At 42.2% G+C, this 72,089-nt stretch overlaps 1 protein-coding gene and 1 pseudogene across 1 annotated transcript; both read left to right on the top strand.

Annotated features, from left to right (window-relative positions):
• Nucleotides 1-10,826: 10,826 nt before the first annotated feature.
• On the top strand, nucleotides 10,827-48,721 carry LOC139833976 (uncharacterized; annotated as a pseudogene).
• Nucleotides 48,722-53,813: 5,092 nt separating this feature from the next.
• LOC127312246 (polyubiquitin 11) lies at nucleotides 53,814-55,976 on the top strand. The gene is made up of 2 exons (XM_051342797.2): nucleotides 53,814-53,976; nucleotides 55,083-55,976. Exon 2 carries the CDS (start codon nucleotides 55,083-55,085, stop codon nucleotides 55,770-55,772), a length of 690 nt encoding a protein of 229 aa, XP_051198757.1. The 5' UTR covers nucleotides 53,814-53,976; the 3' UTR covers nucleotides 55,773-55,976.
• Nucleotides 55,977-72,089: the final 16,113 nt, after the last annotated feature.

Here is a 72,089-nt window from a genome sequence, read left to right on the forward strand (position 1 = left end):
CCAAGGGCGCGAACCGAGCGCACCGGCGCCTCAAGAGGCTGAAATTTTTGGGCGTGGGAGCCGCATGTCAGCCACACGCCGAGAAAATATACATCTTCTCCCTCAAAACCCCGTCCCCTCCGCCGCTCATTTCTCCTGCCAGCCGCTCCATCTCCCATCCAGCCTCCAACCCGAAAAACCCTCGCCGCCGCGCCATGGCACCGAAGAGAAAGCCTACGGTGAAGGCAGCGAAGGCGCCGACGAAGGCACCGCCGAACACGCGCACCGTTGATACGTCCAATTTGCATCACTATTTTATATCATAATTTGCTGTTATTCATTGATATATTTCATATTGGGACACAATACTTATGTTATTTCATCTATTTTGCATGTTTCATGATTATTTGGAGATTGAGCACCGGAGCCAGGATTCTGCTGGAAAAAGCACCGTCAGGATGCGATATTTCGGAAGATCAACTGTGGAAGGAAGTTTTACAGAAAATCCTATTTTTCCAGATGACGGAGGAAGCCAGAAGGGGGAGCCAGGTGGACCCAGGGTGGGCCCACACCATAGGGTGGCGCGGCCCAAGGCCTGGCCGCGCCACCATGTGGTGTGGGGCCCCCTCGGCCTCTTTCGCCTCCTTTTCTTCGCGAAACCCTTCGTCCCGAAGACCTAAGCCACAGAGGAATCCTCACGAAGGGTTACAGCCGCCTCTGCGGGGCGGAGAACACCAGAGAGAAAAGAGCTCTCCGGCGGGCAGGAATCCGCCGGGGAAATTCCCTCCCGGAGGGGGAAATCGACGCCATCGTCACCGCCATCGAGCTGGACATCATCTCCATCACCATCACCATCATCTTCATCATCATCACCGCCATCACCACCGCTGGACATCGTCACCGCTGTAGCAATTTGGGTTTGATCTTGATTGTTTGATAGGGGAAACTCTCCCGGGATTGATTTCTACTTGTTATTGATGCTATTGAGTGAAACCATTGAACCAAGGTTTATGTTCAGATTGTTATTCATCATCATATCACCTCTGATCATGTTCCATATGATGTCTCGTGAGTAGTTCGTTTAGTTCTTGAGGACATGGGTGAAGTCTAATTGTTAGTAGTGAACTATGGTTGAGTAATATTCAATGTTATGATATTTAAGTTGTGGTGTTATTCTTCTAGTGGTGTCGTGTGAACGTCGACTACACGACACTTCACCATTTATGGGCCTAGGGGAATGCATCTTGTACTCGTTTGCCAATTGCGGGGTTGCCGGAGTGACAGAAACCTAAACCCCCGTTGGTATATCGATGCAGGAGGGATCGCAGGATCTCAGAGTTTAAGGCTGTGGTTAGATTTATCTTAATTACTTTCTTGTAGTTGCGGATGCTTGCAAGGGGTATAATCACAAGTATGTATTAGTCCTAGGAAGGGCGGTACATTAGCATAGGTTCACCCACACAACACTTATCAAAACAATGAAGATTAATCAACTGTATGTAGCGAAAGCACTAGACTAAAATCCCGTGTGTCCTCGAGAACGTTTGGTCATTATAAGTAAACAAACCGGCTTGTCCTTTGTGCTAAAAAGGATTGGGCCACTCGCTGCAATTATTTCTCTCGCATTTTACTTACTCGTACTTTATTCATCTGTTACATCAAAACCCCCTGAATACTTGTCTGTGAGCATTTACAGTGAATCCTTCATCGAAACTGCTTGTCAACACCTTCTGCTCCTCGTTGGGATCGACATTCTTACTTATCGAAGATACTACGATACACCCCCTATACTTGTGGGTCATCAAGACTATTTTCTGGCGCCGTTGCCGGGGAGTGAAGCGCTATTGGTAAGTGGAATTGGTAAGGAAAACCTTTACTGTGTGTGCTGATTTTATTTCTGCCTGCTGCTATAAGTCATTATGGAGAGATCTTCTCTTCAATTTCTATTTGGGAAATCTACTACTACTGCAACGGTAGTGGATGAGGCGCCAGGTGAGGAAGTAATACCATATAAAATACCTACGAAAATTATTGAACATGTTATGGATAACCGCTATGAAGGGGATGGAACTGTCCATCCTGGTGATCATTTACTGTTTTTGCATGAATTATGCGGGTTATTCAAATGTGCAGGTATTGCTATGAATGAAGTTAGGAAGAAACTATTCTCTATATCGCTGTCTGGTAAAGCGGCGCATTGGTATAAATTGCTGAAGAATGGTGATTCTCTTGATTGGGAGGACATTGTGCCTTTATTTTATTCCAAATTTTATCCTCCAAGTGAAATTCACAAAGATCGGAACCGCATATATAATTTCTGGCCTCATGATGGAGAGAGTATTGCCCAAGCTTGGGGGAGATTGAAGTCTTTAATGCTCAAATGCCCCATTCATGAGCTTCCTGGTAATATTATTATTGATAATTTCTATGCAAGACTTTCTTTTCAAGACAAGACCTTGCTGGATACTTCTTGTTCTGGATCATTTACACGCAATAAAGAAGAGTTTAAAAGGGACCTTCTTGATCGGATCCAAGAAAATACTGAAGGTTGGGAGAACGACAAAGATAGAGAATCAGGTATAATTTATGATTATAAATGCATTGAAGCTTTTATGGATACTGATACATTTCGTAATATGAGTGCTACATATGGTCTTGATTCTCAAGTTGCTGCAAACCTTTATAAAGCTTTTGCCTCTCATTATGAATTGCCTAAGAAGAATTTTGATAAGTATCATGAACCATACAAAGATAAAATTGATCCATCTATTAATAAATGTGTTGTAATTGAAACTGCTGATCGTGTTATTCCTGAAGCTTATATTGAAAAAACTCCTTTTCCTGCTAAAATGAAAGAGTACTCTGTTATAAATAGTGCGGTTCATAAAAGTGAAAAGAAACCTAGAGAACCTGAAGAACAAATAAAAGTTGAACCTGCTGTTGCAATAGTTAAAGATCTTGTGACTGAAAATGTAGAGGATGGTCATATTATTTTCTGTGAAGATGCTTCTAATATTGTTTCACATCCTAATAAACCCAAACAAGCTAGTGTTCCTATGCTATCTGTTAAAATTGGTGATCATTGCTATTATGGTTTATGTGATATTGGTGCAAGTGTTAGTGCTATACCTTATGAGCTTTACACGGAGATTATGCACGAAATTGATTCTTGTGAACTTGAAGATATTGATGTGGTTATTCAGCTGGCTAATAGAGAAACTATTTCACCAATTGGTATTGTTCGAGATGTGGAAGTTCTATGTAGTAAGATTAAATATCCTGCTGACTTTTTGGTACTTGGTTCTGCTGCTAGTGATTATTGTCCTATCATTTTTGGTAGACCTTTTCTAAATACTTGTGGAGCTATTATAGATTGCAAGAAAGAGAAAATTTTGACTAAATTTGCTGGTGAATCTTATGAGTTTAACTTCTCTAAATTTACTAAAACTCCTTATAAAGCTGATTTGCCTAGTAATGATTTTAAAATGGAGCAGTGTGCATCTATTGTTCTTGTTCCTAACAATCCTTTGCAGCAACATTTGGAGGATAGCGAGAGTGAAGTTTTTAGGAAAGAAAGAGATGAGCTTGAGGAGATTTTTCTTCGCCAACCTATTCTCAAGCATGATTTACCGGTGGAAGACTTGGGTACAACACCGCCACCAAAGGAAGATCCTGTTTTTGATTTAAAGCCTTTACCTGATAATCTTAAATATGCTCATATTGATGATAAGAAAATATATCCTGTTATTATTAGTTCTAAGCTTACAGAGTTTGAAGAAGAAAGATTATTGCAAATATTGAAGAAACACCGAGGTGCTATTGGCTATACTCTTGATGACTTGAAGGGGATTTCTCCCTCTATATGCCAACACGCCATTAATATGGAAGATGATGCGAAGCCTGTTGTTGAACCTCAGCGTCGTCTAATTCCTAAGATGAAGGATGTGGTAAGAAATGAGGTATTACGACTTCTTGAAGCTGGTATTATATATCCTATTGCTGATAGTAGATGGGTTAGTCCTGTGCATTGCGTTCCTAAGAAAGGAGGAATGACTGTTGTGCCTAATGATAATGATGAGCTCATACCTCAAAGAGTAGTTGTAGGGTATAGAATGTGCATTGATTATCGAAAAGTTAATAAAGTTACTAAGAAAGATCACTACCCTTTACCATTTATTGATCAAATGCTAGAAAGGTTATCTAAAAATACTCATTTTTGCTTTCTCGATGGTTATTCTGGGTTTTCACAAATTGCTGTTAAAGCTAAAGATCAAGAGAAAACCACTTTTACTTGTCCCTATGGAACTTATGCTTATAGGCGTATGCCTTTTGGTTTATGTAATGCTCCTGCTACATTTCAAAGATGCATGTCTGCTATTTTTCATGGTTTTTGTGAGAGTATTGTGGAAGTATTCATGGATGATTTTTCTGTCTATGGGAATTCTTTTGATAGTTGCTTGTGAAACCTTGATAAAGTTTTGCAGAGATGTGAAGAAACTAACCTTGTTCTTAATTGGGAGAAATGCCACTTTATGGTTAATGAAGGAATTGTATTGGGACATAAAATTTCTGAGAGAGGTATTGAAGTTGATAGAGCTAAAGTTGAAGCTATTGAGAAGATGCCCTATCCGAGGGATGTTAAAGGTATTCGTAGTGTTCTTGGTCATGCTGGGTTTTATAGGAGATTTATTAAAGATTTCTCCAAGATTTCAAAACCTCTTACTAATCTTCTTCAAAAAGATGTACCTTTTGTTTTTGATGATGATTGTAAGGAAGCTTTTGAAACTCTAAAGAAAGCCTTAACAACTGCTCCTATAGTTGAACCTCCTGATTGGAATTTACCTTTTGAAATTATGTGTGATGCTAGTGATTTTGCTGTAGGCGCTGTTCTTGGACAGCGAGTAGATAAAAAATTAAATGTTATTCATTATGCTAGCAAGACTCTTGATGCTGCTCAAAGAAATTATGCTACTACTGAAAAAGAATTGTTAGCTGTAGTCTTTGCTTGTGATAAATTTAGATCTTATATTGTTGATTCAAAAGTTACGATTCATACTGATCATGCTGCAATTAGATACCTTATGACAAAGAAAGATGCTAAGCCGAGGCTTATTAGATGGGTACTTCTTTTGCAAGAATTTGATTTACATATTGTAGATAGGAAAGGTGCTGATAATCCTGTTGCTGATAATTTGTCTAGATTGGAAAATATTGCTTATGATCCTGTTCCTGTTAATGATAGTTTTCCAAATGAACAATTGGCTGTAATAAAGGTGAGCTCGCGAGACAGTCCTTGGTATGCTGATTATGCTAACTTTATTGTTTCCAAGTACTTGCCTCCAACCTTTTCAGCTCAGCAGAGGAGGAAATTCTTTTATGACTTGAGGCATTATTTCTGGGATGACCCACACTTATATAAAGAAGGAGTGGATGGTATTATGCGAAGGTGTGTTCCCGAATATGAACAACAAGAGATATTGAGTAAATGTCATGGCAGTGCTTATGGAGGACATCACGCCGGAGATAGAACCAGCAAAAGGTTCTACAATCAGGTTTTTATTGGCCAACTCTCTTCAAAGATGCAAGGAAGTTTATTTTATCTTGTGATGAATGTCAAAGGGTTGGTAATATCTCCAGACGCAATGAAATGCCTATGAATTATACTCTTGTTATTGAACCATTTGATTGTTGGGGATTTGACTTCATGGGACCATTTCCCTCTTCAAAAGGTAACACTCATATACTTGTTGCTGTTGATTATGTTACTAAATGGGTGGAAGCCATACCTACAAAAAGTGCTGATGGTGAGACCTCTTTAAAAATGCTTTTAGATATTATTTTTCCTAGATTTTGAGTACCTAGATATATTATGACTGATGGAGGTTCTCATTTTATTCATGGAGGTTTTAGAAAAACTCTTGCTAAGTATGGTATTAATCATAGAATTGCTTCCGCTTATCACCCTCAAAGTAGTGGTCAAGTAGAACTATCAAATAGAGAAATTAAATCTATCTTGCAGAAAACCGTTAATAAATCTAGAAAGAATTGGGCTAGTAAATTGAAAGACGCACTATGGGCTTATAGAACTGCTTATAAAAACCCCATGGGAATGTCACCTTATAAAATGGTTTACGGAAAAGCTTGTCATTTACCTTTAGAACTAGAACACAAAGCTTATCGGGCTGTTAGAGAATTAAATAAAGATCCTAAACTTGCCGGTGATAAGAGGTTGCTACAATTAAGTTCTCTAGATGAATGGAGAAGTGAAGCTTATGAAAATGCTAAACTCTTTAAAGAAAAAGTTAAAAAATGGCATGATAGAAGGATCATCAAAAGAGAGTTTAATATTGGGGATAAAGTCCTATTGTATCGGTCTCGTCTCAGATTCTTTGCAGGGAAATTACTCTCGAAATGGGAAGGACCATATGTTGTTGAGGAGGTGTATCGTTCAGGAGCAATTAAGATTAGCTCTCTCCAAGGCAATGCTACGCAAGTGGTGAATGGACAAAGACTCAAGCATTATATCTCAGGTGATTCTTATAATGTTGATGTTGATATTATTCGAGTGGAAACACCGGAAGCTTTCATCAAAGGACAAATTGACAGTCCGCCAGAACTCGACTTTGAATAGGTAACAGTACTGGTAATGAAAAGTTCGCGATTTACTTTCCGAACATTATTTTTGCTGTTTTTGGAAAATAAGAAAAATTACGAGATCGAAACGGAGTGGAAAAGACGCACGAGGGCGTGACACCACAGGCCGGCGCGGGCCCCAGCCTGGCCGCGCCGACCTATGGTGGCACCGCCTCGTCGCCCCTTTCCGACTCTGGTTCGATCTGGTACTTTCCGTTTGTTCTGAAAACTTTTATTATAAAATCCCCCGGACCCCTGGAGGTCCGTATATCGTTTTCTCGACGTGTTTTGTTTCGAGCTGTTTCTGTCAGGATCTATTTTCAGTTTAGAGGCACCATGGTCTCCAAGAACAAGGGCAAGGAGCTTCCGGATGAAGATAATCAGGATCGTGAGTGGAAAGAAGAGGACAAGAGCGTCAAGGAAGAAGCAAAGGAGGATGAAGAGGAAGTCGAAGAAGTTCCGCAAGAGCACTCACGCACCACCATTGCAAGCATCGAAGTGGTGACAAACTCGCTCAACGCCAAGAAGAGCGCACGGATTAGGACCGGAGGAGGACTTCCCCGCCATTACCTAGCTCCAAGGACATCTTCTTCAGGCATCCACCATCCTTTCCACAATCTAATCTACAATAATCAAATTGAAAGGACTCCCAGGGCAGCACTGCCTAGCAATTGGGATATAGATCGTTCTAACAATGCAGGAAAGACGGAGCCCGAAGCTGAAGGTTGGGGAAATAACTCCAAGAGTTGGGACTCGTCGTCGGACAGACTTCTTAACCGCGTCGAGCACAATTCGGAGATGATTCGCAACCTCATATACAGGATTGATGAGCTTCAGGAGCTTATTGAGAAGCTTGTCAGGAATTCATCACCACCATCGCCAAAGGAGTAATTCATCATCGGTATTGGCATCCCCTTGGTTTGTTCCAAGCTTGGGGGAGTGCCGCGGTATCACATTATCATTACCTTTTACTTTTTACTATCAAGTAGTGTCATATCATGAGTAGGGAAGTTATCGTATGAGATGGGTTGCAGTATGGAAGTATCTCTCCTTTAGTTTGTCTATGTATCCCTTGGTGTGAGTTATCGTTATGGAATATTAATGAGAAGTCTTATCATTTACGTATTGCACATCTTATTTTAGTTTGCAATTTCTGCTATATGATTGATCTTGATTTTAGTATTGGTACCACTTTGGGAGCATTGAGTTAATCTATTTGGTTTTGGCAAACTTAGCAATGGTCAATAGCAACAACACTTTGAGTTTTAGATGAATAGAGGAAGTACATGTAGAAGATATTATTATCTTTCTTATCAGTTCTTAGCTTAGTATTCTAAAGTTAAAACTGTTTGTGCTTACAAGTAAGATGCATGATTGTTTCTATCACATGTATATTTGTTTGTTTCCCTCAATTCTTATGCTTGCTAATTAACCTTGCTAGCCAAAGACCTGTACTGAGAGGGAATACTTCTCGTGCATCCAAACCTGAACCCAAACCTATGCCATTTGTGTCCACCATACCTACCTACTGCATGGTATTGTTTGCCATTCCAAGTAAATACTTCATGTGCTACCTTTAAACAATTCAAAACTTATTACTCTTTATTTGTGTCAATGTTTTATAGCTCATGAGGAAGTATGTGGTGTTTTATCTTTCAGTCTTGTTAGGCAGCCTCCACTAAAGGACTAGTGGCTTCATCCACTTATCCTATAATTTTGCAATAAGAGCTGGCAACGGGGTTCCCAGCCCCAATTAATCAACTTTCATTAATAATCCTCTTCACATGTTTTGCCCTGATTCATCAGTAAGCAACTTAATTTTGCAATAGACACTCCTCCATGGTATGAGATTGTTGGAAGGCACCCGAGGATTCGGTTAGCCATGGCTTGTGTAAGCAAAGGTTGGGGGGAGTGTCACCCTTAAATAAACTAAAATACATGTGTAAACAAAAGAGAAGAGGGATGATCTACCTTGCTGGTAGAGATAACGTCCTTCATGGGAGCCGCTCTTTGGAGGTTTGTTTGGCGAGGGGGTTAGAGTACCCGCTACCAGTCGTTGACAACAACAAACACCTCACAAAACTTTACTTTTATTCTCTTTATATGATTTCAAAACTGAAAAAGCTCTAGCACATGATTTAATCTCTGCTTCCCTCTGCGAAGGGCCTGTCTTTTACTTAATGTTGAGTCAGTAAACCTATTTCCCTCCATCTCAAGCAAGCATTTGAGTTGTTGTGATTAAACTATTATATTGTGATTTGCTTCATCATGTTTTTACTCTTTCTTGTTTAGTACAAGTTTTACCTTGAATGAATATAACTTTGAAAGTCATCAATGATTAATATGATTGAGTATGCAAGTCTACCATAAGTTTTTAATATGAGAGCGCTGCTCAATAGATGAATATAATTTGTTAAATGTTCTCTGACCAAGAACAAAGTTTGCCATCACCAATTATGATTCCTTATGCACCTTTATTTGTGACTACCTTATACTTGTTTCAAGATTGAGTTATATGAGGAAGTTGTTTACTATAATGTCTTGTGTGAATGAATATGATGCTTCTTGTCCGTATTTTATTTATCGACTCTTCACTCCATAAACATGTGGACCTGTTTCCAGAGTTCAGTTTCGCTTGGGGACAAGCGAAGTCTAAGCTTGGGGGGAGTTGATACGTCCAATTTGCATCACTATTTTATATCATAATTTGCTGTTATTCATTGATATATTTCATATTGGGACACAATACTTATGTTATTTCATCTATTTTGCATGTTTCATGATTATTTGGAGATTGAGCACCGGAGCCAGGATTCTGCTGGAAAAAGCACCGTCAGGATGCGATATTTCGGAAGATCAACTGTGGAAGGAAGTTTTACAGAAAATCCTATTTTTCCAGATGACGGAGGAAGCCAGAAGGGGGAGCCAGGTGGACCCAGGGTGGGCCCACACCATAGGGTGGCGCGGCCCAAGGCCTGGCCGCGCCACCATGTGGTGTGGGGCCCCCTCGGCCTCTTTCGCCTCCTTTTCTTCGCGAAACCCTTCGTCCCGAAGACCTAAGCCACAGAGGAATCCTCACGAAGGGTTACAGCCGCCTCTGCGGGGCGGAGAACACCAGAGAGAAAAGAGCTCTCCGGCGGGCAGGAATCCGCCGGGGAAATTCCCTCCCGGAGGGGGAAATCGACGCCATCGTCACCGCCATCGAGCTGGACATCATCTCCATCACCATCACCATCATCTTCATCATCATCACCGCCATCACCACCGCTGGACATCGTCACCGCTGTAGCAATTTGGGTTTGATCTTGATTGTTTGATAGGGGAAACTCTCCCGGGATTGATTTCTACTTGTTATTGATGCTATTGAGTGAAACCATTGAACCAAGGTTTATGTTCAGATTGTTATTCATCATCATATCACCTCTGATCATGTTCCATATGATGTCTCGTGAGTAGTTCGTTTAGTTCTTGAGGACATGGGTGAAGTCTAATTGTTAGTAGTGAACTATGGTTGAGTAATATTCAATGTTATGATATTTAAGTTGTGGTGTTATTCTTCTAGTGGTGTCGTGTGAACGTCGACTACACGACACTTCACCATTTATGGGCCTAGGGGAATGCATCTTGTACTCGTTTGCCAATTGCGGGGTTGCCGGAGTGACAGAAACCTAAACCCCCGTTGGTATATCGATGCAGGAGGGATCGCAGGATCTCAGAGTTTAAGGCTGTGGTTAGATTTATCTTAATTACTTTCTTGTAGTTGCGGATGCTTGCAAGGGGTATAATCACAAGTATGTATTAGTCCTAGGAAGGGCGGTACATTAGCATAGGTTCACCCACACAACACTTATCAAAACAATGAAGATTAATCAACTGTATGTAGCGAAAGCACTAGACTAAAATCCCGTGTGTCCTCGAGAACGTTTGGTCATTATAAGTAAACAAACCGGCTTGTCCTTTGTGCTAAAAAGGATTGGGCCACTCGCTGCAATTATTTCTCTCGCATTTTACTTACTCGTACTTTATTCATCTGTTACATCAAAACCCCCTGAATACTTGTCTGTGAGCATTTACAGTGAATCCTTCATCGAAACTGCTTGTCAACACCTTCTGCTCCTCGTTGGGATCGACATTCTTACTTATCGAAGATACTACGATACACCCCCTATACTTGTGGGTCATCAACCGTCGCGCCGAAGGAGAAGCCGGCGACCATGTCGCAGGAGGATTGGGAGAAGGAGATGGACCGGCGACGCAAAGAAAGCGGCGGCTTCTGCGGAAGCGTGCCTGAGCTTGGGCGGAGGCCTCAACATCATCTCGAGCGCCCCGTCGTCGCCGGGTTACTACGCGGGGTACACCGCGGACGCGCCGTCGATCTCGCAGATGTGGCTGTCGCAGATGGACGGTCGCGCCCGCTACACCCCCGAGTTCGGGGACAACGCATGACCGTCGACAACAACGCGCCGTTCTCGCCGAATTCAACGGCTCGGGGACAGCGACATGACCGTCGACAACAATGCGCCGTTCTCGCCGGATTCAACGGCTCGGGGCAGCCATCGTGTGGAAGGCCATCCTCGACAAGTAAGACATGAAGATCGATTTGGAGAGGGAGAGGGTGGAGGCGGCGAAGATGGAAGCTCACGCCGCTGCCATGAAGGCCACCAACGAAGCGACGCAGCTATCGTTGGCTAAAATGTCTTAAGAATCGAAGATCTTGATGGCAGACCTGGAGAAGATGGACCCGTTGGCGCGGGCGTGGCACGAGATGTACCGCGAACGCATCGGCCAAGAGGTGATGGCGGCGCGAGCTGCGTCGGCGTCTCCCCCGGCGCCGTCCACGTTTATGTCTACCCGGCACCGTCTGCGTTCATGTCTCCCCCGGCACCGTCGACGTTCATGCCTCCCCCACCGTGGATCCTGTTGCAGCGACGGAGCTGCCGCCGACCGCCGATGAGGAAGTCCTCGAGGTTGCGCCGCCCGTGACCTCCTTCATGTGATCATGTGATCATCTGGCTTGGAAAGCTCTTTTTTTGCGCCGAAAACGGCGATCTGGTGGCCGTGTTTTGGCCCAAACTTCTTATTCTAAAACCTATTCAAATTTGGTGGCTGTGTGTTGGCCTAAACTTCATATTCGTAGATTTATATTCGAATTTCTATGGTTGTGTTTGAGATTTCAAATTCAAATTATCTATCGGGACCGTCGTATGAGGCGCAGGTGTGGGAGCGGCTCCCCAAATGGAGGATGTTGTGCCGGCGTCCCCGTCCCCATACGACTATGCCGGCGCCCCTGCCAGCGACTATTTGGGAGGCGCCAGTGGAGATGCTCTCAGCTTCTCCATGGACAGATCTACCTTGATGTGGACTTGGTCGAGGCGTGCCGCCTGGTGGTCCATTTGGTGTCGAGCCAGAGGAAGCGGTCTTCCAGGGCACAAGGCTTGCCGAGTTTCTCCAGGATTCACTTCCATGGCGCTAATGGTGTGATGAACTTGGGCACTAGGCTTGAATGGTACCGTCGCCGCACACCGCTTGTTGTCTTGTACCGAATCGCCCAAAAGCAATTTAACTCCTGACTATGTACCAGTTGTGATAATACCATTTTTTTAAAAAAAACATAATACAAACGCAGACGCTCACATATACGCGCATACACTCATCCCTACGAGCACCTCCGAAAGATTGAACCGACGGTCTTGAAATTAACGAAGTCACCATAGACTCTCGCCGTTGATGGGACCCAATCTAAGGTTGGGTGGTTAGGAGGGTGGTTGTACACCCAGCTCACCAGAGTTCAAATCTCAGGTTTAACATCTAGATGTGTTTTAAAGCTGAAATATTTATTTGGCAAGCTAAAAAGCCTAAAAAGCATCTTATACCACATCTAGTCGGTCAGGTTAAGATAATGCGTACAACTGAACTAGTGAGTACATGACCGGAGGCTGTACCTGGCTCTTTGTTTCCCCGTGCCTCCCATGCCTACAGCTCGAAATGGTACACTCTTTGCCGAAAAACAAGAGCTCGTAACTAAGGTCCCCAATGCCCTGGTTTGGAGTCTTCTTCGGATGGATTTGAATCCGAGGGGCGGAGAGATTAATAATTAGGGAGCTTGTTTCGATACAAAGTAACAGAGAAGGGAGATCCATGTATCCATGATGACTGAAGAGTGCTATATACATCCATCCGAGAAATCCACTTATATCCATGATCTACGTTGCATTCATAACCTAGTACTAGTTCTTCAGGGCTTTAGTTACCCACCCATGTGCCACCTGACCTAAAAAAATTCTCAGTAAAAAAAGAACTGAAAATCTATAATTTGTGCCGGTAGCAGCTACAGATGACGTACACTATATAAGAGGACAACAACACGCTAGCAATTTACCTTCACCTACCTCAGGCCATATGTACAAGCTTCTTTCTCATTTCTATGTTGATGCACAAGTTGAAACTAGACATCGGGAAATCTTGATCATCTACGTGGACGAAGTTTGGAAGGGGGGACACCGAAGCATCTCTTACCGATCCCTTATAATTTAGTCTCTAAAGAAAAAACTGTTCCTAATCGGTTCCCTAAATTTAACTTTCTATTTTTTGTTTTCCAAATCAAATTATTCAAAATCAAACATATGCAAACCGATTAAATAACTAAAATATAAGGATTACAAAATAAGAAATTTAAGTTTACAAACCAAATTATTGAATTGTCTATGTTGAATATGATCCACAAAACTGAAAAACAAGAAAAATAGCAAAAAAAAACAGGTCACCTTGACAACGGTTGAATTGTTGGCGGGAGAAGGAGGTCAGAACGTCGGTCGACGGGGTTGCAAGATGGCCGTCGGGGCTCGGTGGACGACGACCCACTCCAACCTCGGCCGTCGGTCGACAACAAGCTTGCCGTGGCCAAAGTACGTCGGTCAGGATTTCGCCGATCTCCCTCTCGATTCTGGTGCCGCTGTCTCTACTACAGCTAAATTACGGCATCCCCGTCCACCGCTGGCTCCATTTTGCACAAAATCAAGTTCACCGATGCTCCATTTTGCAATAAATCGAAGAAATCAACGTGGCGACGGCGCTGGAGCAACCAGCCGCGCCAGCGAAAAACTCTAAGTGGGGTGGGAGGCCGGCGGAGGTGGGGTGTCGGCTGAAGCTTTTGGTAGTCAACGGAGACATCGCCGGCGGGGTAGAGGGTGGACATGGGAGAACTCCAGTGTGGTTGGGAGAGCCAAACTTATACTCGGCGCAGCTAAGGTCGAGTATATTTAGGAGACTAAGCAGCCGACTCTTTTTTTTAGTAAAAACATAAGGTGACGTATCCTATGCATCCCAACGTTTTGTGTATCCGTGCATCCGTCAATCCCAACCCTTTGATCCAAATCGTATGCACACCATTATAACCATAGCAAATTTGCAGTAACACGCCCGCCTATTCCCTAAGTTGCTCTATGTTTACAAGAAACACCCTTTGACGGTTTCTATTCTTCCTAGATCGACTAGACATCTCACATCGGTCGAGGCCAGACACAACGCGGCGGCCGGCGACGAGGCATGAAGAGGCTGCGGACAGCCGGATAGCATATAAGGGCATGAGCAATGGAGGCAGCTGTCCAACTAGGCTTGGATAAAACTTTTGACATATGCATGCCATGTTATGGTCCCATTAATATGTCTTTCTCTCAAAAGCTGATTTGGTTTTTCTCTTTCTCTCTCACATTTTCCACTTTATGGCTGAAGAGGTTGCCTCCTGATGAAGAGGCTGCCTCCTCATCCGAACCTAATTTGGACCACCCGAACCAAGATAAAGCTGCGAGGCAACACTCCTAGGGCTATGCATTGGGCATGCCCTAACGTGGCGACCGGCGAGGCGACTGCGTAACGTGGCTTGCAGCGGCGGCGGGGTGCGGAGAGCACATAACGCGGCGGACCACCACCCAGCACGGCAATCGCGCCAACGGCTACGGCAACACATGCGGCTGGTGGCGAGCGCCAATGGAACCATACGGCTAAGGGCTCGTCGCTCGTCAACATTCAACATCACGTCTTAGGCCAAATCTTAGCACACCCAGGCCAGCGCATGCGTGTACGATCATGTCTTTCTGCATGTTGATGTCTTATCTGATCTCCTCTAATCGGCGGCCGTCGCACAAGATGTGTGTTGTGGTCGCCGGCCACCACATTCTATGGATCGCCGACCGCACTCTGTTAAATCTGTTTTCGTTTCCAGATCTCGGCCACCGCTAGCTGCCGTGTTGTCTTGTGGCCGGCGGCCGCCGGCGGCCGCGTTGTGATCATACATCAGCCATTGCCAGGGTCTGGTGTAGATCGATTAGAATATAAATGAAGACTTTGTTTCCAGCGGGCGTGTAAGTGCAAATTAGCCACGTCTTTTTTTTTTTTTTTTGACAATCAATACCACATATATTCATAGCAACAAATAGTACATGGTAGAGATACATGAACTGACTCCAACGATTACAAAATAAAGTCTAAAAGATAATAACAAATCTTCGAGGTCTTCAATTTCTTTCTTCTTCCAGAACACAATCTTGTACTCTTCTGAAGGCAGCCAAAGATAGATAACGAACCATAGACCTGTAGATACTGACGAAAGTTCTCCCATAATTTTTTGAGCCGCAATGCCAAGGTTGCGTGCACGCACACAACCATTAAAGCAGTCATACAACATCGGCAAGAGTACCAACACCAGTATATCAGGGAATAATAACCGACTAGCTTTGTCGTCGTCGATGGAGAGCCGAGAGTACGAATCACCATTGTCGAGGACGTAGCAGCCGGGACAAAAACTGCGAGGATAATCCTCCTCGCGGCAACAACGACAAAAGATCCAAAATCGATCTGGCGAAGCAAGATCTGAAGATCCATACCTAGAAAATTGTGATTCTTCAACACCACCACCGACGCCGGGAAGAAGATCACTTATTGCAGACGATGCCATCTCCATTGAGGGGAAACCAACAAGAAGGCGGCTACCAAAATCCTAACATAATCTAATGAAAACAATACTTTTATTCGCAACTCCACGTATAGATCGGAATAACATTCAGTTTTTTATCTACTCGCTGTCCAAGAACAGCGCCTACAGCAAAATCACTAGCATCACACATAATTTCAAAAGGCAAATTCCAATCAGGAGGTTCAACTACAGGAGCAGTTGTTAAGGCTTTCTTTAGATTTTCAAAAGCTTCCTTACAATCATCATCAAAAACAAAAGGTACGTCTTTTTGAAGAAGATTAGTAAGAGGCTTTGAAATCTTGGAGAAATCTTTAATAAATCTCCTATAAAACCCAGCATGACCAAGAACACTACGAATACCTTTAACATCCCTCGGATAGGGCATCTTCTCAATTGCTTCAACTTTAGCTCTATCAACTTCAATACCTTTCTCAGAAATTTTATGTCCCAATACAATTCCTTCATTAACCATAAAGTGGCATTTCTCCCAATTAAGAACAAGGTTAGTTTCTTCACATCTCTGCAAAACTTTATCAAGGTTTCGCAAGCAACTATCAAAAGAATTCCCATAGACGGAAAAATCATCCATGAATACCTCTACAATACTCTCGCAAAAACCATGAAAAATAGCAGACATGCATCTTTGAAAAGTAGCAGGAGCATTACATAAACCAAAAGGCATACGTCTATAAGCATAAGTTCCATAGGGACAAGTAAAAGTGGTTTTCTCTTGATCTTTAGTTTTAACAGCAATTTGTGAAAACCCAGAATAACCATCAAGAAAGCAAAAATGAGTATTTTTAGACAATCTTTCTAGCATTTGATCAATAAATGGTAAAGGGTAATGATCTTTCTTAGTAACTTTATTAACTTTTCGAAAATCAATGCACATTCTATACCCTACAACTACTCTTTGAGGGATGAGCTCATCATTATCATTAGGCACAACAGTCATTCCTCCTCTCTTGGGAACGCAATGCACAGGACTAACCCATCTACTATCAGCAATAGGATATATAATACCAGCTTCAAGAAGTTTTAATACCTCGTTCCTTACCACTTCCTTCATCTTCGGAATTAGACGACGCTGATGTTCAACAACAGGCTTTGCATCATCTTCCATATTAATAGCATGTTGGCAAATAGAAGGAGAAATCCCCTTCAAATCATCAAGAGTATAGCCAATAGCTCCTCGGTGTTTCTTCAATATTTCCAATAACCTTTCTTCCTCAATCTCTGAAAGCTTAGAACTAATAATAACATGATATATTTTCTTATCATCAATATGAGCATATTTAAGATTATCAGGCAAAGGCTTTAATTCAAAAATAGGATCTTCCTTTGGTGGCGGTGTTGTACCCAGATCTTCCACCGGTAAATCATGCTTGAGAATAGGTTGGCGGAGAAAAATTTCCTCAAGCTCATCTCTTTCTTTCCTAAAAACTTCACTCTCGCTATTCTCCAAATGTTGCTGCAAAGGATTATTAGGAACAAGAACAATAGATGCACACTGCTCCATTTTAAAATCATCACTAGGCAAATCAGCTTTATAAGGAGTTTTGGTAAATTTAGAGAAGTTAAACTCATAAGATTCACCAGCAAATTTAGTCAAAATTTTCTCTTTCTTGCAATCTATAATAGCTCCACAAGTATTTAGAAAAGGTCTACCAAAAATAATAGGACAATAATCACTAGCAGCAGAACCAAGTACCAAAAAGTCAGCAGGATATTTAATCTTACCGCATAAAACTTCTACATCTCGAACAATACCAATTGGAGAAATAGTTTCTCTATTAGCCAGCTGAATAACCACATAAATATCTTCAAGTTCACAAGAATCGATTTCGTGCATAATCTCCGTGTAAAGCTCATAAGGAATAGCACTAACACTTGCACCAATATCACATAATCCATAATAGCAATGATCACCAATTCTAACAGATAGCATAGGAACACTAACTTGTTTGGGTTTATTAATATGTGAAACAATATTAGAAGCATCTTCACAGAAAATAATATGACCATCCTCCACATTTTCAGTCACAAGATCTTTAACTATTGCAACAGCAGGTTCAACTTTTATTTGTTCTTCAGGTTCTATAGGTTTCTTTTCACTTTTATGAACCGCACTATTTATAACAGAGTACTCCTTCATTTTAGCAGGGAAAGGAGTTTTTTCAATATAAGCTTCAGGAATAACATGATCAGCAGTTTCAACTACAACGCATTTATTAATAGATGAATCAATTTTATCTTTATACGGTTCATGATACTTATCAAAATTCTTCTTAGGCAATTCATAATGAGAGGCAAAAGCTTTATAAAGATTTGCAGCAACTTGAGAATCAAGACCATATGTAGCACTCATATTACGAAATTTATCAGTATCCATAAAAGCTTCAATGCATTTATAATCATAAATTATACCTGATTCTCTATCCTTGTCGTTCTCCCAACCTTCAGTATTTTCTTGGATCCGATCAAGAAGGTCCCTTTTAAACTCTTCTTTGTTGCGTGTAAATGATCCAGAACAAGAAGTATCCAAAGAAGGTCTTGTCTTGAAAAGAAAGTCTTGCATAGAAATTATCAATAATAACATTACCAGGAAGCTCATGAATGGGGCATTTGAGCATTAAAGACTTCAATCTCCCCCAAGCTTGGGCAATACTCTCTCCATCATGAGGCCAAAAATTATATATGCGATTCCGATCCTTGTGAATTTCACTTGGAGGATAGAACTTAGAATAAAACCGGGGCACAATATCATTCCATTCAAGAGAATCCCCATTATCCAGTAATTTATACCAATGCGCCGCCTTACCAGACAGCGATATAGAGAATAGTTTCTTCCTCACTTCATCCATAGCAATACCTGCACACTTGAATAAACCGCATAATTCATGTAAGAACAATAAATGATCTCTAGGGTGGACAGTTCCATCCCCTTCATAGCGGTTATCCATAACACGTTCAATAATTTTCATAGGTACTTTATATGGTATCACTTCCTCACCTGGCGCCTCATCCACTACCGTTGCAGTAGTAGTAGAGTTCCCAAATAGAAATTGAAGAGAAGATCTCTCCATAATGACTTATAGCAGCAGGCAGAAATAAAATCAGCACAAACAGTAAAGGTTTTCCTTACCAATTCCACTTACCAATAGCGCTTCACTCCCCGGCAACGGCGCCAGAAAATAGTCTTGATGACCCACAAGTATAGGGGGTCTATCGTAGTATTTTCGATAAGTAAGAATGTCGATCCCAACGAGGAGCAGAAGGTGTTGACAAGCAGTTTCGATGAAGGATTCACTGTAAATGCTCACAGACAAGTATTCAGGGGGTTTTGATGTAACAGTTGAATAAAGTACGAGTAAGTAAAGTGCGAGAGTAACAATTGCAGCGAGTGGCCCAATCGTTTTTAGCACAAAGGACAAGCCGGTTTGTTTACTTATAATGACCAAACGTTCTCGAGGACACACAGGATTTTAGTCTAGTGCTTTCGCTACATACGGCTAAATAATCTTCATTGTTATGATAAGTGTTGTGTGGGTGAACCTATGCTAATGTACCGCCCTTCTTGGACTAATACATACTTGTGATTATACCCCTTGCAAGCATCCGCAACTACAAGAAAGTAATTAAGAATAAATCTAACCACAGCCTTAAACTCTGAGATCCTGCTATCCCTCCTGCATCGATATACCAACGGGGGTTTAGGTTTCTGTCACTCCGGCAACCCCGCAATTGGCAAACGAGTACAAGATGCATTCCCCTAGGCCCATAAAGGTGAAGTGTCATGTAGTCGACGTTCACATGACACCACTAGAAGAATAACACCACAACTTAAATATCATACCATTGAATATTACTCAACCATAGTTCACTACTAACATTTAGACTTCACCCATGTCCTCAAGAACTAAACGAACTACTCACGAGACATCATATGGAACATGATCAGAGGTGATATGATGATGAATAACAATCTGAACATAAACCTTGGTTCAATGGTTTCACTCAATAGCATCAACAACAAGTAGAAATAGATACCGGGAGAGTTTCCCCTATCAAACAATCAAGATCAAACCCAAATTGCTACAGTGGTGACGAGGTGCTGCGGTGGAGATGGCGGTGATGATGATGAAGATGATGGTGATGGCGGTGGAGATGATGTCCAGCTCGATGACGGTGACGATGGCGTCGATTTCCCCCTCCCGGAGGGAATTTCCCCGGCGGATTATTCCTGCCCGCCGGAGAGCTCTTTTCTCTCTGGTGTTCTCCGCCCCGCAGAGGCGGCTGTAACTCTTCGTGAGGAACCCTCTGTCGCTTAGGTTTTCGGGACGAAGGGTTTCGCGAAGAAAAGGAGGCGAAAGGGGCTGTGGGGCCCCCACACCACATGGTGGCGCGGCCAGGCCATGGGCCGCGCCGGCCTGTGGTCTGGCCCCACCTTGGGCCCTCTCAGCTCCTCCTTCTGGCTTCCTTCGTCATCTTGAAAAATAGGATTTTTGGTATAATTTCCTTCCACAGTTGATCTTCCGAAATATTGCGTTCTGACGGTGCTTTTTCCAGCAGAATCCTGACTCCGGTGCTTGATCCTCCAATAATGATGAAACATGCAAAATAGATGAAATAACATAAGTATTGTGTCCCAATATGAAATATATCAATGAATAACAGCAAATTATGATATAAAATAGTGATGCAAATTGGACGTATCAGCTCTTTTCACAGAACCCGCTCACATGGCATCAGGTGGAAAGGGTTCTCACCTGAAGGCGCGCTCGATGGAGTGGACCTGTCCGCCCCGTCAGAAGAACGCACCAGGTCTCTGCGTCAGGAGATTAACTTCATGGTAGCTCATTCGCTACACCGCCATTCTGAGAGCCTGGTGAACACTTTGGAGCGTGTCGCTCTTCGGGTGATCCAGGAAATCATGAGGCATCAGTACTCTCCGTCAGGACCAGCTCTAGGGACTCACCAAGGAGAGACGCCACTCCAGTCCCGACCGCCGCTGCCATTCGCGTTGGCAGCACCAGAAGTGCCGAATTCACCGGCATACGCCATTGACATGGTGGAATGCACGTACCCTGGGAGGTGCCAGCCAAGATTCTCGTTCAACATCAACATGGTAGGACTTGGGCGCCACCCTGGTAAGGACAGAGACGAGGGCAGCTGCTCTCATAGCGAGGACAAGGAGGAAGCCGTTCCACGCGATCGGCTCCGACACTTCCAAAAAATCCTGGTTACAATCAAGATGAAGGCCGATTCCAGCAATCGGCCCATATTATCCTTACCACACGTTCTCCCTGTATTTAGTGTCGACCTCACAGGTGACGGAAAGCTAGGGTATGGGTTTACATCGGCTGATGAGCTAGAAGAAGTCGACATCGGTCCTGGGGATAAGCCGCGACCAACTTTTATCAGCAAGAAGTTAGATCCACATCTTAGGGGTCAGATGATAGCTCTGTTAAAAGAATACCCAGATTGCTTTGCATGGGATTACACAGAGATGTCTGGGTTAGACAGGAGCATCATTGAACATCGGCTCCCCCTTAAGAAGGGATTTCGGCCGTTCCAACAACGAGCACGTCAGATGAAGGCCGAAATTCTGGAAGAGGTCAAGAAAGAGATCGAGAAGATGTTGGCCGCTGATGGCGTGTATTTCACACGTTCGTTGGGCAACCCCAAGAGGAAGGTATGATGCGCACAGCAGCAAGTTTTCCCTCAGAAAGAAACCAAGGTTTATCGAACCAGGAGGAGCCAAGAAGCACGTTGAAGGTTGATGGCGGCGAGATGTAGTGCGGCGCAACACCAGGGATTCCGGCGCCAACGTGGAACCTGCACAACACAACCAAAGTACTTTGCCCCAACGAAACAGTGAGGTTGTCAATCTCACCGGCTTGCTGTAACAAAGGATTAACCGTATTGTGTGGAAGATGATTGTTTGCAGAAAACAGTAGAACAAGTATTGCAGTAGATTGTATTTCAGTAAAGAGAATTGGACCGGGGTCCACAGTTCACTAGAGGTGTCTCTCCCATAAGACGAACAGCATGTTGGGTGAACAAATTACAGTTGGGCAATTGACAAATAAAGAGAGCATGACAATGCACATACATATCATGATGAGTATAGTGAGATTTAATTGGGCATTACGACAAAGTACATAGACCGCCATCCAACTGCATCTATGCCTAAAAAGTCCACCTTCAGGTTATCATCCGAACCCCCTCCAGTATTAAGTTGCAAGCAACAGACAATTGCATTAAGTATGGTGCGTAATGTAATCAACAACTACATCCTTAGACATAGCATCAATGTTTTATCCCTAGTGGCAACAGCACAACACAACCTTAGAACTTTCTGTCCTTTGTCCCGGTGTCAATGCAGGCATGAACCCACTATCGAGCATAAGTACTCCCTCTTGGAGTTACAAGCATCTACTTGGCCAGAGCATCTACTAGTAACGGAGAGCATGCAAGATCATAAACAACACATAAGCATAACTTTGATAATCAACATAACAAGTATTCTCTATTCATCGGATCCCAACAAACGCAACATATAGAATTACATATAGATGATCTTGATCATGATAGGCAGCTCACAAGATCCGACAATGATAGCACAATGGGGAGAAGACAACCATCTAGCTACTGCTATGGACCCATAGTCCAGGGGTAGACTACTCACACATCACACCGGAGGCGACCATGGCGGCGTAGAGTCCTCCGGGGAGATGATTCCCCTCTCCGGCGAGGTGCCGGAGGCGATCTCCTGGATCCCCCGAGATGGGATCGGCGGCGGCGGCGTCTCTGGAAGGTTTTCCGTATCGTGGTTCCCGCATGCGGGGGTTTCGTCACGGAGGCTATTTGTAGGCGGAAGGGCAGGTCAAGAGGCGGCACGGGGCCCCACACCACAGGGCCGCGCGGCCAAGGGGGGCCGCGCCGCCTAGGGTGTGGCCCCTCGTCGCCCCTCTTCGTCTCTCCTTCGGACTTACGGAAGCTTCGTGGAAAAATAGGCCCACAGGCTTTGATTTCGTCCAATTCCGAGAATATTTCCTTACTAGGATTTCTGAAACCAAAAACAGCAGAAAAAACAGAATCTGGCACTTCGGCATCTTGTGAATAGGTTAGTTCCAGAAAATGCACGAATATGACATAAAGTGTGCATAAAACATGTAGATAACATCAATAATGTGGCATGGAACATAAGAAATTATCGATACGTCGGAGACGTATCAGCATCCCCAAGCTTAGTTCTGCTCGTCCCGAGCAGGTAAAACGATAACACAGATAATTTCTGGAGTGACATGCCATCATAATCTTGATCATACTATTTGTAAAGCATATGTAGTGAATGCAGCGATCAAAACAATGTGTATGACATGAGTAAACAAGTGAATCATATAGCAAAGACTTTTCATGAATAGCACTTCAAGACAAGCATCAATAAGTCTTGCATAAGAGTTAACTCATAAAGCAATAATTCAAAGTAAAGGTATTGAAGCAACTCAAAAGAAGATTAAGTTTCAGCGGTTGCTTTCAACTTGTAACATGTATATCTCATGGATATTGTCAACATAGAGTAATATAATAAGTGCAATAAGCAAGTATGTAAGAATCAATGCACAGTTCACACAAGTGTTTGCTTCTTGAGGTGGAGAGAAATAGGTGAACTGACTCAACATTGAAAGTAAAAGAATGGTCCTCTCAGAGGAAAAGCATCGATTGCTATATTTGTGCTAGAGCTTTGATTTTGAAAATATGAAACAATTTTGTCAACGGTAGTAATAAAGCATATGCATCATGTAAATTATATCTTATAAGTTGCAAGCCTCATGCATAGTGTACTAATAGTGCCCGCACCTTGTCCTAATTAGCTTGGACTACCTGGATTATCACCGCAATACATATGCTTTAACCAAGTATCACAAAGGGGTACCTCTATGCCGCCTGTACAAAGGTCTAAGGAGAAAGCTCGCATTTGGATTTCTCGCTTTTGATTATTCTCAACTTAGACATCCATACCGGGACAACATAGACAACAGATAATGGACTCCTCTTTTAATGCTTTAAGCATTCAACAACAATTAATTCTTTTCTCATTAGAGATTTGAGGATATTTGTCCAAAACTGAAACTTCCACCATGGAACATGGCTTTAGTTAGCGGCCCAATGTTCTTCTCTCACAATATGCATGCTCAAACCATTCAACTCAGTGTAGATCGCCCTTACTTCAGACAAGACGAACATGCATAGCAACTCACATGAAATTCAACAATGAGTTGATGGCGTTCCCCAGTAAACATGGTTATCGCACAACAAGCAACTTAATAAGAGATAAAGTGCATAATTACATATTCAATACCACAATAGTTTTTAAGCTATTTGTCCCATGAGCTATATATTGCAAAGGTGAATGATGGAATTTTAAAGGTAGCACTCAAGCAATTTACTTTGGAATGGCTGGAAAATACCATGTAGTAGGTAGGTATGGTGGACACAAATGGCATAGTGGTTGGCTCAAGTATTTTGGATGCATGAGAAGTATTCCCTCTCGATACAATGGTTTAGGCTAGCAAGGCTTATTTGAAACAAACACAAGGATGAACCGGTGCAGCAAAACTCACATAAAAGACATATTGAAAACATTATAAGACTCTACACCGTCTTCCTTGTTGTTCAAACTCAATACTAGAAATTATCTAGACCTTAGAGAAACCAATTATGCAAACCAAATTTTAGCATGCTCTATGTATTTCTTCATTAATGGGTGCAAAGCATATGATGCAAGAGCTTAAACATGAGCACAACAATTGCCAAGTATCACATTACCCAAGACATTATAGCAATTACTACATGTATCATTTTCCAATTCCAACCATATAACAATTTAACGAAGGAGAAACTTCGCCATGAATACTATGAGTAGAAACCAAGGACATACTTGTCCATATGCTACAGCGGAGCGTGTATCTCTCCCATAAAGTGAATGCTAGGATCCATTTTATTCAAACAAAACAAAAACAAAAACAAACCGACGCTCCAAGAAAAAGCACATAAGATGTGATGGAATAAAAATATAGTTTCAGGGGAGGAACCTGATAATGTTGTCGATGAAGAAGGGGATGCCTTGGGCATCCCCAAGCTTAGACGCTTGAGTCTTCTTGATATATGCAGGGGTGAACCACCGGGTGCATCCCCAAGCTTAGAGCTTTCACTCTCCTTGATCATGTTGCATCATACTCCTCTCTTGATCCTTGAAAACTTCCTCCACACCAAACTCGAAACAACTCATTAGAGGGTTAGTGCACAATATAAATTGACATATTCAGAGGTGACACAATCATTCTTAACACTTCTGGACATTGCATAATGCTACTGGACATTAGTGGATCAAAGAAATTCATCCAACATAGCGAAAGAGGCAATGCGAAATAAAAGGCAGAATCTGTCAAAACAGAACAGTTCGTATTGACGAATTTTAAAATGGCACCAGACTTGCTCAAATGAAAATGCTCAAATTGAATGAAAGTTGCATACATATCTGAGGATCATGCACGTAAATTGGCATAATTTTCTGAGTTACCTACAGGGAGGTTTTGCCCAGATTCGTGACAGCAAAGAAATCTGGAACTGTGCAGTAATCCAAATCTAGTACTTACTTTTCTATCAACGGCTTAACTTGGCACAACAAAACACAAAACTAAGATAAGGAGAGGTTGCTACAGTAGTAAACAACTTCCAAGACACAAAATAAAAACAAAGTACTGTAGTAAAATAACACATGGGTTATCTCCCAAGAAGTTCTTTCTTTATAGCCATTAAGATGGGCTCAGCAGTTTTGATGATGCACTCGCAAGAAATAGTATTTGAAGCAAAAGAGAGCTTCAAGAGGCAAATTCAAAACACATTTAAGTCTAACATGCTTCCTATGAAGAGGAATCTTGTAAATAAACAAGTTCAAGAAGCATAATGCAACAAGTGTAGATAGATAAAACAAGTGTAGCTTCAAAAATTTCAGCACATAGAGAGGTGTTTTAGTAACATGAAAATTTCTACAACCATATTTTCCTCTCTCATAATAATTTTCAGTAGCATCATGAGCAAACTCAACAATGTAACTATCACATAAAGCATTCTTATCATGAGTCTCATGCATAAAATTATTACTCTCCACGTAAGCATAATCAATTTTATTAGTTGTAGTGGGAGCAAATTCAACAAAGTGGCTATCATCATATATAGGAGGCATATTGTAATCATAAAAGAAAATTTTCTCCTCAATGCTTGGGGGACTAAAAAGATCATGCTCATCAGAGCCAGCTTCCCCAAGCTTAGAATTTTCCATAGCATTAGCAACAATGGTGTTCAAAGCATCCATAGTTATAACATTCCCATTAGCATGCATATAAAGTTCCATGGGTTTTTTAATTCTCTCTTCAAACACATCATGTCCTAATTCAAGATAAAGTTCATAAAGATCTCTCATATTTTTGTTGTTTTCCATTATGCTTAACTAGTGAAATAAAAACATGCATGATATTAAGTAAAGTAAAACAAGTAACTAATTTTTTTGTGTTTTTGATATAGCAAACAAGATAGCAAATAAAGTAAAACTAGCAACTAATTTTTTTTTGTATTTTGATTTAGTGCAGCAAACAAAGTAGTAAATAAAATAAAGCAAGACAAAAACAAAGTAAAGAGATTGAGAAGTGGAGACTCCCCTTGCAGCGTGTCTTGATCTCCCCGGCAACGGCGCCAGAAAAAGAGCTGTTGTCGTGGGAGGCAATTCTCTGTGGTGTAGCTTTTCTTCAGTTCCCCGGCAACGGCGCCAGAAAAAGAGCTTGATGGCGTGTATTTCACACGTTCGTTGGGCAACCCCAAGAGGAAGGTATGATGCGCACAGCAGCAAGTTTTCCCTCAGAAAGAAACCAAGGTTTATCGAACCAGGAGGAGCCAAGAAGCACGTTGAAGGTTGATGGCGGCGAGATGTAGTGCGGCGCAACACCAGGGATTCCGGCGCCAACGTGGAACCTGCACAACACAACCAAAGTACTTTGCCCCAACGAAACAGTGAGGTTGTCAATCTCACCGGCTTGCTGTAACAAAGGATTAACCGTATTGTGTGGAAGATGATTGTTTGCAGAAAACAGTAGAACAAGTATTGCAGTAGATTGTATTTCAGTAAAGAGAATTGGACCGGGGTCCACAGTTCACTAGAGGTGTCTCTCCCATAAGACGAACAGCATGTTGGGTGAACAAATTACAGTTGGGCAATTGACAAATAAAGAGAGCATGACAATGCACATACATATCATGATGAGTATAGTGAGATTTAATTGGGCATTACGACAAAGTACATAGACCGCCATCCAACTGCATCTATGCCTAAAAAGTCCACCTTCAGGTTATCATCCGAACCCCCTCCAGTATTAAGTTGCAAGCAACAGACAATTGCATTAAGTATGGTGCGTAATGTAATCAACAACTACATCCTTAGACATAGCATCAATGTTTTATCCCTAGTGGCAACAAGACAACACAACCTTAGAACTTTCTCACACTTGTCCTGTGTCAATGCAGGCATGAACCCACTATCGAGCATAAGTACTCCCTCTTGGAGTTACAAGCATCTACTTGGCCAGAGCATCTACTAGTAACGGAGAGCATGCAAGATCATAAACAACACATAAGCATAACTTTGATAATCAACATAACAAGTATTCTCTATTCATCGGATCCCAACAAACGCAACATATAGAATTACATATAGATGATCTTGATCATGATAGGCAGCTCACAAGATCCGACAATGATAGCACAATGGGGAGAAGACAACCATCTAGCTACTGCTATGGACCCATAGTCCAGGGGTAGACTACTCACACATCACACCGGAGGCGACCATGGCGGCGTAGAGTCCTCCGGGAGATGATTCCCCTCTCCGGCAGGGTGCCGGAGGCGATCTCCTGGATCCCCCGAGATGGGATCGGCGGCGGCGGCGTCTCTGGAAGGTTTTCCGTATCGTGGTTCCCGGTACTGGGGGTTTCGTCACGGAGGCTATTTGTAGGCGGAAGGGCAGGTCAAGAGGCAGCACGGGGGCCCCACACCACAGGGCCGCGCGGCCAAGGGGGGGCCGCGCCGCCCTAGGGTGTGGCCCCCTCGTCGCCCCTCTTCGTCTCTCCTTCGGACTTCTGGAAGCTTCGTGGAAAAATAGGCCCCTGGGCTTTGATTTCGTCCAATTCCGAGAATATTTCCTTACTAGGATTTCTGAAACCAAAAACAATGAGAAAACAAAGAATCGGCACTTCGGCATCTTGTTAATAGGTTAGTTCCAGAAAATGCACGAATATGACATAAAGTGTGCATAAAACATGTAGATAACATCAATAATGTGGCATGGAACATAAGAAATTATCGATACGTCGGAGACGTATCAGCCGCCGGGTTCATCAGGCCATGCAGGTATGCTGAATGGATCTCCAGTATCGTTCCTGTAGAGAAGAAGGACGGCCGATGGCGTGTGGCCATCGATTTCCGAGATCTCAACAGAGCCACTCCAAAAGATGAATATCCGATGCCTGTGGCAGAAACGTTGATCAATGCAGCTGCTGGCCACAAGGTGTTGAGCTTCATGGATGGCAACGCCGGCTATAACCAAATCTTCATGGCTCCAGAAGATATACACAAGACCGCATTCAGAGTACCAGGGGTAGTAGGCTTGTTTGAATATGTAGTCATGACCTTTGGGTTGAAGAATGCTGGTGCAACGTACCAGAGAGCCATGAATTATATATTTCACGACCTGATCTGCAAGTTGGTGGAAATCTACATCGATGACGTGGTAGTCAAATCTGTCTCCATGGAGGGACACTTGGATGATTTGCGACGCATCCTAGACCAAACTCGGAAGTTCGGACTGAGAATGAATCCAAAGAAGTGTGCTTTTGGTGTGACGGCCGGTCAGTTCCTAGGTTTTCTGGTTCATGAACGGGGAATTGAGATCGGCCTGAAAAGTCAAGAGGCAGTGCGTACCATGCAGCCGCCCACCACGAAGAAGGAGCTCCAACGTCTTATCGGCAAGATCAACTTTGTCCGACGATTCATCTCTAACCTGTCAGGACGAATCGAGCCGTTCATAGCGCTGGTGAAAATTAAATCTGATGACGAGTTTCACTGGGGGGCAGAACAGCAGCAGGCGTTTGATGAGATTAAGTGGTATCTGACAACGCCGCCTGTGCTAGTTCCGCCCCAACAAGACAGGCCGTTCTATATCTACTTATCAATAGCTGACACGTCCATCGCTTCGATGGTGGTGCAACTCTATGAGGGTGTTGAAAATGTCGTTTTCTACCTCAGCAGAAGGATGTTGGATGCAGAGACAAGGTATCCTGAGGTCAAGAAGCTTTGCCTTTGCCTGTTCTTCACCTGCACCAAGCTTCATCACATCCTTTTGACGGCAGAGATCATCGTCATATGCAAGTCAGACGTTGTCAAGCACATGCTGTCGGCCCCTGTTTTGAAAGGCCGACTTGGTAAGTGGATGTTTGCGTTGTCGGAGTTCGATCTTCGGTATCAGCCTGCGAAAGCAGTCAAGGGACAAGCGTTGGCCGATCTTATAGCTGAACGGATTAATACTAATATAGCAGCACTATCTGTACGTGCATGGGCTATGTTCTTCGATGGATCGGCTTGTGACGATGGTTGTGGCATCGGCATTCTGCTCGTGTCGCCTTGGGGGGCAACATATTCTTTCGCCATCAGGCTATCTACCCCTTGCACCAACAATGTTGCTGAGTATGAGGCAGTGCGCAAGGGAATGGAGTTGCTTTTGGAAGCCGGGGCAGAGGCAGTGGAGCTTTTTGGAGACTCGAAGTTGGTGATCTCCCAACTCACGGACGAATACAAGTGCGAGAGTGAGTCACTTTTTCCATATTGGATGGAATGTCGTGAGCTGATGACACATTTTCGGTACATCAATTTCAATTGGGTCCCAAGGTCTCAGAATACCGACGCCAATGATCTCGCACAGATGGCGTCGGGATACAAGGACGTACCAGACGGGTCAGAAGTTCAGGTGCAGTTCCTGGAACAGGATGATTGGAGAGCCGATATCTTCAATTATTTGAAGGATCCGGTGATGCGTGTAGTTGACACGTCCGTTGGGAACCCCAAGAGGAAGGTGTGATGCGCACAGCGGCATGTTTCCCTCAGTAAGAAACCAAGGTTTAATCGAACCAGTAGGAGTCAAGAAGCACGTTGAAGGTTGATGGCGGCGGGATGTAGTGCGGCGCAACACCAGAGATTCCGGCGCCAACGTGGAACCTGCACAACACAACCAAAGTACTTTGCCCCAACGAAACAGTGAGGTTGTCAATCTCACCGGCTTGCTGTAACAAAGGATTAACCGTATTGTGTGGAAGATGATTGTTTGCAGAGAAAACAGTAAAAACAAGTATTGCAGCAGATTTGTATTTCAGTATTAAAAGAATGGACCGGGGTCCACAGTTCACTAGAGGTGTCTCTCCCATAAGATAAAAGCATGTTGGGTGAACAAATTACAGTCGGGCAATTGACAAATAGAGAGGGCATAACAATGCACATACATGACATGATAAGTATAGTGAGATTTAATTGGGCATTACGACAAAGTACATAGACCGCCATCCAACTGCATCTATGCCTAAAAAGTCCACCTTCAGGTTATCATCCGAACCCCCTCCAGTATTAAGTTGCAAAGCAACAGACAATTGCATTAAGTATGGTGCGTAATGTAATCAACAACTACATCCTCGGACATAGCGCCAATGTTTTATCCCTAGTGGCAACAGCACAACACAACCTTAGAACTTTCTCACATCCTTGTCCCAGGTGTCAATGCAGGCATGAACCCACTATCGAGCATAAGTACTCCCTCTTGGAGTTAAAAGTAAAAACTTGGCCAGAGCCTCTACTAGAAACGGAGAGCATGCAAGATCATAAACAACACATGTATAATAACTTGATAATTAACATGACATGGTATTCTCTATCCATCGGATCCCGACAAACACAACATATAGAATTACAGATAGATGATCTTGATCATGTTAGGCAGCTCACAAGATCCAACAATGAAGCACAATGAGGAGAAGACAACCATCTAGCTACTGCTATGGACCCATAGTCCAGGGGTGAACTACTCACTCATCACTCCGGAGGCGACCATGGCGGTGTAGAGTCCTCCGGGAGATGAATCCCCTCTCCGGCAGGGTGCCGGAGGAGATCTCCAGAATCCCCCGAGATGGGATCGGCGGCGGCGGCGTCTCTGGAAGGTTTTCCGTATCGTGGTTTTTCGCATCAGGGGTTTCGCGACGGAGGCTTTAAGTAGGCGGAAGGGCAGAGTCGGGGGCCAGACGAGGGGGCCACACCATAGGGCGGCGCGGGCCCCCCTGGGCCGCGCGGCCCTATGGTTTGGCCACCTCGTGGCCCCACTTCGTGTGTTCTTCGGTCTTCTGGAAGCTCCGTGGAAAAATAGGACCCTGGGTCTTCGTTTCGTCCAATTCCGAGAATATTTCGTTACTAGGATTTCTGAAACCAAAACAAACAGAAAAATGTGAACCGGCACTTCGGCATCTTGTTAATAGGTTAGTTCCAGAAAATGCACGAATATGACATAAAGTGTGCATAAAACATGTAGGTATCATCAATAATGTGGCATAGAACATAAGAAATTATCGATACGTCGGAGACGTATCAAGCATCCCCAAGCTTAGTTCTGCTCGTCCCGAGCAGGTAAAACGATAACAAAGATAATTTCTGAAGTGATATGCCATCATAACCTTGATCATACTATTTGTAAACATATGTAGTGGATGCAGCGATCAAAACAATGGTAATGACATGAGTAAACAGGTGAATCATATAGCAAAGACTTTTCATGAATAGTACTTCAAGACAAGTATTAATAAGTCTTGCATAAGAGTTAACTCATAAAGCAATAAATCAAAGTAAAGGCATTGAAGCAACACAAAGGAAGATTAAGTTTCAGCGGTTGCTTTCAACTTGTAACATGTATATCTCATGGATAATTGTCAACATAGAGTATTATAACAAGTACAATATGCAAGTATGTAGGAATCAATGCACGGTTCACACAAGTGTTTGCTTCTTGAGGTGGAGAGAAATAGGTGAACTGACTCAACATAAAAGTAAAGAGAATGGTCCTTCAAAGAGGAAAGCATCGATTGCTATATTTGTGCTAGAGCTTTTATTTTGAAAATATGAAACAATTTTGTCAACGGTAGTAATAAAGCATATGAGTTATGTACATTATATCTTACAAGTTGCAAGTCTCATGCATAGTATACTAATAGTGCCCGCACCTTGTCCTAATTAACTTGGACTACCGGATCTTTGCAATGCACATGTTTTGACCAAGTGTCACAATGGGGTACCTTCATGCCGCCTGTACAAAGGTCTAAGGAGAAAGCTCGCATTTTGGATTTCTCGCTTTTGATTATTCTCAACTTAGACATCCATACCGGGACAACATGGACAACAGATAATGGACTCCTCTTTAATGCATAAGCATGTGGCAACAATTATTATTCTCATATGAGATTGAGGATATATGTCCAAACTGAAACTTCCACCATGAATCATGGCTTTAGTTAGCGGCCCAAAGTTCTTCTCTAACAACATGCATGCTCCAACCATGAAGGTGGTAGATCTCTCTTGCTTCAGACAAGACGGACATGCATAGCAACTCACATGATATCCAACAAAGAATAGTTGATGGCGTCCCCAGAAACATGGTTATCGCTCAACAAGCAACTTAATAAGAGATAAAGTGCATAAGTACATATTCAATACTACAATAGTTTTTAAGCTATTTGTCCCATGAGCTATATATTGCAAAGGTGAATGATGGAATTTTAAAGGTAGCACTCAAGCAATTTACTTTGGAATGGCGGATAAATACCATGTAGTAGGTAGGTATGGTGGACACAATTGGCATAGTGGTTGGCTCAAGTATTTTGGATGCATGAGAAGTATTCCCTCTCGATACAAGGTTTAGGCTAGCAAGGTTATTTGAAACAAACACAAGGATGAACGGTACAGCAAAACTCACATAAAAGACATATGGTAAACATTATAAGACTCCATACCGTCTTCCTTGTTGTTCAAAACTCAATACTAGATGTTATCTAGACTCTAGAGAAACCAAATATGCAAACCAAATTAGCAAGCTCTAAGTATTTATTCATTAATGGGTGCAAAGTATATGATGCAAGAGCTTAAACATGAGCACAACAATTGCCAAGTATCAAATTATCCAAGACATTTTAGAGTTACTACATGTATCATTTTCCAATTCCAACCATATAACAATTTAACGAAGAAGAAACTTCGCCATGAATACTATGAGTAGAGCCTAAGGACATATTTGTCCATATGCAACAGCGGAGCGTGTCTCTCTCCCATAAAGTGAATGCTAGGATCCATTTTATTCAAATAAAACAAAAAACAAAAACAAACCGACGCTCCAAGCAAAGTGCATAAGATGTGGCCGAATAAAAATATAGTTTCAGGGGAGGAACCTGATAATGTTGTCGATGAAGAAGGGGATGCCTTGGGCATCCCCAAGCTTAGATGCTTGAGTCTTCTTAATATATGCAGGGGTGAACCACCGGGGCATCCCCAAGCTTAGAGCTTTCACTCTCCTTGATCATATTGCATCATACTCCTCTCTTGACCCTTGAAAACTTCCTCCACACCAAACTCGAAACAACTCATTAGAGGGTTAGTGCATAATAAAAATTCACATGTTCAGAGGTGACACAATCATTCTTAACACTTCTGGACATTGCATAAAGCTACTGGACATTAGTGGATCAAAGAAATTCATCCAACATAGCAAAAGAGGCAATGCGAAATAAAAGACAGAATCTGTCAAAACAGAACAGTCCGTAAAGATGGATTTTATTAGGCCACCAGACTTGCTCAAACGAAAATGCTCAAATTGAATGAAAGTTGCGTACATATCTGAGGATCATGCTTGTAAATTGGCGTAATTTTCTGAGGTACCTACAGGGAGATAGACCCAGATTCGTGACAGCAAAGAAATCTGGAACTGCGCAGTAATCCAAATCTAGTACTTACTTTTCTATCAAAGACTTTACTTGGCACAACAAAACATAAAACTAAGATAAGGAGAGGTTGCTACAGTAGTAAACAACTTCCAAGACACAAATATAAAACAAAAATACTGGAGTAAAAACATGGGTTGTCTCCCATAAGCGCTTTTCTTTAACGCCTTTCAGCTAGGCGCAGAAAGTGTAACTCAAGTAACATCGAGAGATGAAGCATCAACATCGTAATTTGTTCTAATAATAGAATCATAAGGTACCTTCATTCTCTTTCTAGGGAAGTGTTCCATACCTTTCTTGAGAGGAAATTGATATTTAATATTACCTTCCTTCATATCAATAGTAGCACCAACGGTTCGAAGAAAAGGTCTTCCCAATATAATGGGGCAAGATGCATTGCATTCAATATCCAAGACAACAAAATCAACGGGGACAAGGTTATTGTTAACCATAATATGAACATTATCAACTTTCCCCAAAGGTTTCTTTTTAGCATTATCAGCGAGATTAACATCCAAATAACAATTCTTCAATGGTGGCAAGTCAAGCATATCATAGACTTTTTTAGGCATAACAGAAATACTTGCACCAAGATCACATAAGGCATTACAATCAAAATCTTTGACTCTCATTTTAATGATGGGCTCCCAACCATCCTCTAGCTTTCTAGGAATAGAAGTTGCAAGTTTTAGTTTCTCTTCTCTAGCTTTTATGAGAGCATTTGTAATATGTTTTGTGAAAGCCAAATTTATAGCGCTAGCATTGGGACTCTTAGCAAGTTTTTGCAAGAACTTTATAACTTCAGAGATATGGCAATCATCAAAATCTAAATCATTACAATCTAAAGCAATGGGATTATCATCCCCAAGGTTGGAAAAAATTTCAGCAGTTTTATCACAAGCAGTTTCAGCAGTTTTAGCAGTTTCAGGTAATTTTGCGCGCTTTGCACTAGGAGTAGAAACATTGCCAACACCAATTATTTTATCATGGATAGTAGGAGGTGCAGCAACATATGAATCATTAGCATTGCTAGTGGTGGTAATAGTCCAAATTTTAGCTACATTTTCCTTTTTAGCTAGTTTTTCATTTTCTTCTCTATCCCACCTAGCACGCAGTTCAGCCATTAATCTTATATTCTCATTAATTCTAACTTGGATGGCATTTGCTGTAGTAACAATTTTATTTTCAATATCCCTATTAGGCATAACTTTCGATTTCAAAAGATCAACATCAGAGGCAAGACTATCAACTCTAGAAACAAGAATATCAATTTTATTGAGCTTTTCCTCAACAGATTTGTTAAAGGCAGTTTGTGTACTAATAAATTCTTTAAGCATGGCCTCAAGTCCAGGGGGTGTATTCCTATTATTGTTGTAAGAATTCCCATAAGAATTAGCATAACCGTTACCATTATTATAAGGATATGGCCTATAGTTATTACTAGAATTGTTCCGATAAGCATTGTTGTTGAAATTATTATTTTTAATGAAGTTTACATCAACATGTTCTTCTTGGGCAACCAATGAAGCTAATGGAACATTATTAGGATCAACATTAGTCCTATCATTCGCAAGCATAGACATAATAGCATCAACCTTATCATTCAAGGAAGAGGATTCTTCAACAGAATTTACCTTCTTACCTTGTGGAGCTCTTTCCGTGTGCCATTCAGAGTAATTAACCATCATATTATCAAGAAGCTTTGTTGCTTCACCAAGAGTGATGGACATAAAGGTACCTCCAGCAGCTGAATCCAATAAATTCCGCGAAGAAAAATTTAGTCCTGCATAGAAGGTTTGGATGATCATCCAAGTAGTCAGTCCATGGGTTGGGCAATTTTTAACCAGAGATTTCATTCTTTCCCAAGCTTGAGCAACATGTTCATTATCCAATTGTTTAAAATTCATTATGCTACTCCTCAAAGATATAATTTTAGCAGGGGGATAATATCTACCAATAAAAGCATCCTTGCATTTAGTCCAGGAATCAATACTATTCTTAGGCAGAGATAGCAACCAATCTTTAGCTCTTCCTCTTAATGAGAAAGGGAACAATTTTAATTTTATAATGTCACCATCTACATCTTTATATTTTTGCATTTCACATAGTTCAATAAAATTATTGAGATGGGCAGCAGCATCATCAGAACTAACACCAGAAAATTGCTCTCTCATGACAAGATTAAGTAAAGCAGGTTTAATTTCAAAGAATTCTGCTGTAGTAGCAGGTGGAGCAATAGGTGTGCATAAGAAATCATTATTATTTGTGCTAGTGAAGTCACACAACTTAGTATTTTCAGGGTTGGCCATTTTAGCAGTAGTAAATAAAGCAAACTAGATAAAGTAAATGCAAGTAAACTAATTTTTTTGTGTTTTTGATATAGCAAACAAGACAGTAAATAAAGTAAAGCTAGCAACTAATTTTTTTGTGTTTTGATATAAGTGCAGCAAACAAAGTAGTAAATAAAATAAAGCAAGACAAAAACAAAGTAAAGAGATTGAGAAGTGGAGACTCCCCTTGCAGCGTGTCTTGATCTCCCCGGCAACGGCGCCAGAAATTTGCTTGATGCGTGTAGTTGACACGTCCGTTGGGAACCCCAAGAGGAAGGTGTGATGCGCACAGCGGCAAGTTTCCCTCAGTAAGAAACCAAGGTTTAATCGAACCAGTAGGAGTCAAGAAGCACGTTGAAGGTTGATGGCGGCGGGATGTAGTGCGGCGCAACACCAGAGATTCCGGCGCCAACGTGGAACCTGCACAACACAACCAAAGTACTTTGCCCCAACGAAACAGTGAGGTTGTCAATCTCACCGGCTTGCTGTAACAAAGGATTAACCGTATTGTGTGGAAGATGATTGTTTGCAGAGAAAACAGTAAAAACAAGTATTGCAGCAGATTTGTATTTCAGTATTAAAAGAATGGACCGGGGTCCACAGTTCACTAGAGGTGTCTCTCCCATAAGATAAAAGCATGTTGGGTGAACAAATTACAGTCGGGCAATTGACAAATAGAGAGGGCATAACAATGCACATACATGACATGATAAGTATAGTGAGATTTAATTGGGCATTACGACAAAGTACATAGACCGCCATCCAACTGCATCTATGCCTAAAAAGTCCACCTTCAGGTTATCATCCGAACCCCCTCCAGTATTAAGTTGCAAAGCAACAGACAATTGCATTAAGTATGGTGCGTAATGTAATCAACAACTACATCCTCGGACATAGCGCCAATGTTTTATCCCTAGTGGCAACAGCACAACACAACCTTAGAACTTTCTGTCACTGTCCCAGGTGTCAATGCAGGCATGAACCCACTATCGAGCATAAGTACTCCCTCTTGGAGTTAAAAGTAAAAACTTGGCCAGAGCCTCTACTAGAAACGGAGAGCATGCAAGATCATAAACAACACATGTATAATAACTTGATAATTAACATGACATGGTATTCTCTATCCATCGGATCCCGACAAACACAACATATAGAATTACAGATAGATGATCTTGATCATGTTAGGCAGCTCACAAGATCCAACAATGAAGCACAATGAGGAGAAGACAACCATCTAGCTACTGCTATGGACCCATAGTCCAGGGGTGAACTACTCACTCATCACTCCGGAGGCGACCATGGCGGTGTAGAGTCCTCCGGGAGATGAATCCCCTCTCCGGCAGGGTGCCGGAGGAGATCTCCAGAATCCCCCGAGATGGGATCGGCGGCGGCGGCGTCTCTGGAAGGTTTTCCGTATCGTGGTTTTTTCGCATCAGGGGTTTCGCGACGGAGGCTTTAAGTAGGCGGAAGGGCAGAGTCGGGGGCCAGACGAGGGGGCCACACCATAGGGCGGCGCGGGCCCCCCCTGGGCCGCGCGGCCCTGTGGTTTGGCCACCTCGTGGCCCCACTTCGTGTGTTCTTCGGTCTTCTGGAAGCTCCGTGGAAAAATAGGACCCTGGGTCTTCGTTTCGTCCAATTCCGAGAATATTTCGTTACTAGGATTTCTGAAACCAAAAACAGCAGAAAACAGGAACTGGCACTTCGGCATCTTGTTAATAGGTTAGTTCCAGAAAATGCACGAATATGACATAAAGTGTGCATAAAACATGTAGGTATCATCAATAATGTGGCATAGAACATAAGAAATTATCGATACGTCGGAGACGTATCATCCGGCTCGGGGGGCACCTAAAAGGATAAGATACAAGGCTACGAAATATGTCCTTATAGGAGATGACATGTTCTACAGGACGTTGGAAGGGTTACTACTCAAATGCCTGGGACCAACTGAGTCTAATCGGCTCTTACATGAGGTGCATGAAGGCGCCTGTGGAACTCACCAATCGGCTCATAAGATGAAGTGGTTAATTAGGCGATCAGGGTTTTATTGGCCTACCATGCTTGAGAACTGCTTCAAGTACTACAAGGGATGCCAAGCGTGTCAGATGTTCAGAAAAATTCAGATGGTACCCGCATCAGCGATGAACCCCATCATCAAACCTTGGCCATTTCGAGGTTGGGGCATGGATATGATCGGCAAAATCCATCCTCCGTCGAGCAAAAACCACGAGTGGATTCTGGCCATTACAGATTATTTCACCAAATGGGTGGAGGCCGTTCCCATGAAGAAGGTAAAATCAGAAGATGTTATCCAATTTGTCAAAGAACATGTCATTCATAGGTTCGGGATTCCCCAAACCATCACGACCGATGGAGGTTCGGTTTTTGTCTCTAAAGAATTCAGAAAGTTCTGCGATGACATGGGGATTAAGCTAATCCGATCATCTCCATACTATGCTCAAGCCAACGGGCAAGCCGAAGCATCCAATCAAAGCCTGATCAAGCTGATTAAGAGGAAGATTGACAAGAACCCTAGGGTGTGGCATGAGACGTTGTCAGAAGCTTTGTGGGCCTATCGCATGTCATGCCATGGAGCTATAAAGACTTCGCCGTACCAGCTTTTCTATGGGCAGGAGGCCATATTACCTTGGGAAATTACGGCTGGATCGAGACGTGTCACGTTTCAGAATGACCTGACACCTGAAGAGTATGCAACCCTGATGAGTGACACTATTGAGGATGCAACGGAACTCAGACTTTGGTCGTTGGAGAAGATTAAAGAGAACAAAGCCAGGGTAGCTCGGGCATACAATAAGAAGGTGAGACCAAAGGAGTTTCAAGTTGGTGATCTAGTATGGGAAGCCGTGTTGCCACTAGGAACCAAGGATAAAGCATATGGCAAATGGTCTCCTAATTGGCACGGTCCTTACAAAGTCATCCAGGTTCTGAAGGGCAATGCCTACATGCTTGAACAGTTGGATGGTGTGAAGTTCCCAGTGGCCGTCAATGGCCAACATCTCAAGAAGTATTTCCCAAGCATGTGGGATGATGGACAGTGAGATATGGGGGCCGATTTTAAATCGGCCGGTAAAAAATTAATGTGTGTGTGTACATACAAATCACAGCCGATGCACAGACATCGACTTGAGAAAATATGCGAAGACAATAGTATGCTAGTACAGCCGATGCACGGACATCGACTTCAGAATAATAAAAGCCGATGCATTGTTATCGACTCTAGAGGAACAAGCTCAATTGAGCAGGTTAACAGATCGGATTCAGATCAGAGATCATGATATTTGAGATAAATCTCCTAGTGGATTTACTGAGGAGTTGAATCTGTGCAGTTAAGGTTGGGGGATGGTTTGGACATGGGCTGGACCTGTTTGACCATGTGAATAGGCAACTAGTGCAAGCCGATGCCCTGCCATCGGCTCTCTGTACAGCGACTTCGTTCGACAATCAGAAAAGTTGACAAGAAAGCAAAATTAATAGGGAAATACTTCTTCATTGATAATGGGATTTCTTACAAAGAAAGAGCCGATTGCTCGAGGAAGGAAGAACAAAAGAAAGGTCTATTGACCAATCTACTACTACTAGGCCTATACTAGTAGATCCTAGTCTACGGCTCGTCGCTGCCCTCGTCGTCGTCCTCGGAGCTCTCGTCGGCACTGCTGCCGGCGGGCTCCTCGTCGCTGCCCCCGTAGCCCTCTACGGGAGCTTCATCCTCCTCGTCGTCGTCGCTGTCGTCGTCATCCCACCAGGTGCGGAGGTTTCGCCGGCGGGTAACCCTCGAGGGAGTCGTCGTCGTCGTCTTCCTCCTCCTCTTCCTCAGAAGAGGTGTAACCGTCCCAGGAGAACGAGTCGTCCTCTCTCTCCGACTCCAGCTCCCCATCAGCAAGGAACTGGAGGTCTTCATCTCCGCTGGTCAAGGACTTGTCGTCCTCGGACCCGACGGAGGAGGCGTGGTCCTCCTGATCCCACTCCTCGGGGGCGCGTATGTCCTCCGGCGTCGGCTCGCGGGAGGAGGAAGACCGGTAGGAAAGACCGGAGGAGGAAGAGGAGGAAGAGTCCATGGTGGGAGAAGGTTTTTCGAGTGCTACAGAGGAATAGAGGATGAGGAGGGGATAGAGAAGCGAATTGCTCAATGCGGTTAAATAAAAAGGATACGGTGGAGATTCAATGCCACAGCAGTTTCCGAGGAAGTGGTGCCCAAAGAAAAAAAAATTTGCCAGGTCACGCGGAGAAGCGGAGGACGCAAGGCATCATGATGATGGATACTGCGATTTGCTCTCGTTTCGCCACGACATGACCCGACGAAGGAAAAGCAGAATGATTTTGGAATTGTCATTTCCAAAACCAGGGGGGCATGTGTTATCACCAGAATTTGACCGGATCAGAGGTGGGCCGCGATTGGAGATGGGCTTGAAGAATATACATGGAAGGAATACATGAATCGGCCTTATATGCAAAGTTTGGGCTAGTTTGCCCGTGTATCTGTAATATAGTAGGATACGTGTCGATTAGATAGAGTTTGGCTCGTGCCCGGTTGGGATTATTCCCACGTTAGAAAGTCTACGGACTATAAATATGTATCTAGGGTTTATGAAATAAACAACAATCACGTTCACCACAAACCAATCTAGGCGCATCGCCAACTCCCTTGTCTCGAGGGTTTCTTCCGGGTAAGCATCATGCTGCCTAGATCGCATCTTGCGATCTAGGCAGTACACGTTTATTCGCTGTTCATGCGTTGCTCGTGCTGAAGCCTTGTTGATGGCGAGCAACGTAGTTATCTTAGATGTGTTAGGGTTAGCATTGTTCATCGTATCATATGCTGTCGTCGTGCAACCCTTAGACGTCTAGCCACCCTTACACCTATCTTAGGTGTAAGGGCGGCACCCCGCTTGATCATTATTTAGTAGATCCGATCCGTTATGATTGCTCCTTGTTCTTCAAGGATTAGTTTAATATCTGCATAGTTAGGCCTTACAAACGGGTTGAAGGATCCAGTGGCGCATAGGGTGTAGTTTGCTAGCCCTAGACAGGATGTTCCGGGGATCAACTTCGTGTTGGTTTTTAGGCCTTGTCTAGGGTCGGTTTACGATCATCGTACGTGGCCGCCAGGCTCAATCACGAGTAGGATGTTCCGATTATGTGGTGAAAACCCTAAATCGTAGTAGGTCGTTTTAGCTTTATATTGATCAAGCAGGACCACCATATATTCGTATACCTCGTACGGATCATGGGTGGATCGGCTCTTTGAGCCGATTCACAGGACAACCTAAGAGCCGATCGAGGCTCGTATTTAATGTTTACGTGTATGCCATGCAGGAAACTAAGCGAGGCACATCCATCACCTTCCTGACCAGGTATAGGTCAGGTGGCACGCCCTTGCACCAGCATCGGACGTGCGTGCCGAGTCTTTGCGGGCCGTTGCTCGGAGGGACCAGGGCCAGCCGCAGTCCTGGGAGCCTCCCGGCTCTACTGTGTTGCCCGTCGCTGCTCGCCGGTGGGTTTCTGACCGCAACACTCTTACACTATTTGATTGTCCTCCATGCTTACCGAAAGAGGTTGAATGTTATGTTCCTGTGGATTCTCTTGAAATAGTACCTATGAGTAATACTTGCGAGAATAATTATGCTACTATTATGTATGATAATCCATGCTACTTTGATAAATCTTATGATAATGCTTTGTTTGTGCCTGATGTCGAAATGCATGGTACTAAAGAATTTTGCTTAGCAAATGTTTATGATAAAGCTCTAGATGACGGTCCTATGTTACTTGATAATATTAATTGTACTACTAATGAAAATGGGATTGGAGAGTTCTTGACTTATTCTATGAGTCACATATCTCTTGAGATTGATCAACTACCTTGTTATATTATTAATAAAAGTAAGTTTGAAAGTTTTAATTCCACTATTCTTGAACTTGATAAAAATTATGTGTTTGGAAATCATGAAAAGTATGCTTCATGTGATAGTTATATTGTTGAGTTTATTCATGAAGCTACTGAAAATTATTATGAGAGAGGAAAATATGGTTGTAGAAATTTGCATGGTACTAAAACACCTCTCTATATGCTTAAAATTTCGAAGTTACACTTGTTCTATCTTCCTATGCTTGTTACTTTGCTTTTCATGAACTTGTTTATTTACAAGATTCCTTTGCATAGGAAGCATGTTAGGCTTAAATGTGTTTTGAATTTGCCTCTTGATGCTCTCTTTTGCTTCAAATACTATTTCTTGCGAGTGCATCATTAAAACTGCTGAGCCCATCTTAATGGCTATAAAGAAAGCAACTTCTTGGGAGATAACCCATGTGTTATTTTGCTACAGTACTTTGTTTTATATTTGTGTCTTGGAAGTTGTTTACTACTGTAGCAACCTCTCCTTATCTTAGTTTTGTGTTTTGTTGTACCAAGTGAAGCCTCTAATCGAAGGTTGATACTAGATTTGGATTTCTGCGCAGAAACAGATTTCTATCTGTCACGAATCTGGGCTGTTTTCTCTGTAGGTAACTCAGAAAAATATGCCAATTTACGTGCGTGTTCCTCAGATATATACGCAACTTTCATTAATTTTGAGTTTTCTGATTTGAGCAACGGAAGTATTTATTTAAAATTCGTCTTTACTGGCTGTTCTGTTTTGGCAGATTCTGTCTCTGTTTTTTGCATTGTCTCTTGTGAACTTTAAGCATGGCTCTCTAGACATAGAGGGCTGTAGCTAATGTTTTATTGAGTTCTTGCAATGTGCCACTACAGGACCAAGGTGGATTCAATTTTTTTGAGTACTAACCCCTCTAATGAAGTTTATGAGAAGTTTGGTGTGAAGGAAGTTTTCAAGGGTCAAGAGAGGAGGATGATATATGATCAAGAAGAGTGAAAAGTCAAAGCTTGGGGATGCCCCTGTGGTTCATCCCTGCATATTTCAAGAAGACTCAAGCGTCTAAGCTTGGGGATGCCTTGGGCATCCCCTTCTTCATCAACTTATCAGGTTTCCTCCCCTGAAACTATATTTTTATTCGGTCACATCATATGTGCTTTACTTGGAGCGTCTGTGTGTTTATTTTCGTTTTGTTTGTTTGAATAAGATCGGATCCTAGCAATCCTTGTTTGGGAGAGATACACGCTCCGCTTTTTCATATGAACACTTGTTCTTCGTTTTACTTTTAATGTTCAATGATAAAAGTTGGAAGCTACAATACTTATTGTTTGGTTGGAAACAGAAAATGCCTCATATGTTGTGGATAATTTGACACTTGGCAATTGTTTTGAGCTCTCAAGTAGATTAAGTTTTTTTTCATGTAGTTTAAACCTATTAGTGGAGAACTACCGTAGAGCTTGTTGAAATTGGTTTGCGCAATTGATCTCTCTTAAGGTCTAGATATTTTCTGGTGAAAGTGTTTGAGCAACAAGGAAGACAGTGTAGAGTATTATAATGCTTGCGACATGTTCTTATGTAAGTTTTGCTATACCGGTTCATACTTGTGTTTGCTTCAAACAACCTTGCTAGCCTAAGCCTTGTACTGAGAGGGAATACTTCTCATGCATCCAAAATCCTTGAGCCAACCACTATGCCATTTGTGTCCACCATACCTACCTACTATGTGGTATTTCCTGCCATTCCAAAGTAAATTGCTTGAGTGCTACCTTTAAACAATTCAAAATGCTTCTCAATTTGTGTTAATGTTTTATAGCTCATGAGGAAGTATGTGGTGTTTATCTTTCAATCTTGTTGGGCAACTTTCACCAATGGACTAGTGGCTTCATCCGCTTATCCAATAATTTTGCAAAAAGAGCTGGCAATGGGATTCCCAGTCCCAAATTAATTAACCCAAATAGACACTCCTCCATGGTATGTGATTGTTGGACGGCACCCGAAGGATTCGGTTAGCCATGGCTTGTGTAAGCAAAGGATGGGAGGAGTGTCATCATAATAAAACTAAAATAAAAAGGCACTCCTTCATGGTATGAGATTGTTGGCAGGCACCCGAGGATTCGGTTAGCCATGGTTTGTGAAAGAAAGGTTGGAAGGAGTGCCACCCAAAAATAAAATAAAATGGGAGCCGCTCTTTGAAGGTTTGTCTGGCAAGGGGGTTAGAGTGCCCACTACCATTCGTTGACAACAACAAACACCTCTCAAAACTTTACTTTTATGCTCTCTATATGTTTTCAAAACCAAAGCTCTAGCACAAATATAGCAATCAATGCTTCCCTCTGCGAAGGGCCATTCTTTTACTTTTATGTTGAGTCAGTTTACCTACTTCCTTCCATCTTAGAAGCAAACACTTGTGTCAACTGTGCATTGATTCTTACATACTTGCTTATTTGCATTCACCATATTACTTTATGTTGACAATTATCCATGAGATATGCATGTTGAAAGTTGAAAGCAACCGCTGAAACTTATATCTTCCTTTGTGTTGCTTCGATGCCTTTACTTAGAACTTATTGCTTTATGAGTTAACTCTTGTGCAAGACTTTTGATGCTTGTCTTGAAAGTACTATTCATGAAAAGTTTTGCTATACGTTATCTATTTGTTAGCTACTATAGATCATTGCCTTGAGTTACTTCATTCATTTCATATGCTTTGTAATAGTATGATCAAGGTTATGTAAGTAGCATGTCACTACAGAAATTATTCTTTTTATCGTTTACCTGCTCGGGACGAGCAGGAACTAAGCTTGGGGATGCTGATACGTCCCCGACGTATCCATAATTTCTGTCGTTCCATGCTTGTTTTATGACAATACTTACATGTTTTGCTTGCACTTTATGATGATTTCATGCGTTTTCCGGAACTAACCTATTAACAAGATGCCACAGTGCCAGTTCCTGTTTTCTGCTGTTTTTGGTTCCAGAAAGGCTGTTCGGGCAATATTCTCGGAATTGGACGAAATCAACGCCAAACCTCCTATTTTTCCCGGAAGGCTCCAGAACACCGAAAAAGAGTCGGAGAGGGGCCAGAGGGCCACCACACCATAAGGCGGAGCGGCCTAGCCTGGGCCCGCGCCAGCCTAGGGTGAGGCGCCCCCAGGTGCCCCCCTGCGCCGCCTCTTCGCCTATAAAATCCCTTTCGACCTAAAAACGCAGTACCAATTGACGAAACTCCAGAAAGACTCCAGGGGCGCCGCCACCGTCGCGAAACTCCAATTCGGGGGACAGAACTCTCTGTTCCGGCACCCTGCCGGGACGGGGAAGTGCCCCCGGAAGCCATCTCCATCGACGCCACCGCCTCCATCATGCTCCGTGAGTAGTTCCCCCATGGACTACGGGTTCTAGCAGTAGCTATGTCGGTATACTCTCCCCCATGTACTTCAATACAATGGTCTCATGAGCTGCCTTACATGATTGAGATTCATCTGATGTAATCGGTGTTGTGTTTGTTGGGATCCGATGTATGATACATTATGATTAGTCTATCTATAAAGTTTATGAAGTTATTGTTGCTGCAATCTTGTTATGCTTAATGCTTGTCACTAGGGCCCGAGTGGCATGATCTTAGATTTGAGCTCTATACTTATTGCTTAGATTGTATCTACAAGTTGTATGCACATGTCACTGTCCGGAACCAAAGGCCCCGAAGTGACAGAAATCGGGACAACTGGAGGGGATGGTAGTGATGTGAGGATCACATGTTTTCATGGAGTGTTAATGCTTTGCTCCGGTACTCTATTAAAAGGAGTACCTTAATATCCAGTAGTTTCCCTTGAGGCCCGGCTGCCACCGGCTGGTAGGACAAAAGATGTTGTGCAAGTTTCTCATTGCGAGCACGTACGACTATATACGGAAAACATGCCTACATAATTAATAATCTTGATGTTCTATCTTAATGCTTTGATTCCTATCAATTGCCCAATTGTAATTTGTTCACCCAACACTTGTTATTGGAGAGTTACCACTAGTGTAGATAGCTGGGAACCCCGGTCCATCTTTCATCATCATATACTCGTTCTACATGTCATTGGAAGTAGTATCAACTATTTTCCGGTGCCATTGCTCTCATATTGCTATTACTACTGCTGTGTTACTGTTACTACTGCTCTCATATTACTGCTACTTTCACATCACCCCTGTTGCTAGTGCTTTTCCAGGTGCAGCTGAATTGACAACTCAGTTGTTAAGGCTTATAAGTATTCTTTACCTCCCCTTGTGTCGAATCAATAAATTTGGGTTTTACTTCCCTCGAAGACTGCTGCGATCCCCTATACTTGTGGGTTATCACTACGCTCATTGATCGCTCAACCATTGTCTCGATATGCCATTTCAACGTGTTGTCAAACCATATTTCATCATGTTGATCATCTACTAGCAATTAAGCCAATAGGGAGGGACAGAGAGAACCCCTTCAAAGAACTCTTAATGGTGCGCGAGAGTCGTAGCAATGCTACATAGCACTAGAAAATAGCCAAATAAATAACTGATGGAGAGAAAAGGTAGACGATTTGGTAGATGATAAATAACAATAGTTTGTTATGTTGGATACCACTTGTTGCGGTTCTGACTTATCTTGAATGGATTCAAGCATCCTCGTACTACGATGTCAAATTCTTAACAATATAAACTTTTGTTTCAATCTCATGAACATGAATTATATACAACCCATTTTTATTTTAAAAGGAGGTCAAAACTCTCGATGTTTGCATCCGGTGCACACAAACATAGTATTCAGCCAGTCAAATGGGAGTACTTAAGTTGACTGCAAGGCGAGATGAAATCTAGCCCATGTTGCTTGCATTGATTTCAGCTCAGATCTATGTTATATTTGCATCAATTACCACTTGATTTTATGAGAAAAATCAATCTTGATTGAAATTAGATTTTGTAATTTCAATACATATATTGTAGATCTTTGATTTTGTGATTTTTTATTGCATACATATGTTGTAGATGGGCAAGAGGATGGATAAAAAGAAAAAGATGATTAGGGTAGCTACTGTTTTTTTTGGCTCTTGCTACGGTTGCAGTACATGTTCTAGCTCTTATAAGGAAGAGAAGACCACGTATAACCTATGGCCCAATGCATGAAAGAGATCAACAAAGGATAGACTATCTAAACAATAAAATTTGGCAATCTGATGTGACTTGTACAAATATGTTGAGGTTTGAAAGAGCTCCTTTTTCCGGCTATGTGACATATTGAGAGATCAAAAATTGCTAGAAAATAGTCAACATTTGTGTGTGGAGCAACAAGTGGCGTTGTTTCTACATACGGTTGGACATAACCTTCGGAATAGGGTTGTTGCAACAAACTTTGGTTTATCATTAGGGACAATTAGCATATATTTTTAGACGTGTCCTGCACGCCATAGGTGAGCTGCGTAATGATTATATCAGGCCACCATCAATGGAGACCCCAACAGAAATTGCAGGAAATCATCGATTTGACCCATATTTTAAGGTATTTCGAAAAAAAATCGTTAGCTATTTAGGATATGATTTATGTCATTTAATATTATTCACAATATAGGACTGCATACGAGCTATCGATGGTACACATGTGCGAGCATCTGTTACCAAAGATGTGGAATCATTTCGTGGTAGGAAGGCTTTTGCTACTCAAAATATGATGGCAGCAGTAGATTTTGACATTCGGTTCACGTATGTGTTGGCTGGTTGGGAGGGGACAACGCATGATGCCCTTGTTTTAGCTAATGCAATAGAGCGTGAGAGAGTCCTACAAGTACCAGAAGGTAACAAATAGCCAAAGATTTAGTTTCCTATAAATTGTGTGAACCATTGTCACCAAAACTTGTTTTATTTGTTTAGGAAAATTCTATCTAGTTGATGCCGGATATGGAGCCAAGCCTGGTTTTTGCCACCTTTTCGTCAAACAAGATACCATTTGAACGAGTGGGGCAGCAACCCGGTCCAAAATAAAAATGAGCTATTCAACCTAAGGCACTCGTCTTTACGAGTGACGATAGAGCGAGCTTTTGGATCTCTCAAGAGGAGGTTCAAAATTTTGGATGATACCAAACCATTCTTTCTGTTTCCAGTACAAGTTGATATTGTTGTAGTTTGTTGCATTCTTCGTAACTATGCACTATCTCAAGGGATTGCAATGTAAGATTGTTATATGAGCACTTGAAGTTTTTTTTGTCTAATTAATGATAGCCACTTTAACATTTTTATCTACTCACTTGGACGTTTTTGTAGGCCTTCAAATCTGATGCACCTTACTTGAATACCCTAATTGAACATTACCGTGCCATGGAAACCATATTTGGATCCATTACAACAACAGGGAAATATGCCAAGTCCGAGAATGACACACTATCTATTGATCTTGACGAAGATGAAAGTGAGGTGAATGTGTCGCCAAATGTTGCCGAGTATACCTCTAAAGGACCACCAAAAAAGAAGGCTAAGGTTGTGAAAAATGAAGATGATCCACTAGTGACCACTCTCAAAGATGGGTTCAAAATGGTGGCTGATGCTCTTTTCAAGTCTGGTGGAGATGATGATGCCATACAAGATGGCTTGTGGGATGCTTTGCCTGCAATCAATGGATTCGATGAAGGACATATTTCTCACTACTATGCTCATCTTGTTGACAACCCGAAGACGGCTAAAGCATTCATGACCCTTAAACTCGAGAACAAGTTGGTTTGGGTGAGCCGGTATGTGGAGAAGAACTTTCAAGTGTGCTATAATTTGCAGTAATTGTATGGGCTACTATGCTATGAACTGGAACGTTCTTTTGGATGACTTGTATGCCATTTTCTAGACAATTTGGAATGATCTTTCATGTACTGTGACTATTAGTATGCTTGTATGGTTGAAATCTGTTCTATCGTTGATGCTATATATTGTTCTATTGTGATTATTTATTTGCACCGCTTATTGTCGAAAATACAAACGAAATGCTGCCAAAATTTTGATTGCATGTTGTTGCAAATAAGAACAAGTCACAAACGTGGAGGTAATCTCACCTAGCATAGCAAGGAGGTGAGCTGAATCAAATACTAGCCATCCCATTTCAGTTTTTTGGTCTCAACCGAACATAAAACGGAACCGTTCCATTACACTTTTTTGGTCTCAACCGAACACAAGAATGGAACCAACCCATTCTAGTGGAATGGAATCACGACATTTCGTTCCACTTCGTTCCAGAATCGAACACACCCTAAGCCTTTCGTGATCAAAATGTTCTACCATTGTCAGTTACAATATATTTCCTTTTCCCAATATCTCCCATGCCTAGCTAAGTTATTGACCAATGATTGAGCAAATGAGAACGAATCATCCACCATGAACTATGTGGGCATATGGTTTTTCTCTTAGCATGGATTGAGAACGAGGATCCAAAATATCTTGTCAAATCACGAGGATCCAAGAATACCTTGCCATAGCATAGATCCTCCAAAGATGTATGTGCTACATGGGATGATATCACCACAATGAAACTAGCATATAAATAAAGGTGAAATATTTAAGATTTGAAAGAAAAGCACTAGAAGCAAGTACACAAATAGGTGAATGGGACAATAGAAAATTTAATTCTCCATCCGATCTATAATAAGTGTCAAGGCATTAATTCGAATTTGAATAAATTTAAACTAAAACCCATATAGTTATTATGGACCGGAGGGAGTATATGGAATCTGACAGACCTATTGCTATTTATAACAATCACAAATTCTCAATATCAAGTGTTTGTTTATAGTGGATTACCTGGAAAGAGGTGGCCTAAAATAGTTAGAAATAGACTTACCAACAAGGCACACATAGTTAGTCATGCATACTTATTTTTCATTACCATCAGTGTTATGGTTCAATAATTTTGTAGAAGAGAGATACTGAGTTAAAGTAACATTTTACGCTTGGAGGTAAGCAAAAAAGAAGCTACCTTTCACGGACATCTCCTTCCTTTCTTACTTGTGTTTTTTCTCTTCTCCGCATATTACATTTATTCTCTTAACTATTTCAAACAATTAAGGTATATGAGACGAGAACAAGCCAAATAATCCAAAATGACACGGAATATGACAAACTGAATGGAACTTTACCAACATTGCGTAAGTGCTTGATGTTGTAGAATCTGATGTTGCCCAACTTGCATAAATAACAAAATCTATCATAATTTCTAGGTTTCCAAGGTTTCATCAATGTACGGGGCAAAGCTCTTACAATTGTATTGGTTGGAGAATATCAAAATACTAGAGAAATGCCTTCCCACTTTTCAATGAACAAAAGTAATTTTAATTATAAAATATAAATAGGTGAGAGTGTGACAACAAAAGCAATACCCACATTGCAACGACAACTATATATCACATCAATGTGTGACATGTTTCCCCCTGATCACGTCAGCTTATATCACACGAACATGACAAACACATAATGTGATATTAGTTTGTTTTGTTCAATTGTAGTGCCAATAGGCAACTTAATCGATATTATCTTGGGTATAGCCATCAATGGTATTTGTTTTTCTTTGGAAAGACATTTAAGAGTATTTAAACTTCTAAAGTAGTATTAGATCAACATATAATTTTAATAAGTTAACATGTTTAAAAAGTTATATTTGTTAATCCATAATTTCACTATTCTTCATGCATAGTGCCGACACAAATTTCTCCTTCATCAGCACCATCTATTTCATTCTTTTCTCTTTCTACTAGTTGCATTCACCTCTAAATCCTCTTTCGATACCATGTCTTCGTCTTGATCCTCAATTACGATGGCGTGTAATCAAATCCCCTTTACATTTTCCGTGGCCTAGTCTGAACGATTGATTTGTATCATAGAACTTTAGCGGCGCGCTCTTAGATTCTCCACCAATATCTTGATGCCCACATTCCAACCAAAGGTCAAGCTCTCTATACTCTCATTGTTAATATGGTGGTTAAGCCAATAGGTAGGGGAGCGATCAACCCTCCTAAGTTTTTTTTTGTGAAACACATTAGAACGTAGGAGCTCATAAATACGTACGTGCACTTACACCCCTATAAACACACACACGTATATCCTACGATCAATCAAGGTAACGAAAATAACAAAACCCACACATACGTCTTCCTCATATCCGGTCAACCTTACCCGACACAACCCACTTCCTTCGCCCCCAACCTCTGTTTCCCGAACCGCCACCTAGAGCAGGCTTGGTGCCACTGCCTCTGGATAGAGTCCGCGCCGCCGCCTGAGCCACGCCGCCACAGGGGTTCTTCTTCCCATGGCTCCGCTCCTCCCTCCTCATGCTAGCACGCCCCGAGCTCGTGGATCCGCGCCTCTACCTCTTCGGCCGCTCGAGGATGTCGTCCACGCCATCGAGGCGGCGAAGCCCTGCTGCTCGCAAGGAAGGTCATGCGGCTGGGATCCGGCATCCGCGAGTTCGACGATGGCAGCGCCGATACTCACCACGACTGGCCGCCGATCTGCAGCTCCACCTGTCGGCTCCTTCACCTGGCGGTCGGCACGATCACATCTCGTTCGTGTGCAGGCTGCCGAACCCAGGTTGGAGAGCTCGAAGGGAGCAATCCCACACAACCGAGACGAGGAAGATGAATTCCACGAGTGGAATACTCCGTGGGCCATATTTTCGTGAGTTGATTGATTATAGAAAAAATGTTGAAAACAAATATTACATACTCTTAAAAAATTGATACATGCAAACCATTTTAGTACATAATCGAACGCACGGCAAACACAGACTTAAATGGATCCACGGCTGAGGAGGCAGCTGATACGTTCTGTTTTTACAGCCAGCTGCAGGCTAAGAGCATCTCTAGCAGAGCCCGTAAACGGGCCAAAACAGAAAAAAAACCGTCAGTTTACGGGTTCGGGCTGAAAAATAGCGCCGACCAGTGACCGTAAAAGGGGCAAAACCGAAAAACTTTTTTCGGACCGAGACCGAAAACCCAAAACGGCATGTATTTGTAGGGGTCGCTTGAGCGTACCGAACGTTCGATCCCTATCTAGGGCGCGCTGAAATTTCAGCTGACGCAACCGCGCGCTCGCTCTCTCCCTCCCCGCGCCGCCACCACACTCCACCGCCGCACCGGCCGATTCGCCCGAGCCCCGCATCCGGAGCTAGCGCAGGTCGCCCCGCCCGCTGTTCCTCACCCAACTCCGGGTGCCGCCCCTGCCGCCACCGCCGTCGCTCCGTCCGAATCGAGGATGATCTCGGGCGACGAGTTCGTCGATGTTAATCTGTTGGATTCGTCGAGCTCGGACGATTCCGACCTCGACGAGCTACTCCATGACGACGAGATGGAGTCCACCATGCTTCTCCTCTCCGTCAAGGAGCTAGAGGACCGCACGAAGCTGCTGAATCGGAGGCGGGGGTCCGTGTTGGGCCAGAACCACATCCAGCCGAATCGCCTCCTCGGCCACGAGCAGCTGATGGAGGACTACTTCACCGAGGTACCTACCTATCCTCCCCATCTGTTTCGTAGGAGGTATCGCATGCGGCGTAGCTTGTTCGTCTGAATCGTCAAGGCCTGCGAAGCCAATTCGAATTACCTCAAGCACCGTAGGAATGCCGTCGGGGTGATGGGTTTCAGCGCGTTCCAAAAGATCTCTGCTGCCATGAGGGTCATTGTGTATGGCATCCCTGCGGATTACACATACGAGTATCTTCTAATTGGCGAAGATACTACATCGGAGTCGGTTCGCAGGTTTGCTCGCCTGATTATCAAGTTGTTTTGTCCAACCTAACTCCGAGCTCCCAATGAGGATGACACCAAACGCTTGATGGAGATAAATGAGAAAAGAGGTTGGCCGGGCATGCTTGATAGTTTTGATTGTATGCATTGGACATGGAAGAATTGTCCAAAGACATGGCATGGACAATACTGTAGCAAGAGCAAAGATGCAACAATTGTACTTGAGGCCGTTGCATCACAAGATTTGTGGATTTGGCACTGTTTTTTGGTTTGCCGGGGACACTCAATGACATCAACGTGCTACAAAGGTCCCTTTGTTTGTCAAATTAGCAAATGAGGAAGCACCCACTTGCAAGTACAAGGTCATGAACAATGAGTACACAATGTGATATTACCTAGCCGATGGCATCTATCCTGATTGGGCAACTTTTGTTAAATCTGTCAAGGATCCGCAAGATAGAATTGAAGCTGAATTTGACAAAGCTCAAGAAGCAGCTCGCAAGGACATTGAGAGAGCTTTTGGTGTTTTGCAAACAAGCTTTGCCATTGTTCGTGGCCCAGCCCGATTTTGGGACAAGAAAACCCTTGTCAACACCATGACATGTTGTGTGATTCTTCATAACATGATTATCGAGGATGAAAGAGAGTTGAGCTTGCCCTGTTTCTATGATAATGTTGGCACCAGAGTGGAACCCCAACGTAATCCGGATCGCATTGAAGCTTTCCTTGAAACTCATCGTCAGATTGAGAATGCCAATACCCATGCCCAGCTCGTCTATGATCTGAAGATGCACCACTGGCAGCGACATGGCCGTCGCCTTTGATCCCACCATTCCATTCATTTGTTTGTCACATGTATCATTATTGAGACATTTGTCCAATTTTCCGAGAGTTGTTGTAATTTTGTTGAGACATTTTTTATTTGTTCAATTTTCCTAAAAATGTTATAATAATTTGGTTCAGATTATTGTTTATGTGTTGTAATAATTTAGATGATTATTTGATTAATTATGATCGATTGTTGTATGTGTTGCATATGAATTCTATAAAAAATCCTGCCTTTACGGGTTCGGAATCCGCTTACGCAGAACAGAACCCCCTAAACCAAAAGAAGTTGCGTGGCAGGGACGGATTCCTAGCCGTACCCGTCGTCGTCGTCAACCGGTGCCGTAGGCTCGCAAGACTCTTCCATCGGAACCGCCTATAAGATCCCACCTCCTCCCATATCCTCTCCACACAAATCCAATCCCGTCCGTCACCGATCTCGCCCAACAAAAATCGAAGCGAAGGCTCCTTCGTCCTCCTTTCAAGGTACGCGAGTCCTCGATCGCCTTCCCTTTCCCTCCTCTTCGTGTTCCCTGGTAGCAGATCGATCGATCGTTGGTAGCAGTATCGTGGATCGATTGTTGTTGGTTCCGCTCGATTGGTACGTTTGGAGTAGATCTGGTGGGTAAACGCTGCTATTGTTGAACTATGCTGTTGATTGAATAGCCTCCCGTAGTCCCGTTGTCGTGAAATTCCCCTGGATTATGCCTTGATTATGTACCGATTTGAGGCGGGATGGTGCTGCCTGTCGGTTCGATTCATCATCTGTCTGGGTGTAGCTGGCTGTTTCCCCTCGGTTGGAGCTAAATATTCGTATTCGTAGTATTCCCGTGGGTTCCTGATTTCTGTAGCGCTCAGGCTGTGGTTAAATTGCGCCTATGCCTGATCTGTGAAGGGACGCGCCTGGGATTTACTGTTGCAGGATCCGTATCTGTGCATCGATCTTACTCTGGAAATCATGTTCGCATGCGTGTGTTATTATTGCTGATGCATCTAGCTTGTTGCTCTACTTAAGCATAGAACCCATACAAGTTGGAACTGCTGAAACATGGTTACATGGGTAGTTTGTTCATCTTTCTGTTAATATGTTCTCTGTAGCTTGCTATTTCTGCTCGGCTGGAGCTTAATATTCGTAGTATTCCCGTGGCTTTCTGATTTCTGTAGCATTCTTGTTGTGATTATATTGCGTCTGTGCCCGTGCAGCTCTACGTAATTGTAGAGCAGCTAGCAGTTGGAACTGATCAAATTACGCAAGTACACCTTTGTGGTTAAGTTGCACATATGCCTGATCTGTGAGCGGATGCTACTAGAATTTACTGTTGGTCATCGAATCATGCCTGCATAGCGATATTTTTGTTGATTCATCTAGCTTGTTTCTCTACATTTGCCTAGAACTGATAGAAGTTGGAACTGCTAAAGCATAGCTACATGAGTAGTTTGATCATCTTACCGTTAATATGTTCATTGGTTCCTACTTCCTAGTAGTTACGATTTCATATCCCTTTAGGATTGTGGCATAGTGGTTCCTGTATTGCTTGTCCTAAGATTTCTGTTATACTGTGACTTAACTCTGGCCTACTTTGTATTTACAGATGCAGATCTTTGTGAAGACCCTCACCGGCAAGACCATCACCCTCGAGGTGGAGTCCTCTGACACCATCGACAACGTCAAAGCCAAGATCCAGGACAAGGAGGGCATCCCTCCGGACCAGCAGCGTCTCATCTTCGCGGGCAAGCAGCTCGAGGATGGCCGTACCCTCGCTGACTACAACATCCAGAAGGAGTCCACCCTCCACCTGGTGCTCCGCCTGCGTGGTGGTATGCAGATCTTTGTCAAGACCCTCACCGGCAAGACCATCACCCTTGAGGTCGAGTCGTCGGACACCATTGACAATGTCAAGGCGAAGATCCAGGACAAGGAGGGCATCCCCCCGGACCAGCAGCGCCTCATCTTTGCTGGCAAGCAGCTTGAGGACGGACGTACGCTTGCTGACTACAACATCCAGAAGGAGTCCACGCTCCATCTGGTGCTCAGGCTCCGTGGTGGCATGCAGATCTTCGTCAAGACCCTCACCGGCAAGACCATCACCCTGGAGGTCGAGTCGTCGGACACCATTGACAATGTCAAGGCGAAAATCCAGGACAAGGAGGGCATTCCTCCGGATCAGCAGCGTCTGATCTTCGCTGGTAAGCAGCTGGAGGATGGCCGCACCCTGGCAGACTACAACATCCAGAAGGAGTCCACCCTGCATCTGGTGCTCCGCCTCCGCGGTGGTCAGTAAGTGCCTAACCATGGCACTGTTTCTCTCTCCTGGGGTTCACAAGTCTGGTTCCTTCGGTGTCTGTCTTGGGTGGTCTGGTCCTGTGATTCTGTTGTATTGTGGTCTCGTGTTATGTCACCTTGCGTCTACAAACTTGTGCTGTGATGCAGCATCTTTGATGAACTTTGAATGAATGAATAAGTGGGCCCTGAACTTGTTACGAAATTTTAGTGTGTATGCATATCTCTTATGCTGCTATCTTGGGCAGAGCGTTTAGAGTTGCAGGGCACATAGCTCGCCTCGGCAAAAGTAGAGAGATGAGATGTCGGCAAAAGTAGAGAGATGAGATGGTTGAGAGTTTTCGGTTGGAACTAGGTTAGAGAAGTTAATTGTAGTGATGTTGGGATACTGCTACCTTCCATGCCTACACTGAACGCGTGAGACAGTATGTGAACCGGACATGGCAGGCCGAGGTGAAGCTAAAGGAGGATGGTGGTTATGGCAATAGTCGAAGGACGGAGTAGAGAGGTAAGGAGGAGGATGGCCATGGTGATGTGTATTGTAACGAGAAAGATTATTTTCAGTATGTTGCTCGACAACTCGGAGTGGTGTAGTATCTAAACCATATTTTCCTTTACATCATGGACCTGCTTTTCTTCAGTAGAAAAAGTTGTGGCCTAGAAATGCTACTACTCAAATTTGACCGAGAACAACGACATCAGAAACACCAACTTGGTTCCAGATCGGAGGATTACAATAGTCTTATTTAGCATTCCACCTTCGTATGCCACCAAATAGAAACACCGGACAGATTGGAACAACGAGTTGGAATTCGCCCTATCCAGTCACCATATTATTAATCATTGTTCAAATTGCCAGGCATCAATTATTGATCAAATGTAGTGCTAAGATTAGTTCAGTCTCTTCCAAGAGAAAATGATTGGTTGAGCTGCCGATGTGGCCATCTTGCATTATACGGTCGGCATTAGAATCAGGTGTAGTGTCGTTCTCGAATAAAATGCAGAATAATCATGCCACCTGATTATTCTAGAAGTAACACGGATCACCTCTATTATCAGTCTGATATCTCCCTACCATGTCTTTATTTGGTGGACTACATTGACTGTGAACTATTTTGTTTGTTTAGTTATACACTATTTAAATTGATTTGTTGCAATATAATTATTATTCTCCATTCACATGTGCACCAATTGGGTGAAAATAAAGCAAAATGGCCAGCTAGATCAAAATGGGGCGGGCCGGTGCCAGACGACCAATTTTATATCCACAGCCCAATTTAAACAGAAAAGGCAGTCATTTTTATGTGTAAAATAGATTAAACCGCTAGAGTTGCCCAAAAGCAAATTAAATCTACAAGTCAGTGGAACTATAGATCCTTTCCTTACAATGGAGATATGAGCATGCGGCACAAAAGGAGAAGAAAAGTGACGTCGATGTTGACGTTGTTATTTCCTTCTCCGCGTCCCTAGCTACTGGCCTCGACGTGGCTGTCAAAGGAATCGGCAAATAATGAGAAAATCAATGATACTAAACTCCAGCCTGAAAGAAAACGATGCCCCGACAAATGCAAGTGGCCTTTCTAGTAACTTTTTTATTATACTCTCTGGAAAGTGATTTGGCACTTTTTTGTGAAATCAATGGAAAATGTAAGGACGGTGATGGGGCCCATGGACGTGTGGGGAGCAGGAGGCGATATTCTTATGTTTCTTTCATGTTTTCTCTAGCTCCAAATCATCGTTTCCCCAGCGTGTCTTTGTCTTGCTTCTCGTATTCAATATATTGTCATCATTTTTTTAATGTTCTTATGTCCTATTCTCAAACATCGATTTGCCTTCTTAGATTGTCGGCTCAGCCATGAGGTACGCTCATTGATCGCTCAACCATTGTCTCGATATGCTATTTCAACCTGTTGTCAAACCATATTTCTTCATGTTGGTCATCTACTAGCAGTTAAGCCAATAGGGAGGGACAGAGAGAACCCCTTCAACGAACTCTTAATGGTGTGCGAGAGTCGAATCAATGCTACATAGCACTAGAAAATAGCTAAATAAATAACTGATGGAGAGAAAAGGTAGACGATTTGGTAGATGATAAATAAACAATAGTTTGTTATCTTGTATACCATTTATTGCGATTCTGACTTATCTTGAATGGATTCGAGCATCCTCGTACTACGATGTCAAATTCTTATCAATATAATTTTTTGTTTCAATCTCATGAACATGAATTATATACAACCCATTTTTTATTTTAAAAGGAGGTCAAAACTCTCGATGTTTACATCCGGTGCACATAAACATAGTATTCATCCAGTCAAATGGGAGTACTTAAGTTGCCTAATATATTTTGTAAACCGGTCACTTTTATAATCCTTAGATAAATATCTAAACATTCACATCTCATCCAACTACATATATAAAACTATAGCAAAACACTTCCTATACAGTTAGACTTCAAATTGCGTAAGTTTAAAAGTTTTAAGTTTAGCCTAGGCAAGATGTAGTTTATGTGGCTAGTATTTACACAAAGGTCAAACAGATTGAAAATTGGCAAAAAACATTGGATGTTGTATCCACCTGAAAGAATAGGAAGGACTAAGCCTTTCGTGATCAAAATGTTCCACAATTACGAGTTACATTATATTTTCTTTTCCCAATATCTCCCATGCCTAACTAAGTTATTGACCAATGATTGAGCAAATGAGAACGAATCATCCACCATGAACTATGTGGGCATATGGTTTTTCTCTTAGCATGGATTGAGAACGAGGATCCAAAATATCTTGTCAAATCACGAGGATCCAACAATACCTTGCCATAGCATAGATCCTCCAAAGATGTATGTGCTACCGGGAATGATATCACAACAATGAAACTAGCATATAAATAAGGTGAAATATTTAATATTTGAAAGTAAAGCACTAGAAGCAAGTACACAAATAGGTGAATGGGACAATAGAAAATTTAATTCTCCCTCCGATCCATAATAAGTGTCAAGGCATTAGTTCGAATTTCAATAAATTTAAACTAAATCCCATATACTAGTTATTATGGACCGGAGAGAGTATATGGAATCTGACAGACCTATTGCTATTTATAACAATCACAAATTCTCAATATCAAGTGTTTGTTTATAATGGATTACCTGGAAAGAGATGGTCTAAAATAGTTAGAAATAGACTTACCAACAAGGCACACATAGTTGGTCATGCATAGTTATTTTTCAGTACCATCATGTGTTATGGTTCAAGAATTTTGTAGAAGAGAGATACAGAGTTAAGGTAAGCAAAAAAGAAGCTACCTTTCACGGACATCTCCTTCCTTTCTTACTTGTGTTTTTCTCTTCTCCGCATATTACATTTATTCTCTAAACTATTTCAAACAATTAAGGTATATGAGACGAGAACAAGCCAAATAATCCAAAAGGACACGGAATATGACAAAATGAATGGAACATTACCAGCATTGTGTAACTGCTTGATGTTGTAGAATCTGATGTCGCCTAACTTGCATAAATAACAAAATCTATCATAATTTCTAGGTTTCCAAGGTTTCATCAATGTACGGGGCAAAGCTCTTACAATTGTATTGGTTGCAGAATATCAAAATACTAGAGAAATGCCTTCCCACTTTTCAATGAACAAAAGTAATTTTAATTATAAAATATAAATAGGTGAGAGTGTGACAACAAAAGCAATACCCACATTGCAACGACAACTATATATCACATCAATGTGTGACATGTTTCCCCCTGATCACGTCAGCTTATATCACACGAACATGACAAACACATAATGTGATATTAGTTTGTTTTGTTCAATTGTAGTGCTAATAGGCAACTTAATCGATATTATCTTGGGTATAGCCATCAATGGTATTTATTTTTCTTTGGAAAGACATTTAAGAGCATTTAAACTTCTAAAGTAGTATTAGATCAACATATAATTTTCATAAGTTAACATGTTTAAAAAGTTATATTTGTTAATCCATAATTTCACTATTCTTCATGCATAGTGCCGACACATATTTCTCCTTCATTAGCACCATCTATTTTATTCTTTTCTCTTTCTACTAGTTGCATTCACCTCTAAATCCTCTTTCGATACCATGTCTTCGTCTTGATCCTCAATTACGATGGCGTGTAATCAAATCCCCTTTACATTTTCCATGGCCTAGTCTGAATGAGTGATTTGTATCATAGAACTTTAGCGGCACCCTCTTAGATTCTCCACCAATATCTTGATGCCCACACTCTAACCAAAGGTCAAGCTCCCTATACTCTCGTTGTTAATATGGTGGTTAAGCCAATAGGTAGGGGAACAATCAACCCTCCTAAGTTAATTTTTTTGTGAAACACATTAGAACGTAGGAGCTCATAAATACGTACGTGCACTCACACCCCTATAAACACACACGCATATCCTACGATCAATCAAGGTAACAAAAATAACAAAACCCACACACATGTCTTCCTCATATCGGGTTAACCTTGCCCGACCCAACCCACTTACGCCCAACCTTTGATTCTCGAACCACCGCCTAGAGCAGGCTTAGCGCCACTGCCTCTGGATAGAATCCGCGCCGCCGCCTGAGCCACGCCGCCATCGGGGTTCTTCTTCCCATGGCTCCGCTCCTCCCTCCTCATGCTCGCGCGCCCCGAGCTCGTGGATCCGCGCCTCCACCTCTTCGGCCGCTCGAGGATGTCGTCCACGTGATCGAGGCGGCGAAGCCCTGCTGCTCGCAAGGGAGGTCATGTGGCTGGGATCCGGCATCCGCGAGCTCGACAACGGCCGCGCCAATGCTCACCACAACTGGCCACCGATCTGCAGCTCCGCCTGTCGGCTCCTTCACTTGGCGGTCGGCACGATCACATCTCGTTCGTGTGCAGGCTGCCGAACCCAGCTAACATTGGAGAGCTCGAAGGGAGCAATCCTACACAACCGAGACGGGGAAGATGAATTCCACGATACTCCGTGGGCCATATTTTCGTGAGTTGATTGATTATAGAAAAAATGTTGAAAACAAATGTTACATACTCTTAAAAAATTGATACATGCAAACCGTTTTAGTACATAATCAAACGCACGAAAAACACAGACTTAAATGGATCCAGGAGGCAGCTGATAGGTTCTGTTTTTACACCCAGTTGTAGGCTAAGAGCATCTCTAGCAGAGCCCGTAAACGGGACAAAACCGAAAAATAATTGCTAGTTTACGGGTTCGAGCTGAAAAATTGCACCGACCAGTGACCGTAGAAGAGGCAAAACCGAAAAACTTTTTTCGGGCTGAGACTAAAAACTCAAAATGGCATGTATTTGTAGGGGTCGCTTGAGCGTACTGATGACCCACAAGTATAGGGGGTGTATCGTAGTACTTTCGATAAATAAGAGTGTCGAACCCAACGAGGAGCAGAAGGTGTTGACAAGCAGTTTCGATGAAGGATTCACTGTAAATGCTCACAGACAAGTTTTCAGGGGGTTTTGATATAGCAGATAAATAAAATACAAGTAAGTAAAATGCGGGAATAATAATTGCAGCAAGTGGCCCAATTCTTTTTAGCACAAAGGACAAGCCGGTTTGTTTACTTATGATGACCAAACGTTCTTGAGGACACACGGGAATTTAGTCTAGTGCTTTCGCTTCATATAGTTGATTAATCTTCATTGTTTTGATAAGTGTTGTGTGGGTGAACCTATGCTAATGCACCGCCCTTCCTAGGACTAATACATACTTGTGATTAAACCCCTTGCAAGCATCCGCAAATACAAGAAAGTAATTAAGATAAATCTAACCATAGCCTTAAACTCTGAGATCCTGCTATCCCTCATGCATCGATATACCAACGGGGGTTCAGGTTGCTATCACTCCGGCAACCCCACAATTAGCAAACGAATACAAGATGCATTCCCCTAGGCCCATAAAGGTGAAGTATCATGTATTCGACGTTCACATGACACCACTAAAAGAATAACACCACAACTTAAATATCAAACCATTAAATATTACTCAACATAGTTCACTACTAACATTTAGACTTCACCCATGTCCTCAAGAACTAAACGAACTACTCACAAGACATCATATGGAACATGATCAGAGGTGATATGATGATGAATAACAATCTGAACATAAACCTTGGTTCAATGGTTTCACTCAATAGCATCAATAACAAGGAGTAATCAACACTGGGAGAGTTTCCCCTATGAAATAATCAAGATTCAACCCTAGATGTTACAGCGGAGACGAGGTGCAGCGGTGGAGATGATGGTGTCGGCGGTGGAGATGATGATGATGATGATCCCAATGAAGTCCAGCTTGATGACGGTGACGATGGCGACGATTTCCCCCTTCGGGAGGGAATTTCCCCGGTAGATTTCAGCCTGCCGGAGAGCTCTTTTCTCTCTGGGGTTTTTCCGCCCCGCAGAGGCGGTTGTGACTCTCCTCGATTATCCTATGCACCTTAGGGTTTTTGGGAGATGAAGTACGCGAAAGGACGATGGCCGAGGGGGGGTCGTGGGCCCCCTCCCCACATGGCGGCGCGCTAGGCCTGGTGGCCGCGCCGGCCTATGGGGGGCCCATGGTGGCCCTCCTCGGCCTCCCCTTTTGGCTGGCTCCGTCATCTGGAAAAATAGGAGCTTCGGTATATTTCCGTCAATTGTTGATCTTCAGAAATATTGTATCCTGACGGTGCTTTTTCCAGCAGAATTCTGACTCTGGTGAGTAATTCGCCAATAATCATGAAACATGCAAAATAGGTGAAATAACATAAGTATCATCTCTAAATATGAAATATATCAATGAATAACAGTAAATTATGATATAAAATAGTGATGCAAAATGGACGTATCAACTCCCCCCAAGCTTAGACCTCGCTTGTCCCCAAGCGAAACTGAACTCAGTAAACAAGACCACATGTTTATGGAGTGAAGAGTCGATAAATAAAATACGGACAAGAAGCATCACATTTATTAATTCACACAAGACATTCTAGTAAACAACTTCCTCATATAACTCAACTTGAGACAAGTAAAGGGAAATCACAAATAAAGGTACATAGGAAATCATAATTGGTGATGGCAAACTTCGTTCTTGGTCAAAGAATAATTAACAGATTGTACTTATCTTTCGAGCATAGATAACCTTCAAAGTCATATTCATTCAGATAAAATTTGTACTAAACAAGGAAGAATAAAAGACATGATTACATAGATCACAATATAAATGGTTGGATCACAACAACTCAATTGCTTACTTGAGATAGAGGGAAATAGGTTTACTGACTCAACATAAAAGTAAAAGATAGGCCCTTCGCAGAGGGAAGCAGGGATTAAATCATGTGCTAGAGCTTTTCAAGTTTTGAAATCATATAGAGAGCATAAAAGTAAAGTTTTGAGAGGTGTTTGTTGTTGTCAACGAATGGTAGTGGGCACTCTAACCCCCTTGCCAAACAGACTTTCAAAGAGCGGCTCCCATGAAGGACGTTATCTCTACCAGCAAGGTAGATCATCCCTCTTCTCTTTTGTTTACACATGTACTTTAGTTTTATTTATGGATGACACTCCTCCCAACCTTTGCTTTCACAAGCCATGGCTAATCGAATCCTCAGGTGCCTTCCAACATTTCACATGCCATGGAGGAGTGTCTATTGCAAAATTAAGTTGCTTACTAATAAATCAGGGCAAAACATGTGAAGAGAATTATTAATGACAGTTAATTAATTGGGGCTGGGAACCCCGTTGCCAGCTCTTTTTGCAAAATTATTGGATAAGCGGATGTGCCACTAGTCCATTGGTGAAAGTCTGCCCAACAAGATTGAAAGATAAAACACCACATACTTCCTCATGAGCTATAAAACATTGACACAAATAAGAAGTAATAGAGTTTGAATTGTTTAAAGGTAGCACATGAAATATTTACTTGGAGTGGCGCTAAATACCACATAATAGGTAGTTATGGTGGACACAAATGGCATGGGTTTGCTTTAAGGTTTTGGATGCACGAGAAGCATTCCCTCTCAGTACAGGTCTTTGGCTAGCATGGTTGGTTAGCAAGCATAAGAGTTGAGGGAAACAAACAAATATACATGTGATAGAAACAATCATGCATCTTCCTTGTAAGCACAAACAATTTTAACTTCAGAATACTGAGCTCATTAGCTAACAAGAAAGAAAGATAATGAAGTAATATATCTACATGTACTTCCCTCTTTTCTACTTAAGCCTCAAAGTATTGTTGCTATTGACCAATGCTAAGTTTGCCAAAACCAAATAGATTTACTTGATGCTCCCAAAGTGATACCAATACTAACAACAAGATCAATCATATAACAAAAATTGCAAACTAAAATAAGGTGTGCAAAAAGTAAATGATAAAACTTCTCATTAATATTCCATAACGATAACTCACACCAAGGGATACATAGATAACCAACTAAAAGAGAGATACTTCCACACTGCAAACCATCTTATATGATAACTTCCCTACTCATGATATGACACTACTTGACAGTAAAAAGGTAAAAGATAGTGATGATGTGATACCGCGGCACTCCCCCAAGCTTGGAACAAACCAAGGGGGTGCCAATACCAATGATGAATTACTCCTTCAGTGGTGATGGTGAATTCTTGATAAGCTTCTTAACAAGCTCATTTAGCTCATCAATCTCGTAAGTGAGGTTGCGGATCAGCTCCGAGTTGTGCTCGAAGAGGTTAAGAAGTATGTCAGACGGTGAGTCCCAACTCTTAGAGTTGTTTCCCCACTCCTCAGCTTCAGGTTTCATCCTTCCTGCAGTGTTAGAACGATCCATATCCCAACTACTAGGCAATACTGCCTTGGGAATCCTTTCAATTTGACTATTATGAATTAGAGTGTGGAAGGGGTTGTCGATGCCTGGAGGAGATGTCCTTGGAGCTAGGAAGCGACGTGGGACTTTTCCTCTGGTGCTAATTCGTGCGCTTCTCTTGGGGTTGAACGGATTTGCCACCACCCCGATGTTTGCGACGGTGGCACGCGGGTCTTCCTCCACTTCTCCTTCATCTTCACTCTCGACTTCTTCTTTCAACTCGGGGTCTTGAATATCTTCCTCAAAAGGCCCCTTGTCCTTGTTGTTAGAGACCATGGTGCTTCTAGATCAAAAACAAATCCTGGCAGAAAACAACTCGAAACAAAACACAACGAGAAAACGATATACGGACCTCGGGGGGTCCGGGGGATTATATAGCAAAAACTTTCACGACAGAAAGAAAGCACCAGGTCGAACCTGAGTGGGAGAGGGACTCCGAGGAGCCGTCCCCATATGGCAGCGCGGCTAGGGTGGGGCCCGCGCCACCACGTGGGGATGCGCCCTCGTGCGTCTCCTCCACTCCGATTCGATCTCATAATTTTTCATATTTCCCAAAAATAGCAAAAATATTGTTCGGAAAGTTAAACGCGGAATTTTTACCACCAAAATTGTTACCTATTCGAAGTCGAACTCTGCAGAACTATCAATTTGATCTTTGATGAAGGTTTCCGGAGTCACCACTCGAATAACATCAACGTCTTCATTATAAGAATCTCCAGAAATATAATGTTTGAGTCTTTGTCCATTCACCACTTGTGTGGCATCACCTTTCAGAGAACCAATTTTTATTGCCCCTGAATGATACACCTCCATAATGACATATGGTCCTTCCTATTTTGAGAGTAATTTCCCTTCAAAAAATCTGAGACGAAACCGATACAATAGGACTTTATCTCCAACATTAAATTCTCTTTTAATAATTCTTCTATCATGCCATTTCTTAACTTCCTTCTTAAAAAGTTTAGCATTTTCATAAGCTTCACTTCTCCATTCATCTAAAGAACTCAATTGTAGCAACCTTTTCTTACCGGCAAGTTTAAAATCTTTATTAAGTTCTCTTACAGCTCAATAAGCTTTGTGCTCTAGTTCTAAAGGTAAATGACAAGCTTTTCCATAAACCATTTTATAAGGAGACATACCCATAGAATTTTTATAAGCAGTTCTATAAGCCCACAATGCTTCCTTCAACTTACTAGCCCAATTTTTTCTAGATTTATTAACAGTCTTTTGCAAGATAGATTTAATTTCTCTATTTGATAATTCTACTTGCCCACTAGTTTGAGGATGATAAGCTGAAGCAAATCTATGATTAATACCATATCTAGCAAGAGTTTTTCTAAAACCACCATGAATAAAATGAGAACCACCATCAGTCATAAGATATCTAGGTACTCCAAACCTAGGAAAGATAACATCTAAAAGCATTTTTAAAGAGGTCTCTCCATCAGCACTTTTTGTGGGTATGGCTTCCACCCATTTAGTAACATAATCAACAGCAACAAGTATATGAGTATTACCTTCTGAAGAAGGGAAAGGACCCATGAAGTCAAATCCCCAACAATCAAATGGTTCAATAACAAGAGTATAATTCATAGGCATTTCATTGCGTCTAGAGATATTACCAACTCTTTGACATTCATCACAAGATAAAATAAACTTCCTTGCATCTTTAAAGAGATTTGGCCAATTAAAACCTGACTGTAGAACCTTTTGTGCGGTTCTATCTCCGGCGTGATGTCCTCCATAAACACTACCATGACACTTACTCAATATCTCTTGTTGTTCATATTCTGGGACACATCTTCGCATGATACCATCCACTCCTTCTTTATATAAGTGTGGGTCATCCCAAAAATAATGCCTCAAGTCATAAAAGAATTTCCTCCTTTGCTGAGCTGAAAAGGTTGGAGGCAAGTACTTGGAAACAATAAAGTTAGCATAATCAGCATGCCAAGGACTATCTCGTGAGCTCACCTTTATTACAGCCAATTGTTCATTTGGAAAACTATCATTAACAGGAATAGGATCATAAGCAATATTTTCCAATCTAGACAAATTATCAGCAACAGGATTATCAGCACCTTTCCTATCTACAATATGTAAATCAAATTCTTGCAAAAGAAGCACCCATCTAATAAGCCTTGGCTTAGCATCTTTCTTTTCCATAAGGTACCTAATTGCAGCATGATCAGTATGAATTGTGACTTTTGAATCAACAATATAAGGTCTAAACTTGTCACAAGCAAAAACTACAGCTAATAATTCTTTTTCAGTTGTAGCATAATTTCTTTGAGCAGCATCAAGAGTTTTACTAGCATAATGAATAACATTCAATTTTTTATCTACTCGCCGTCCAAGAACATCATCTACAGCAAAATCACTAGCATCACACATAATTTCAAAAGGTAAATTCCAATCAGGAGGTTCAACCACAGGAGCAGTTGTTAAGGCTTTCTTTAGAGTTTCAAAAGCTTCCTTACAATCATCATCAAAAACAAAAGGTACATCTTTTTAAAGAAGATTAGTAAGAGGCTTTGAAATTTTAGAAAAATATTTAATAAATCTCCTATAAAAACCAGCATGACCAAGAACACTACGAATACCTTTAACATCCCTAGGATAGGGCATCTTCTCAATTGCTTCAACTTTAGCTCTATCAACTTCAATACCTCTCTCAGAAATTTTATGTCCCAATACAATTCCTTCATTAACCATAAAGTGGCATTTCTTCCAATTAAGAACAAGGTTAGTTTCATCACATCTCTGCAAAACTTTATCAAGATTTCGCAAACAATTATCAAAAGAATTCCCATAGACAGAAAAATCATCCATGAATACCTCTACAATCTTTTCACAAAAGCCATGAAAAATAGCAGACATGCATCTTTGAAAAGTAGCAGGAGCATTACATAAACCAAAAGGCATACGCCTATAAGCATAAGTTCCATAGGGACAAGTGAAAGTTGTTTTCTCTTGATCTTTAGCTCTAACAGCAATTTGTGAAAACCCAGAATAAACATCAAGAAAGCAGAAATGAGTATTTTTAGATAACCTTGTTGGAGATATGCCCAAGAGGCAATAATAAATTAGTTATTGTTATATCTTGGTGTTCATGATAAATGTTTACATCCCATGCTATAATTATATTAACCGAAACATGATACATGTGTGTTATGTAAACAACAAGGAGTCCCTAGTAAGCCTCTTGTATAACTAGCTTGTTGATTAACAGATGATCATGGTTTCGTGATCATGAACATTGGATGTTGTTAATAACAGGGTTATGTCATTGGGTGAATGATATAATGGACATACACCCAAATAAGCGTAGCATGAGATCAAGTCATTAAGTTCAAATTGCTATAAGCTTTCGATACATAGTTACCTAGTCCTTCGACCATGAGATCATGTAAATCACTTACACCGGAAGGGTACTTTGATTACATCAAACGCCATTGCGTAAATGGGTGGTTATAAAGATGGGATTAAGTATTCGGAAAGTGTGAGTTGAGGCATATGGATCAACAGTGGGATTTGTCCATCCCGATGACGGATAGATATACTCTGGGCCCTCTCGGTGGAATGTCGTCTGATTAGCTTGCAAGCATGTGATTGGATTACAAGAGATGACATACCACGGTAACGAGTAAAGAGTACTTGTCGGTAATGAGGTTGAACAAGGTATGGAGATACCGATGATCGAACCTCAGACAAGTAAAGTATCGCGTGACAAAGGGAATCGGTATCGTATGTAAATGGTTCAATCGATCACTAAGTTATCGTTGAATATGTGGGAGACATTATGGATCTCCAAATCCCGCTATTGGTTATTGGTCGGAGATGAGTCTCGATCATGTCTGCATAGTTCACGAACCGTAGGGTGACGCGCTTAAGGTTCGATGTCGCATAAGTAGATTCAGAATATGAGATGGAGACCGAAGTTTGTTCGGAGTCTCGGATGGGATCCGGGACATCACGGGGAGGTCCGGAATAGTCCGGAGAATAAGATTCATATATGGGAAGTCATTTTCAGGGTTACCGGGAAAGTTCAGGATTTTTCGGTATTGTACCGGAGGTTCTAGAAGGTTCCGGAGGGTACCATAGTGGGGCCCACCTATCCCGGACGAGCAACATGGACCGGAGGGGTCGCATAGGCCCACATGGGCCATGCACACCAGCCCCCCAAGGCCCATGTGGCTGTACCAAGTGGATAAGATCAAATCCCTTGAAAATAGGGACTTAACTTGGGGGGGAAGTTCCCCCCCTTGTTTTGGCCGACCCAAAGGCTTGGAGGAGGGGCCAAGACAGCCCCCCACGCCTATATAAGAGGGAGGGGAGGGCTGGGGCACAGCACATCATCCCCCCAAGCCCTAGCCACCCCTCTCTCCCTCCTCCTTCTTCCTGCGCAGGCTTGGCGAAGCCCTGCAGGAATTTCTCCTCCACCTCCACCACCATGCCGTTGTGCTGCTAGGATTCCGAGGGGATCTACCACACCTCCGCTGCCCGCTGGAACGGGGAGAGGACGGGCTTCATCGACACCGTACGCACGACCGAGTACGGAAGTGCTGCCGGATTGCAGCACAGGATGATCAACTACATCAACAACGAGATCTAATCTCGTAGGCTTTGGAAATCTTCGAGGGTTAGTGTCACATGATCTTCTCGTTGCTTCGATCTTGGTAGATTAGATCTTGGGTGTTCCATAGATTAGATCTTGGATTTATTCGTCTTGCGGTAGGAAATTTTTTGTTTTCTATGCTACGAACCCCATCAGTGGTATCAGAGCCATGTCTATGCATAGATCTGTTGCACGAGTAGAACACAATGGTTTTGTGGGCGTTGATGTTTTTGTTGCTTTAGTTTGTGTACTTTGCATCTTGCGGGATGGTGGGATGAAGCAGCCCGGGCTAACTTTACATGACCGCGTCTCATGAGACTTGCTCCACACTTGACATGCAACTTGTATTGCATAAGTGGCTTTGCGGGTGTCTGTCTCTCCCACCATAGTGAAGATCCAATTTACTCTTTCTATTGACAACACTAGTATCACCGTTGTGGTTCTTGTTCGTAGGTAGATTGGATCTTACTCGAAAACCCTAAACCACGTAAAATATGCAAACCAAATTAGAGGCGTCTAACTTGTTTTTGCAGGGTTTGGTGATGTGATATGGCCATGATGTGATGATGATTATATTTAATGTATGAGATGTTCATTATTGTATTATGGCAACCGGCAGGAGCCTAATGGTTGTCTTTAAATTTGTTAAGACCTGCATGTCTATTCATCATGTAATAGCTTTATTTCAAGTAGTTGTTATAGCAGCTATAAGTGATGGACAACCATGAAGCGGTGCCATGGACCTTGGTGCAATGCTGGAGATGATGGAGATCATGCTCGTGTGCTTTGGAGATGGAGATCAAAAGCACAACAAGAAATGCCATATCATATCACATATTATGAATTGCATGTGATGTTAATCCTTTATGCATCTTATCTTGCTTAGATCGCGACGGTAGCATTATAAGATGATCCCTCACATTAATATCAAGATAATAAAGTGTTCTCCCCTCGTATGCACCGTTGCTACAGTTCGTCGTTTTGAAGCATCTCGTGATGATCGGATGTGATAGATTCTACGTTCACATACAACGGGTGTAAGCCATGTTTGCACACGCGGAATACTTGGGTTTGCTTGGCGAGCCTAGCATGTACAGACATGGCCTCGGGACACGGGAAACCGAAAGGTTGAACACGAGTCATATGGATGATATGATCAACATGTTGATGTTCACCATTGAAGCTACATCATCTCACGTGATGATCGGTTTTGGTGTAGTGGATTTGGATCGTGTACCACTTAACAACCATGAGAGATGTTGTATTAAGTGGGAGTTCATTAGTAATTAGATTAAAACATGAACTTATTATCATGAACATAGTCTGAATAGTATTTTGAATTAAATTTTTAGAATTGGCATCCGTTTTCTACCATGCGCTAGTCTTGTAATTGAGATAGAAATACTGTTAAGTCTGACAAGTAACTTTACGGACTGGTCCCGTATTGTTAAAGAATCAGGAAATGATTAAGTCCTATTGCAAACTTTTAGTAAACCTCACATTGTTGATTCAAAGAACAATGGTTTCAATTAGTACCTAGAATCATCTTGTCTCCATGAAACTTAAAGTTCAAATCTGTTTGAAAAGTAAGGAGCTGAAAATTTAGTTTTCTAAAATAAGCAAGGTATGAGATATATGTGATATCTAAGACCCTATTGCAAGATGATAGAATATAATCTAGTGAGACTACATAAACTCATAAGTTTTATGGGAATGTACGAAGGTTGAAGATGCTAGGCATCCCGATCCTCCAACTAGTTGGGCACTAACGATATTCACATATCCATGAAGTGATCGTCCTTAGTATGCACCGTTGCTAAGACTCGTCGTTTCGAAGCATCACGTGATGATCGGGTGTTATAGATTCTACGTGTGCATACAACGGGTGCAAGCCAGATTTGCACATGCGAATACTAAGATTAAACTTTACGAGCCTAGCATGTACAGACATGGTCTCGGAAAATCGTCATGATTTGATGGATAAAATTATGAGTGAAATTGTTCATCACATTAAAAGGTTACTAACATTGAAATCTGGAACACTTGTCATGTGATGATCAACTTCAAAGTAAGAACCTCAAGGTTATTGGTATTTGACCAATGGACCTAAAAGTTATTGAAGGTGAAGTGTTTTCTGAGAATGGGGAAAGCTAAAAGAGAGACTACAAAAGATATTTTGGCAGAAAGAAAGAAAAAAGACTAGAAAGTCTAGCTCAGGTGTATATAGATGATATACATGTTATGGATGTATTCCTTGTTTGGTCACATAATAAAATTCTTGGGTATTTGTACCAGATTGGTTGGTATGAGATGTCATACAATACAACGCAATACAAGAATACGATGGCCTAAGTGACTGATAAGGAATATGGTAATAATGCACGTCTGGAACATAATAAAGTGTTATTATGTTTGTCGTTGGCATTCTACCTAGCCCTTAGAATTTATAATAAAGAACTTAATAAATTGTTATTTTGCTCTGGTCAAATGAAAACAATGAGTTGTTCAAATTATGACATTACTCCATGGACGATGGATAAGTTATTATAAATCTTAATGGTGAAGCACACATACATAACACTGACGCTAAAATGCCATAAGGCAAATGATTTGAATTCCACTTATTTCTGGAACCGCCATTTAGGTCATGTTAGAGAGGAACGCATGAAGGAACTCCATGCAAATGGATTTTTGGAGTCATTTGATTTTTGAATCGTTTGGCGCTTGCAAATCTTTTCTAAAGAGAATGTCTGAAATACCGTTCATAGGCCAAGAGTTGAACGGGCAACTAACTTAGTGGAAACATACATGGTGATGTATATGGTTCACTGGGCATAGTTGTGTGCGGAAGATTCTTCT

The sequence above is a fragment of the Lolium perenne genome, chromosome 7, assembly GCF_019359855.2.
Source record: "Lolium perenne isolate Kyuss_39 chromosome 7, Kyuss_2.0, whole genome shotgun sequence".
In the NCBI taxonomy this organism is placed as follows: Eukaryota; Viridiplantae; Streptophyta; class Magnoliopsida; order Poales; family Poaceae; genus Lolium; species Lolium perenne.

Excerpts from the sequence above, each read along its gene's own strand:
- LOC127312246 (XM_051342797.2), top strand. The coding sequence starts at position 55,083 with ATGCAGATCTTTGTGAAGACCCTCACCGGCAAGACCATCACCCTCGAG.